At 36.2% G+C, this 56,524-nt stretch overlaps 4 protein-coding genes across 4 annotated transcripts; 1 reads left to right on the top strand and 3 right to left on the bottom strand.

Annotated features, from left to right (window-relative positions):
• The first annotated feature begins 20,358 nt into the window (after positions 1-20,358).
• On the top strand, positions 20,359-23,067 carry LOC142521365 (2-phytyl-1,4-beta-naphthoquinone methyltransferase, chloroplastic). The gene is made up of 7 exons (XM_075624571.1): positions 20,359-20,543; positions 20,687-20,751; positions 21,139-21,229; positions 21,325-21,413; positions 21,577-21,772; positions 22,455-22,554; positions 22,816-23,067. The coding sequence occupies exons 1-7, from the start codon at positions 20,406-20,408 to the stop codon at positions 22,914-22,916; spliced, it is 780 nt and encodes a 259-aa protein (XP_075480686.1). The 5' UTR covers positions 20,359-20,405; the 3' UTR covers positions 22,917-23,067.
• An 885-nt stretch (positions 23,068-23,952) lies between these two features.
• Positions 23,953-29,163, bottom strand: LOC142520741 (uncharacterized). The gene is made up of 10 exons (XM_075623849.1): positions 28,753-29,163; positions 27,382-27,864; positions 27,089-27,246; positions 26,726-26,809; positions 26,580-26,632; positions 25,915-25,996; positions 25,209-25,316; positions 24,950-25,067; positions 24,681-24,766; positions 23,953-24,416 (listed from the first exon to the last, which is right to left on the bottom strand). Exons 1-10 carry the CDS (start codon positions 29,099-29,101, stop codon positions 24,189-24,191), a joined length of 1,749 nt encoding a protein of 582 aa, XP_075479964.1. The 5' UTR covers positions 29,102-29,163; the 3' UTR covers positions 23,953-24,188.
• An 8,283-nt stretch (positions 29,164-37,446) lies between these two features.
• LOC142520046 (peroxidase 44-like) lies at positions 37,447-39,271 on the bottom strand. Its single transcript, XM_075623003.1, has 2 exons — positions 38,567-39,271; positions 37,447-38,319 (listed from the first exon to the last, which is right to left on the bottom strand). The coding sequence occupies exons 1-2, from the start codon at positions 39,167-39,169 to the stop codon at positions 37,573-37,575; spliced, it is 1,350 nt and encodes a 449-aa protein (XP_075479118.1). The 5' UTR covers positions 39,170-39,271; the 3' UTR covers positions 37,447-37,572.
• Positions 39,272-40,177: 906 nt separating this feature from the next.
• On the bottom strand, positions 40,178-41,931 carry LOC142520996 (peroxidase 5-like). The gene is made up of 2 exons (XM_075624178.1): positions 41,509-41,931; positions 40,178-41,043 (listed from the first exon to the last, which is right to left on the bottom strand). The coding sequence occupies exons 1-2, from the start codon at positions 41,899-41,901 to the stop codon at positions 40,294-40,296; spliced, it is 1,143 nt and encodes a 380-aa protein (XP_075480293.1). The 5' UTR covers positions 41,902-41,931; the 3' UTR covers positions 40,178-40,293.
• Between the last annotated feature and the right edge of the window lie 14,593 nt (positions 41,932-56,524).

Raw genomic sequence — 56,524 nt, 5'->3', positions numbered from 1 at the left:
GATTGAAAGAAGTCCTTGTTCTCTTTCAGCAACTCCTTCCATACTGCAGCAACATATTAATAAACATTCCTTCTTTGATCGATGTTTCAGGAGAAAAGTAAGACATATAAATTACTTTTACGATGTTAGAAATATCGATCGACCCGGAAATTATGAAGAGATCAAACTTAATTAAGTTTGAAGAACTCTCTGATGTTTAATAGATTAAAGTTTTGAATGGAACAGTGTCTCATAAGATATTAGACTTCAATCTTAACATTTACAGGCATGCAATTAATTACTCGCCGACCGATCCTGATTCCGAGTAGGTTTATCAAGATTTCAAACGAGTTCTAGTCATGCAAATTGTGTCGACGTACTCTAATTTTAATTAACCAACCATGTGTTTCACTATGGCTTTAATTCGAGCTATCGACGACCTTATAACTATTCTTTGTTGTCAAGGTAATAGCTATAAATAATCATCGAACAAAGGGTAGAAAAATGGGTCCATGGGACATAGACTTCGTTATTGGTTACATTTCAACCAGCTAGGTTATTATGAACCAAATTTAAAGTACTTATAACGATATGTACAATCAAAGAAATGTTAGCTATCTCCATGTTTTGATAATATTAAGATCTTTCTAGAGCATAATCACATAAGATTCATCAAGAAATTATACATCTATTATATATACAAGTATATACATACCGGTGATCGTTACGAGAGGTCGAATTTTAGCATGCTCGGCCAAGGTCTTCACGCACTGGTCTCTGTCCATTTGAAGCAGCAAGCATCTCTCTATAAGATTTTGAACCTGAAAAATGATTTTTTTTTAAAAATGATATGAATAAAGAAAGCAAGACTATGTCTGAGGAAAGGATCAAATGAATGAATATTATTACCATTCTAATGTAGGTATGAGGGTGGCAATGCAAGCATGGGAAATGGTTCATTTTGGTATCATACACACTTTGAAGAATATAGACAAGATCAAGAAGTTGGAGTTGTGGTTAAAGAATTGGTGATTGATTACAAAGAAGAAAAATGGGAAATGCAAACAAATGAAGAGGAAGTTGAGTTATGTGGGAAAGAACACAGATATTTGAGAATCCCCCCTTTCTTTTAATATATTTGGGGAAAAATTTGGTACCATGTTGATCATGTTCTTGTACAAATGGAGGGTGGGGGTAGGGGTGGGGGTGAGGTGGGGGAATTGTTATCCACAATATCTGAGCGAAGGGCCAAAAAAGATAGAGTAACCCCAACAAGAGATTCACCTCATCCTATATGATAAGAATACTATACATGCATGCATTTGATTTGTACTTGAGAATTAAGGGAGGGTCGATAATTATATTAAATCAGGTTCTTTTTAGGCCAAGCCCTATTGGTATTATATATATATATATATATATATATATATATATATATATATATTGTCGAGAATATATAAATTTTTGGATCTTTCAGTGTTTATTATTAATTTTTTTGGTGGATTAAGTATTTTGGCCGCCAATAAATATATCTAAATTTGAAGAAACCCTAATTATGCATTCTACCATTATCTTGGATCCATATTCTTCAAGTGATATGAATGCATTATGCTGCCACTGGTCCCCTATATGTTTCAAGTCTTTGTTGCGTGAATAGTTCTACTATTTTTTAGAATTTATGCCATTTTTTTTTAAATTTTTTTTATAATATTATATTATGTATTATGTGATATAGATTATTACATAGATAATAGTATGCATGGCAAACATTGGGATCTATTGTGCTTGATGTATGCATGAGAAATATATGGGTTTCGTTTGAGTTATGAGTATTGGAAAAATATATATTAGAAAAATTTCTTATCTAGCTTATAAACACTACCATTTGATAATGTAATTTGTGTGTATTTTATTTTTTGTCTTTTAACTAAGCATACGAATTGTAGGTAAAATTTTGAGGCTTTACCAAAAATGTAAAACTCAAATGTTTTAAATCATACAACATTTCATTGATCACGTGCTCTTTAACGTTTTCTGGTTTCATGTCAGCACTCCGGTGAAAAACGATTAAAATTTTAAAAATATAAATTAATGAATTAAGGCATAATTGACTAACAAAATGACCAAAAACGATAAAATTGAAAATTTTGCTAATGAAAATGTTAGAATCGGTATCTTGTGAGACGGTCTCAAAAGAGGGGTAAACTCAGCTCATATTTAGAATGAAAAGTAATATTTTTAACATAAAAATTAATATTTTTTCATTCAATTAGAATATATGTCTTACAAATTAAAATTGACTCATGAGACTGTTTCAGAAGAATGTTTGTGAAGTTGTTATCGGTTCGACCTTTTGTTTGTTCTGGAAAGTAGTTTATAAGTAATTGACAAGTATATAAATAGGCAAAAACTTGTGTGAGACGGTCTCACGGGTCGTATTTTGTGAGACGGATATCTTATTTGAATCATCCACGAAAAAATATTACTTTTTATGCTAAAAATATTATTTTTTATTGTGAATATCGGTAGGGTTGACCCGTCTCACAGATAAAGATTCGTGAGACCGTCTCACAAGAGACCTACTCATGTAAATATTATGTTCTTTATAAATTTATTGAAATATTAGATATGGATTTTTTTAAGTGATTTTTTTAATTGAAGGAATCGATATTTTTTTCAGCTCACTTTAAATGACCAAAGATCTAGCAATTACTCTCATGGATTGGTACTTATTAACGGGGATGATAATAGGTCGGATTTAAAATCGAATTTTGTTAATTTTTGGAATTATTTATTTTATATTTGTTAAAAGTAAATATTTTTTTTATTGACTGGTTTGTTGGTCCAAACGGAATGAGACCTATAGGATTTTGGGGAGGGACGGGTCCTGATCTATGTCCGACTCCAGGTACGGGTCCAAAATTTTATTCGCAAGGTAGATTAGTCAAACCCGTTCCAGACAAATTCCGTTGTCATCCGTAAATAAATAAATGAGTGATTATGCTATAGATAACAAGATTGATATATTATTAATCAAATATTATGTGATATTATTAAGATTGTTTGGTTCAACATTTTGAATATGTGATTAGCTTTTAAATATTAATAAATTTACTATTATACGCTTGCTAAGTTTACTTATTTGTTGTACACATATGAAAGCAATACATAATATTAAATAATAATAATAATTTTAATAATAAATATATTAATAATATTTGAATTAATAAGTGTAAATATCATAAAATTAAATATAATAAAAATAAAAATATTATTGATAAGCATAACCAACATTAAAATTTAGTTTTTATTATTTTATTAAAATATATACAAATAAATTATTTTTTCAAAATAAAAATATATTTTTATATTTTTTAAAGTTTAAATCAAATTAAATAATAATGATATATATTAAATATCAGGATCGACATCTGACGTACAACATTGTAAAATAAACTTTTTATTCAATAAATAACTTTAACACTTTAAAAAATAAGAGGAGAAAAATGTAATTTATTGAGTTTTGATAGTGTATCTCACTTGATTTGTTAAATTAATAATCAAATAGTTATCCACAAAATTGGATCTTAAATCGGGTCAAAATGATATTAAAACATCTTAAAATTTTAACCAAACACTGGATAAGTGTTTGACTATTAATCTATCATTGTTTAATCCACTCAACCAAACACACCCTAAAATGACACTTTTACGTATTTCGTATATATGATCATATTATTTTTAAATTTTTATTTTAAAATCTAAATCTCAACAATTAGTAATATAATAATTAGCTTAAAATTAATGCAAAATATAATAATCAGATTGTATTTAAATAGTAAGTTATAAAAAATATTGAATTAGAGAGAATGATAACTTTGAATTGGATGAGGCGAATTTAGGGAAAACATATTTTGGTCATATAATTTTTCGTTTTACGATTTTGATAATTTAAGTCTTCAAATTTCACTTTTAGTCTTGTATCTTCTGATTTTCGGAAATTTATTGTGTTTTCATCTTGAATGCTGATGCCGCACTATACATTTCAATCTTGTATCAGCGCTGAATTGGTGGCACATCAGCCCTATGTCGAAAAAAGAACTAGAATTCCAAACAAGAGAAATATAACGGACTAAAATTAAAATTTGACAACATAAAGAACTAAAATCGCAAAATGACAAACATATAGAACCGAAAAATAATTTTCCTGATTTGTTTTATATTTTTTTATAGACAAATTCACGTGGCTCTTGTAGATTCAAACATATTAAAAACTTAATAAAAATAAATGGTCAGTTGATTGAAAAGTTAAGACCACACGATGTCTTTATTCGACTTAAGGCGTAAAAACTTGAACTAATTAGAGACTCATTTTTTTATCGTGTTGCTATTTTATATCAAAATAGATTTTTATCCGTGTATGTAGAATCCAAATATCTATTATATCTAGCTATTGTTTGTTTTGTATTACATGTACTTGACTGCTTCAGAAGAATCCATTTAATTGATCTTATAATGTTAAGATATTCAACCGCTTTATCATCGGCATCATATTTGATCTACTCGACCGCTCTTGAGCACTAGTATGTGGCTCTTGGACTACTCGACTGTTCCTTTTATCCAAGAACATTAATAAATGGTCGAGTAAAAAATACTTCAGATACAAGCCTCACATCTTACAAGGATCTCAACTACTTTATCAGAAATGTTATTAAACTTATCATACATGACAGAATATGATATCAGAAGATTAGATTGTTTTCTTTAAAATTCTATGCGCAAAACTAGTTACTTTTTACTGTTAGTCATCGTTTCCTCTCAGATTTAGTAAATTTCAAATTGCTCATTAATTAAAGTGTACTATAAATCAAGACAGGACGAAAATAATAGTACTATTGCATTAATGTCCATTTATTGAGCTACAGTCGAACGTTGAATGAAAAGACACAAGAAGTACTATAAATAGAGAATGCCAAGATGAGAGAAACACAGCAACAACTAGAAGATTTTACACACTTGAAGCATTCTTTGAAAAGATTTATGAGCACTTTTAATCTTCACAAAATTCATACTACTCAATAGCCCACTCACCAAAGAACACTCATCAAATCTTCAAGGATCATCAAGGACTTCTGTCAAATCACTAGATCATTCTTGTCAAGATTGTTTGAGGAGTTTTTCGACAGCTTGAATCGGAGGATTCATTATTTTACTTCAATAGTATTGTATCGGTTGTTAGACTTCGTGCTCAACCGTTTCTCAGAATACTAAGAGTTTCAACTTATGTAGTGTGTAAGCCCTAAGGTTGAAGTGGGTTGTTACAAATTGTTGTAAAACCAAAGTCTTCTAGTCATATCCTTCCTAAGTGGAAGAAGGGGTGACGTAGGTCTTGAGTTTCCAAACATTCATAAAAATACTTGTGTCATTTTCTGACCTCATTACTTATCTTATTAATATGTTATATTTGATTATATAATCTTCATAAGAACCATCAGACCGTTTTTCGCACGAATTCGTGGTCTGATCGTTTCTTAAAGTGTTTAGAAAATCAGGTCTTGTATAGGTGACACTATCGAGACCGTTCGCATCATTTGGCATCTTTTAAAGAAAATTTTAAAAAAATTTATTCACCTCATCTAAATTCTAACTCGATTCAAACAAGTGGTATAAGAGCCTCGAGTTTTTTATCGAACTCTGATATACATATACTCAAATGGCTTCTTTCAATAAGATCCAATATTTTCTAAATAAGATTATGACGACTAAAAAATTCATATGCAGACACACTTATTTTCACAAAATTATGACATATGAAATGTCATCATTGAAGGAGCAATGAAGATCCTAAAGGAAAATAGAGCCATTGCAATATCCGAGGGTGCTCCGCATATGGTGGAAAAGCACCGGTTTTAGTGGACCACTGAGGATAAGAAGAAGACTAATATTGACAATATGACCAAAGATATCCTTTATAAAAATTCTTGATAAAAATATGTTTAGTAATTGTGGCCATTCAGAAGTTTGATAGTGCCAAGATGAAGCCTGGAGAAACTCTCAGTAAATTTGATGACCGGTTTAGCATTATCATTATTGAACTTGCATATCTGGGTAAAGAATATTCTAATCGTGAAATTGTCTTGAAGGTAATGCAATCTTTGCCCAGAGAATGAGATTTAAAGACAATAGCAATAAGAGAATCCAAGGATCTAAACAAGCTAGAGCTGCATTACTTGTTTGCTGATCTCAAACTCTATGAGTTCGAAATCGGGATTCGGACTGAATAAGAGTCATATACATCTCAACCAACAAAGGCTCTAGCTGCAACCATCGTTCCTTCGGTGGAAGAAACTTCAAGCAAGAATTCCTCTGAGCAACTAAGCAATGAGCCCATGTCTCTATTCATCATAAATTTTAGTAAATATATATGCAAAAATCAATCTAAATTTACAAAGCCTTAATATAAAATGGACCAGACGGAGGATGATCAATCTTTTTATAAATGTGGCAAGAAAGAACATTTTATTGTAGATTGTAACATGCCCAAAAAAGATGAAAACAAATCGTTTGAGAGAAGAGGATCGAAGGATGAAAAATGATCCTTCACGAAGAAGAAATATCAGAAGCTTCTTGTTGCTGAGGAGAACAAGAGCAAGTATCTAGACTCAAATAGTGAGTCTTCTGGTTCGGATGCTAGCTCAAGTGACAATGATGACGAGCCGGTCCAGTGTTTGATGGCAAACTTAGAACCAGGATAAGATGAGATATTTGATTTCACTTCTAGTGAATTTATACGAGCACTTCATGATATGGTAAAAATGTACAAGATTCTCTTACAATCATTTGAGGAAGTGATTACAGAGAAAATAAGCTTGGATAAGTCAAGTGAAATCAGCTGCTTAAAGCAAAAGTAACTTGACGGTCTTCAGGTAAAACTAAGTCTACTAGCCACTGAGAATGATAACATGAGAATAATTTTCCAAGACACTTTGAATGAAAATAAAAAGTTGCTTAAAGTAATCAACAAGTAGAACCAAAATTCAATTTCATTGAGTGATATGCATGAAAAGCAAAAGTAAACTGGTGACAAAACCAACCTAGGATTTGGCAATGATGATTGCAATCATACTGAAATATGTACTCAATTGCATCTGGACAAAGACAATTCTAATATGATAAACTTTATCTGATCCAGTGCTATATATGAACAATCCTGAAATCTAAGTAGACCAGAAAGTGCATTATGATAACAAAGCTAAGCATAGAGGATTGTGATACGTTAGACCTCAGGACTCTAAGTCCGGAAAGACATGGCTAAAGCCAAGATCAAATGGAACTGGAATGGTAACCAGTCGATTTCCAACAGGTCTTGGAAGAAGTCATTTCAATCTATACAAATTGTCCAAAAGGGGAAACAAAGATAGGATTTGTCAGTTCAAAATAAGTACAGTCTGGATAGCAAAGACAAACGGCCTAAACATCATATGTTTAAATCTAGAACAAAGCATAGCACTCCACATAACTCTATTTGACCGCTTGAATTTTTGGATAAACACACTGGTAGACTCGTTAGGTCTAGACCAAACTAGATGTGGGTACCAAAAACGTTTTGTGCTATTGACATTTATAGAAGCCAAAAACTGCCGTAGATTCAACCAAGTACCTTGACAGTGGATGCTCAAGGCACATGACTGGAAAAAAGAAGCTTCTAACAAAATGATAGAATGCAAAGGACCAAAAATCACATTTGGTGATAACTCAAGTGGCTTATTCATATTAATTTCAAATCCATTGCAAATCTTAGTAAGAAAAATTTGGTTAGCGATTTGCATAAAAGAATTTTTATCAAAAATAAGATCTACACCGCATCTCAGTTGGGCAAGCAAGTGAGATCTACTTTTAAAGAAAATGGTGTAACTCCTCCATTAAATGGTTGGATTTACCACATATGGATATATTTGGTCCTATACCGGTAAAGGGCATAAGGAGAATGAGGTATACTCTAGTAATAGTAGATGATTCCTCCCGATATGAGTAATATTTCTACCATTCAAAGATCAAACTGCTTTAAATTTGGTCAAAGTTTTAAAACGGTTGCAAAATTTGAAATCTATTGTGATAGATAAGATAAGGAGTGACAAGGGTACGAGTTTACAAGCAAAATCCTTGGATCTTATCTAGATTATCAAGGAGCAAAACATGAGTTCCATATGTTCGGTCTCCTCAATAGAATGGTCTTGCTGAGAGAAAGAACTAGACTTTAAAATAGATGTCTGGAATAATGATTGCTAATTCAAATTTTTCTTAAAGGCTTTGGGCAGAAGTAGTCAACATAGCTTGTTATACTCAAAACATATCTATAATCAATAAAAGATATTACAAAACTCTTTATGAGATCTCGCATGGCATGAAACCAAATATCTCCTATTTCAAAATCTTCAACTGCAAGTGTTTCATTCACAATTATGACAAAACTCACTTAAATGCTTCGATGCAAAAGCTGATGAAGGAATATTTATCAGTTACTCATTGATCAGCAAATATTATAGTCTTTAAAAACAAGTCTTTGACCGTTGAAGAAACCATTCATTTTATCTTTGATGAATCTACTGTATGTGTAGCTCAAGAACAGGTAAATGTCAATGAGCTGAGTTGAAAATTGGAGAACACAAATCCATTCTATGAGAGTGACAATGAGATTGAGATAAGAAGGGCAGGAATATGTTCCTACCAGTCCAGTGATCATAGAGAAAAATCCAACCAGAACAGATCCAAAGATCGTGGAACTGGCCATAGACAGTGATTCAGGAAGAGGAAAAGAAGAGGTCGTCATTGAAGAAGATGATCAACTTCAACAAGATCAACAAGATGCACATTATCTTGGACCAAACTACCGGTGAAATAGAAATCATCCACCCAATTTGTTCATTGGTAACATGTCTGCTCCCTTTAGAACTAGGAAAAAAATGATTAATGAGTTTTGGTATGAAACCTTTCTTTCTCGGCTTGAGCCAAAGAAGGTTCATGAAGCATTAGTTCAACAAGATGCACATTATCTTGGACCAAACTACCGGTGAAATAGAAATCATCCACCCAATTTGTTCATTGGTAACATGTCTGCTCCCTTTAGAACTAGGAAACAAATGATTAATGAGTTTTGGTATGAAACCTTTCTTTCTCGGCTTGAGCCAAAGAAGGTTCATGAAGCATTAGTAGATGCTAGCTGGATAGAGGCCATGCAATAGGAACTCAACTAGTTTGAGCACAACAAAGTTTGGCATTTAGTCCCTCAATCGGACATGAAAAATGTTGTTGGAACTAGATGGGTGTTCAAGAACAAAAATGGATGAGAATAAAACAGTTGTAAGGAACGAAGCTCTTCTTGTAACTCAAAGGTACATACAAAAGAATGCATTGGCTTTGATGAGTCATTCGCACTGGTTGCAAGAATTGAGGCCATCCAAATCTTTCCTGAATATGATGCTTTCAAGGACTTCAAAGTCTATCAAATGGATGTGAATTCAGTATTCATGAATCGTCTCTAGCAAGAGAAAGTTTATGTTGAACAACCTTTAGGTTTTATCAATCCTGCTCGTATTAATTGTGTTTTTTAACTGGATAAAACTTTGTATGGACTTAAACAAGCACCCAGATCTTGGTATGTACTCTCCTGAAATTTTTATTTGATCTCGGTTTTGTGATAGAATTGTTCGATAAGACCTTGTTCGAATTCACCAAGGGAGATAATGTCTTGTTAGTGAAAATCTATATTGATGATATTATATTTGTATAAACTAACCCCAAAATTTGTGAGAAATTCTCTAAGGTTATGCAAGAAAAATTTGAGATGAGCATAATGAATGATCTTACATTTTTTCTTGGATTGCAAGTCCAGCTTGACAAAGACATCTTAATTAATCAATCCAAGTATACTGAAGAGCTCATCAAGAAATTCAGAATAGACAAATTCTCTGTTGCATCTACCCAAATTAACGAATCAACCAAATTAGATAAAGATGAAGGAGGAATTTTGTCTGACATAACAATGTATCATGGTTTAATTGGATCATTGTATATCTAACAGTTAGTCGACCGGATATTATATTTAGGTTTGCCTCTGTGCTAGATTTCAAGTTGCTCCCAAACAATCTCATTATAATGCAGCAAATCGTATTATTAAATATCTTAAAAGAACTATAAATGTGGGCCTTTTATACCCCAAAGACTCGTGTTTTAATCTTATTGAATATTCTGATACAAACTATGCAGGTCAAGAGATTGACTGTAAGAGCACCAGTAGATCATGTCAATTCCTTGGTGATAGACTGATATCTTAGTTTATCAAGAAGCAAACATCCACAGCCACTTCAACCGCTGAATCAGAATATCTTACAGCCGAAATCTGTTGTGCACAAATATTATAGTTTAATTAACGCCTCAAATCGGGATCAGGTCGAATGAAGCTCCTATATTTTGTGAAAACACAAGTGCTATTGTCATTACGTACAATCCCTTGATGCATTACACAACAAAGAAAAAGGATATTATACATCACTTCATAAGGTATCATGTCATGAAGAAGGAGATTCGACTTGAATATATCTCAACCAATCAACAGGAAACATGTAACGATCATGGGCCATTAGGCTGAACCACCATGGGCCTCGGCCCATACCCATGCACCACTACTGATCATAGGTCGTTAGGATGAGGCCCATGTCCATGCATCGTCACTCATAGAATATCTCACTCCTGAAAAGTGGCTTCTTTTGCCTCCCCCAACACTTGAATCCAGGACCTCCATGCTTAAGTACCTAGATTCTTAAAGTGTTGGTACCAGTTGACTGATACCAACACTTTAAGAATCTAGGTACTTATACCTGGAGGTCCTAGGTACAAGTGTTGGGGAAGGCATTTTTTTGTAATGATTATGGGCCATTAGGCTGAAACAACATGGGCCTCGGCTCATACCCATGCACCACTACTGATCATGAGTCGTTAGGATAGTCCAGGCCCATGCCCATGCACCGTCACTTATAGAATATCCCACTCTTGGAAAGTGGTTTCTTTCGCCTTCTCCAACACTTGAACCCAGGACCTCCAGGCATAAGTACCTAGCTTTAAGAATCTAGGTACTTATGTCTGGAGGTCCTGAGTTCAAGTGTTGGGAAAGGCGAAAGAAACCACTTTCTAGGAGTGAGATATTCTATGAGTGACGGTGCATGCTGGACCATCCTAACGACCCATGATCGGTAGTGGTGCATGGGTATAGGCCGAGGCCCATGTTGGTTCAGCCTAATGGCCCATGATCGTTACAAAAAAAGGCGCCTTTTTTTTGTAACGATCATGGGCCATTAAACTGAACCACCATGGGCAACGGCCTACACCCATGCACCACTACTGATCATGGGTAGTTAAGATGATCCAGCATGGGCCTCAACCCATGTCCATGCACCGTCACTCATAGAATATCCCACTCCTAGAAAGTGGTTTCTTTCGCCTCCCCTAACACTTGAACCCAGGATCTCCAGGCTTAAGTACCTAGATTCTTAAAGTGTTGGTATCAGTGTGGAGACTCAGCTGCGGCTATTGGAAATTCCCGAGGCACTAAGTCGACCTGGTAGTGCCTTTTCTGGAGGATAAAGCAGGCAAGTGGTGGGAGGCAATCTCGCCAGCCATGACAGCTGCAGGACCAATCACGTGGCAGTGTTTTCGAGAAGTTTTTCTGAAACAGTATTATCCAGCTGAGGTCAGACTGCAGAAACTGAGTGAGTTTGAAAATTTCATTCAAGCTCCGGATATGTCAGTTGTGGAATACACCTCCCAGTTCAATTCCCTTGGATCTTATGCTCCGACAATCATGGCGTATGAACCTTTAAAATTGCACCGCTTCAAGAAGGGATTGAATAGCAAAATCCAGTCGGCTTTGGCAGTCTATCAGCCAGCTAATTTTTCGGACCTGATGGGCGCAGCTATCCGAGATACGTCACCGACATCCAGCGCAGAGAGAAGGAATTTAAGAACAAAAAGCCTATGAGTAGTCAATCCTCACATAATGGTCAGACTTTCAAGAGGCCTAACCAGTCCGGTGGACCACCTAAAGGGCCTTCGCCTGCCACTAACTACCAAGCTATTAAGCCTTGCCCAACTTGCCATTTACGACACCTTTGAGAGTGTCGTAGAGTGAGCGGTGTCTGCTTTGGATGCGGGAAACCAGGACCGAGTAGAGGAGACGGATCAAACTCAGGAGTGAATGCCAATAAACCAGGTGGAACAAACCAAACGCCAGGGTGTTTGCCATGACGCAAGAGGAGGCAGACGACGCGAACGATGTCGTGTCAGGTACCATATTTATTCGGCAAGTGCCTGCTTACGTTTTATTTGACTGTGGTGCTACACATTCTTTTATGTCTAAGAGATTTGCTAAGAAGTTAGGATGTAAGCCCGAGAAACAAAATGAGCCCTTTTGAATAGCCACACCTACAAGTAGGGCCATTGAAACTCACGAAACTTACAAAGATTGTAAAATCAGTATCAGTAATCAAACTTTTAGCGCCGACTTGATACAGTTGATCATGGTCGATTTCGACATCATCTTAGGGATGGATTGGTTAACAAGAAACAATGCAATAGTAGATTGTAAGGGGAAGAGAGTCAAACTCCGAACCCAGATCAGGAAGAAGTCGTGTTCCACGGTAAATCCAAGGAACGGAAATCGCTGTTTTCCGCATCTCAAGCTTGGAGAGCCATGAAATCCGGAGAAGATATTTACCTAGCAATGGTCAGTGAAATAAAAGAAGAAGTCAAGCTGAAACTGGAGGACATCTCGATAGTGAAAGAGTTCCCAGATTGTTTTTCAGAAGAACTCTCAGGGACGGTCCCGAACCGCGAAGTGGAGTTCGAGATCAATCTGGTTCCCAGTGCTGCACCAATCTCTAAAAAAACCTTACAGAATGGCACCAGCCGAACTCAAGGAGCTAAAATAACAACTCCAAGAATTGCTAGATAAAAGGCAAATTCGAACGAGTGTGTCCCTGTGGGGAGCTTCAGTACTCTTCGTGAATAAGAAAGACGGGAGTATGAGATTGTGCATCGATTATAGAGAACTGAACAAGATCACAATCAAGAACAGTACCCGCTACCTCGGATAATGATCTGTTTAATCAGCTTAAAGGAGCCGCCGTCTTTTCTAAACTGGATCTGAGGACAGATTACCACCAGTTGAAGGTTAAGGCTGAAGATATCCCCAAAACAGTCTTTAGGACCAGATATGGGCATTATGAATTCACGGTGATGCCTTTTGGTTTGACAAACGCACCGGCAGCATTTATGGACCTGATGAACAGAGTATTCAAGCCATTCCTGGATCAGTTCATAGTGGTATTTATCAACGATATCCTCGTCTATTCTCCAGACGAGAGGAGACACGAAGAGCACCTTCACCTTGCTCTGCACATCTTAATAGAGAATAAGCTCTATGCTAAGTTTAGCAAGTGTGAATTCTGGCTAAGGAGTGTGTCCTTTCTAAGACACGTGATTTCGTAAGCAGGAGTGTCAGTGGATCCAAGGAAAGTGGAGGCAATTACAGAGTGGCTGAAACCTAAGAACGTCACCGACATCAGAAGCTTTTATGGATTGGCAGGTTACTACCGGAAGTTCATCGAAGGGTTCTCCTCGATATCTGTACCACTGACGAAACTCACACAGAAGAATTCTAAGTTTATCTGGGGTGAGAGTTGTGAGAAGAGTTTCCAGACATTGAAAGAGAAACTCGCATCCACGCCAGTGTTGATCCTGCCCGCAGAGAATAAATATTTCACTATCTATAGTGACGTCTCTAAGGAAGGACTATGATGCGTACTCATGCAGGAAGGAAGAGTGATCAGCTACGCATCAAGGCAGTTGAAACCGCACGAGCAGAACTACCCCACTCATGTTCTGGAGCTGGCAGCGGTTGTCTTCGCTTTAAAGATTTGGAGGCACTACCTCTATGGTGCTAAATGTGAAATCTTCACAGACCATCAGAGCTTCAAGTATTTGTTCACCCAGAAGGAGCTGAATATGAGACAAAGACGATGGATTGAACTTCTGAAGTACTATGACTTGACCATAAGCTACCATCCGGGTAAAGCAAACAAAGCGGCTGATGCGCTACGTCGGAAGGGCCCAGGCAAAGTGACTCTAGCTTCCCTCTCAGCTCAGCCATGTCTGCAGGAGACCGTCAAGTTAAACCAAGATCGAGACCCGGTACTGACCAAACATAAGGAGCAAGTCAGAGAAGGGAAGTCTCAAGATCATCAGATTGATGACAAGATAATCTTATGGATGAAAGGAAGACTGCGTGTGCCCTACAGTGATAACCTTCGCCAAGAGATAATGGCAGAGGCACACAAGTCAAAATTCTCAGTCCATCCAGGCAGTATGAAAATGTACAGAGACCTCAAGAATAGTTTCTGGTGGAATGGCATGAAAAGAGATGTAGCTGAATTCGTCTCCAGATCTCAGGTATGCCAGCAGGTCAAAGCAGAAATTTAGCGACCTGGAGGATTACTGCAACCTCTGGAAATCCCCGAGTGGAAATGGGAGCATATTTCCATAGACTTTGTGGTAGGATTGCCAAAGTCTAGGCAAAGCCACGACGGTATATGGGTGATCGTGGACAGACTCACGAAGACTGCACACTTCCTACCCGTCCGCATGAATTACAATCTCAACAAGTTGGCTTCACTATACATGGACAACATTGTGAGACTGCATGGAGTGCCAGTGAGCATCCTATCTGATAGGGATCCGAGGTTCGTCTCGCGCTTTTGGAAGATCTTTCAAGAGGCCATGGGAACAAAAGTAACCTAAGTACGGCCTATCATCCTCAAACCGATGGACAAACTGAGAGGACCATACAGACCTTATAAGATATGCTGAGAACATACGCCCTTGAATTTAGTAGCAACTGGAGCACTCATATACCCTTAATTGAGTATGCTTACAACAACAGCTATCACAGCAGCATCGGAATGGCTCCATACGAAGCTCTTTATGGAAGGAAATGTCGATCACCACTTTATTGGGATGAAGTGGGAGAGAAAGTTGTGGAGGGACCCGAGCTAGTACAGATGACCGTAGACAAGGTTAAAATTGTCCGGGAAAAGCTCAAGGCAGCTCAAGACTGACAGAAAAGCTATGCAGATCTTAAAAGAAGGCCTGTAGAGTTCAACGTGGGCGAGAAGGCTTATGTGAAGGTCTCGCCTATGAGAGGAGTTGTCCGATTCAATAAAGCCGAGAAATTGAACCATCGATACGTTGGACCATTCGAAATCTTGGAAAAAGTAGGCACGCTAGCATGCAGACTGGCATTGCCACCAAACATGTCAAGAATCCACAACGTGTTCCATGTGTCACAACTGAGAAGGTAGATTTCAGACCCGAGTCACATGTTGGAGGTAGAACCGCTCCTGATCGAAGGGAACTTGGGAGAAGAACTGAAGTACGAAGAAGTCCCCATCCAAATTGTGGACACGAAGGAACAAGTTCTTAGACGACGTATTATTCCCTATGTCAAAGTACAGTGGTCCAACCACACAAAGCGAGAAGCAACTTGGGAAGTTGAGGAGAAGATGTGAAAGGAGTATCCTTACCTGTTTGGAGACCAAGCCAATTCAAGTTTCGAGGACGAAACTTCTCATAAGGAGGGAGGGATGTAAGAACCGGATTTTTCCGGCATTTTATTAGATATTTGTAAGGAAATTTTAGCATTTGATTTTTTATTATTGTATTAGAATAAGATATTCAGACTGGAGAATATTTACATGGGAAATGTGGAGATACACTTGGATAGACAATATTAAGTTATTAAATTTATGATTAAGCATGCAAATTTTCGAAATTGGGAAAGATATAATGCAAGATTTGGTAGAGACCATGCAAGAATAGAGGAATCAATGCATAGACTTAGTAATTTTCGAAAATCCACTAAATATTGTGGTGCCTAAAGACATAATCACATGCAAGAATAAGCCACAAGAAAATTGAAAGCAAATCCCCTCACTTAGCCACCATATTTTTGAAAATAAGCAAGGAGATTTAGAGTCAAATATGGTGAGATTTGGGCAATTTTGGGCATGATTTAGATGTCATATTTAGCCCCATACTCCTCCCCTATAAATAGTCCATCAACCCTAGCATTCTCTACACAAATTTTCGAAAATCCCTTGCTGCAAATTTTGAAATTCAGCAGCTCTCCTAGCCAAAACTCTGCCCGAAAATCGTCCCGAAGTAGGCTAGAAATCGAAGCCGAAGCGCTGTCCGAGCAAAAACGAGAAGCGACACAATTTCCGAAGCCAAGCATCCACGTTTTTAGCAATTAAAAATATTGTAAGTGGGCTGTTTTAAATGTTTGAGTTTTCGGATTATGCATGTGTTCGTTTTTTTTAAAAATACGGTCGAGCACCGTCGTTCTGTCCATACGTTTTTTTCAAAACTTTGGTACGTTTACGTGTTGGCACTGTGAGGATTCCCTGAAAATGGGTAGAATTCCAACATATGGCCCTTCACGGTGGGATAGAACCGTCTTATGGCCCCGTCCCCTTAGAGGATTAAAACTTAGGGACTGATATCAGTAAATCATAGAATGTGGAAAAATCGCAGTGCTGTTATGTTATAAATATGATGTTACGTTACGAAAAGCGTGATGTATTTATGTGTTGTTTTCGAAAATGGAGTAAATATTTTTTTGTTGTGCTCGATACGCCCCCACTTGCTGAGTATTTCCAAATACTCATCCCCTTTACTCTCTCCTCCCAGATAAATGAGAAGAATAGGTTGAGGAAGAGGAGTCGGACTAGTTTTGGGGCTGGTGAAATTCGAGACTTCGAGATTTAGATTAATTTGAACTTTTTATTCAGTTTTACGTTTCCGTATTAGACTATGTCGTTTTTTGGGTTTTTTGAGAGTCGTAAAAACAATTGTTATCTCATTTGAATTATGATATATAAACTGATTTCGGTTTATATTGTGCTACGAGGCTGGTTGTTTTCGATTGTGTGATTGTTAAACAACGTCGGTGTCAACCCTGAGTTTCGGGGCGTGACAGCTCCGCCCGTACATGATCATGATAATGTCTTGTATCTGAACCTCATAGTCCTACCTTTGGAATGACTTCGACTTAGTTTGCATGGATGTTTTGACTTCTTATAGAGCCACAATTGACTGTTATCGAAGAATATTACTTTGAAGCTCAATTTTGCTCCTAAATAGAACTTTTATGGTTGAGGCTCTCAAACCAATATTCCGTTGGTCTCATTTATTGAAATGACACGTTTGTTATATTCGGGTCATAACGGTTTTATTATTTACGTTGTCGATTTGTCACAAGATGAATGACAAATATTGGACATTCATGTTGTTTATGAATTTCTGGATGTATTTCCAGAAGAGATTCTTGGATTTCCGTCAGAACGAGAAGTTGATTTCAGTATTGAACTTATGTCAAGAACTGAAATAATTTCTCGAGCACCGTATCATTTAGCTTCTATAGAGTATAAATAATAGAAAGAAAAATTAGAGGACTTGTTGAGTAAAAGGTTATTTCCATCCAAGTTCATCGCCTTGGGGTGCTCCTATTCTGTTTGACAAAAAGAAAGTTGACATCATGCGGATGTGTATAGATTACAAACAATTGAATAAGTATATTATTAAGAATAAAGATCAACTTCTCAAAATTTATAAATTATCCGATCAACTGCAAGGTACTTTGGTATATTCCAAAATTTAATATCATTCTGGATATCATCAAGTACGAATTAGATGATAAGATAATCAGAAAACAACTTTTCGCACCAGATATAGAAACTTTGAATTTTTGGTTATGCCTTTTTATTTGATCAATGCTCCTACAATGTTTATGAAATTGATGAACCGAGTATTTAGAAAATATATCAATCGATTTGTCATTGTATTCATCGATGATATCCTTAACTATTCTATGTCCAAGGAAGAATATGCAAAACACTTGAGGTTAGTTCTTTGAATTATGCAAAAAAAAAAAGGAAATTGTATGCAAAGCTGTCCAAGTGTGAATTTTGGCTAGATCAAGTTTTCTTTCAAGGCCATGAAATTTCTCGACATGGTATTTTTGTCGGTCCAAGAAAAGTAGATCGAGGTAAAAATTCTTCAACCTTAATATTAATTTTGAATTATTAGTGTGGTTTTTTTAGTGAAATTATAATTATTTGATGTTTAATGGATTAGAGTAGCGATTATTTAGCTAAAAATAATCATAAATTTGATCGTTTATGAATATTTGGAAAAATGATTTGATTTTATTATTTCGGTGAATAAAAATGGTGAAATATAGATTTTTGATGAAAATGTAGTTGCTCGGAAAACTCTTAGACTTTAGATACGATTGTTAAGCTAGAAAATAATCATTGAGTTGAAAGTTGCAGATTTTGGAAAATAATTTGTCGAGTTGAGAATTTGGGAAAATAATTCAACTTTGAATATTTAGAAATATTAGTTGAATTGTTTAAGTTATTTTAATAGTTGTAGAATATATTCGATTAGTAGAAATTTCTTTAATAAATATAGGCTTATGATTCGATGTCGGAAGTTCAAGTTGACCATTCGTGTTGTCGCTGAATTGGTATATGTATGTTACAATTTGCTAACATAAGAAGGTAACATATAAATTATGTTTTACGGATATTTATGTTTTATTATTTGTTATTATTTGAACACAACGATATTTATTGTTGCTAAATGTATATGTGGATTATATGTTTTTTAATTTGTTATATTTTATATAATTTAGAATAGAGCAAGACATTTATGACAACTTGAGTCCTATTGTTTTTGTTAATCGTGTATTATTGTTCGTTGTATTCGATAATCATGGTGCGATTGTTAGGTCTTACATTGACACACCCGAGACCATATATTGGATTGAGCATTCAGCCTGTTAGTGCAGCCATTCGAGATGAGCATTGAATTGTGTCATTGATTATGTTTCTTTGTGTTATTCATGTTGTATTGTTGATAATGAAATGGAGGTCGAGTTGTGAGTGTTATTTAGCTCAATATGACATACCTAACATACTTAGACCAGGATGGTTTAACTGCATTACGATATATCTCTCCTATGTTTGCTTGAACACTATCAAGTTGTTATTGTACCATTCGTTAGCTCTAGTTATCCCGTTAATATTGAGCTCACGTATTACATTTAATAAATATGTATGTGCATGACTTATGTTTATTTATAAATGTTATTTAATTGTTTTATTTATAGAAAATCCTAACCTTAGTTATTTCTGGGGATTATTGTGGTTGTTTTTGGTACTATGGTATGTTATTCAAGTGGTTTTTGCAGCACCAGATGGAGAATTTGTCGGTAGATCACGTGGTTGAGGTTGAGGCGTGTCGTCAAATCTGCTAGATATTTATATGTATTACGGAGCCATTATATATTTATCGGGGAGATGCTCCGATTGTTTGTATTATGTTTTGGGAGTCTTGTGTCGTTGTTTGGATTTACATATGTTCCGCTTTTCTTACTTTTTTGAATGATTTTATTATTTTTGTTATTTGCCGGCGTCCGTTTGTGTGAATTTAAATTGTTGTGATCCTGCTTTTAGTTATTGTGATATAAAAATGTTGTCTGAGTTTTCCGACATGTCCTATTTACGAGGTTCATGACAATTTTTTTTTAGGTCTAAAGCTTATTTTTAAACGTTTTATGATGTTCATGTTAATAAATCTTTACATATCTTTTAATTAAATATCATTAAAATAACCAAGCCTCACAAATTTGAATTTTTTTGGAGGTGATCCGAATGCGACCGGTCTTATTATTATTAATAATATTATTTCTTTTATCTTATTTTATGTCGATATTTTATATATTTATTAATATTAAAGGATGTTTCTTACATTTATAATTTTGTAATTAAAAATTACGCAGATTATTTCACTTATTTTTCAAAGTTTTTTTTTCCCGTTTTTTGGGAAATGTTTTTCAAAGCTATTATCTTAGAGTAGGTATCTTTTGACACGATCTCACGAATCTTTATATGTGAGACGGTTGATATTCACAATAAAAAATAATACTCTTAGCATAAAAAGTAATACATTTTCATGGATGACCCGAATAAAATATATGTATCGCAAAATACGACTCGTGAGACCGGCTGACAAAAGTTTTTGTTGTTATCTTATTATAACAAACATTAGTATTTGATATAAATAGTAAAAAACATAAGATTATTATTCTTATACTAAGTTATAAAACGAAAATCAATTAAAATAATTATTACATATATTATAAATTATAATAATTACTTATTTGGAAAAAGTATATTTATTTTTAAAATAATAAAAATTAACAGAAAATGCAAACCCCATAGGTGTTCAAAGACGGTGGGCTCACTGAGAAAATGGCTACTCTTCAGTTCAATCTTCCCTCTATTACTTGGCCGCGGCATAGACAGCTATCCCGGTCCAATCTCCGACCGGTTCACTGCGCAGCCGAACGCCAGGAGCTTTTTAACCGTATTGCGCCTGTGTATGACAACGTGCGCGCCTCCATTTCTGTGTATCGCAACTTCAAAAAATTTGCCTCAATTCGTTCTGCTTCATATTAAACTGTTATATCGGCTTTTTTAATCCATTTCTGAACTGGGTTTTGTTTTCAAATGATTTATGTCGAATTTTCCAGTTGAACGATTTGTTGAGTTTGGGGCTTCACAGAGTATGGAAGAGGATGGCTATTTCTTGGAGCGGGTATTTACTTCTGTTCTTTTATCCCTTTAAGGATCAATCTGTGTGCGGCAAAGAATGGGTTTGGTGTTACATGTATTTTGTACATGATATATGCGGATAAAGTTTTGTGATCTTTTGCAGATAAATATTTGATTTTTGATTATCTTGAACTGAGAATCTGTTCATTCCCATTTTAGATTCATGGATGATGTGCAAGTTTGAATTTCTGGAGTACAAATTTTTTTACTTGATTAGTCCAAATGTTATTTGTTACTTGCCCATTATGTTCTTTATTGGAAGATGCACTGCATTCTGATTAAATGCTAGTAGTATAAAAGGTGTTCCGCAGTTTTGTAAGAGGGAAATTTGGAAGAAATTAAAAATCTCTGCTTTAATTCTTTCTGACAGAGCAAAAGAAGGAGACACTGTGTTGGATGTGTGTTGTGGAAGTGGGGATTTGGCTTTTCTGTTGTCTGAGAAAGTTGGAATTAAGGGAAAGGTTTTATGCACTTATCTTTTGAATTTTCTGGTTAAGAGATATTACCAGTTTTCCTATATGTTTTTGTCCGTTTCTTAGGGGTGGCAATTTCACAGGTGATTGCTCTTGATTTCTCAAAAGAGCAATTACAGGTTGCCCAATCTCGCCAGCGGGAGAGATTGAAGGCCTGCTACAAGAACATTGAGTCAGTGTGATTCTTCAGCTCTTTTTGTTATTATTTTTTTTTTTGAAGTCAGTTCTTTTGTTATCTTCCTGAGAGAAGAAGGGATGTATCAATTTCTCATTGGTTCTTTAAAAAAATCAATTCTTTTTTTCTGAAAATAATGGCAAAATTTGATGCATTATAGGTGGGTCGAAGGAAATGCTGTGGATCTACCCTTCTCAGACTTGACTTTTGATGCTGCTACAGTTGGTTATGGATTAAGAAATATAATAGATAGGCATAAAGGTCTGATGGAGATTAGCCGTGTTTTAAAACCTGGTTCAAAAGTATCTGTTCTCGACTTTAACAAAAACACTCATCCATTTACCACTTCAATTCAGGTATTATTAGCAGTGCAGAATTGCTATTAAGAAGTAAGCATTCTCTTATTTTAGTCCTTCACTGAATAATATTCCTATTATTTTCAACTTTCTAGATGATATCTTTGGATATCTGGCCGTGCAGAAAAGAGATTTGATTTTGTTAATCCTTTAAAGCATAGCTTTCTAAAACAATATGTGCATGCAACAATTAGAAAGTATTAATTTGATACATCATTTAGATCCGCATGTATGCATCCTATCTCAGATTTTCGCTGACCATTTCTGCAATTTTCCGGACTGGTTCTTCTATATGCAACTGTTTGAATTTTGAGTAGAAATTGCTTGTCAATATGTTTCTAAATTTATTACTTTATATCAAAGCACAGTAAACTCGCTGCATTTTGTCTCTTGGTCACTTGGTGTGTCATGAAGTTACAAAACACCTATTAAGTCTTTCAACTACAAATCAGTTTTACAGCAACTATTGTTTCCAAGATGATGACTATTTCACTTTGATTGTAATTTTAGTTGGGTAATGTAATATGTTTATTTCAAGATATTTCATGCAAATTTATTTGAAAAACATCACTTTCAAGTTTTACGGCATGCCCCTTTAAATAGTACTCATGAGGTTAAAGGTTTTTTCGTGTCGCCATACAAACTTCCCTTCAAAAGATTTATGTTAATATTGCTTTTCCAGGAATGGCTTCTTGATAATGTAGTGGTTCCTGTTGCAAGCGGATATGACCTTGCAAGTGAATATCAATACTTAAAGAACTCAATTAGAGAGTATTTGACAGGTCCGTTGTCTTGTCCAAATGCTTATCAACGTACTAAAAGTTATAGGTAATGGCAACGAAATAACTCAAATACCACACAGAAGGCCAAAAATCATGTTTCAATCACTGTGCCAAGTATTATATCATCCTGGACAATGGGGGTAATTAATAATACCCTGCAATTACTGTGTAATAAGCTTGATTGAAAAATGATAATATCATGTTAGATGGCAAGTGCATTATGATGTTCCATGTAACATGACTTATATGTTTGTGATGCAGGAGATGAATTAGAGAAGCTTGCTTTGGAATCGGGCTTTTCAGCTGCGAAATATTTTGAGATTAATTTCGGACTGATGGGAAATTTGGTAACCACACGATAGGGATGGCTTTGATTGCTGTGGAGGTTTTTGTCCCGTGAATTTGCTTCTTTTATGTCTGTAACTTATTCTCTATCAATGCTTGGTTTCTATATCTATACATCAATGCCTGTGCATGCAAAGGTAGTTTATATACAAATTGTCAATTTACACCTTTGCCGAGATTCTTGGCTAGCTGCTTCATTAAAAGAACTCGTGGATTGTAAAGGGTTTTCACCATTTCATCTTTGTCATTGGAATTTGGAACCTAAAATAAGGTTTGGACATCAGAAGATTAGCTCTCAAATATAAAGACAGATGGCATTCTAAAATAGCTGCTACAATTACTGCGCTTACGGATCCGCAGATTAGTGGATCTTGAGTTGCTATCAACTGCAAATTCGAACTCCAACTTGTAGTTGAGCTCATTTATTTCAAAGTAACGAAGGTCAAACTTGAGTTTGGAGACGGAAGTCTAATTCAAATTCAAACTCAAACTAACGAAAACATGAACATAGCTTCACGAGCTATTTCGGGTAACAATGATGTCCGGGTTGATGGGTGAGTTGAGTAAAAAATCTATCGGACAAATATGTGCACTTTCCCAGTAAAGATGTTTTACTTGATAGGATCAGCTGATGGTATAGCGTGGTGGAATAGCCTGGCCTGATGGGATCTGGCCTGACCTGATGAGACGAATCTGACTTGACTTGTTGAGATGAGCCCAGATGATCTGACATGTCTTCATGTTCATTTTCATTCGTAGTGACCCCTGAGGAGGTTGTCTTGGTCCCTACATGCCCTCCCACGACCCAGCCATCTTATTTTGTCCTAAATGTGTTGGCTTAAATAAAAGATTTGTGCACAAGTTAAAATAGCAATTATCTAGAACAATTTATATTTGAAGCACTAACTTGAGACGAGCAAATTCAAAGGATTCATATAAATACACAATAAAGATTCAACTTACATTCACTAACTTTAATTGAACACGAAGGCATACTTTTCATAAGTTTTTCTCAACAAAATGGAAAGTATATTGGGAAGATCAACCTGTACATGCATAAATTAACCTTCGAATTTATATCCAAAAGAGAAATAAGGCCAATCCTGTACAGTATTCACTCATTTGATAACTTAAATCAGTTGGAACTGTGAAAATAAATATTCCAGCATTTCCTGCTTCGTTTTACAGTAAACAAAGATGAGGATGTACACCCGTTTTTATCACCTGTGGAATAGAAAGTGAATCTCAAACTCTAAAACTTTGGCAATAAGAACAAATTCGACAACAGATTATCTTTTCATCACTTGGTTAGATTTCTTTATGTAATTTAAAAGCCTATCAAGCGCCTTGCCACTGTCGACGGCTTCTCTGGCTCTGTCAAGGGCCGAGGATATATCCTGAGCACCATCACATCCGAGTAAGTGATCGACCATCCCAGCGTTCAAAACAATTCGATCATATGCTGGACCTTTCTCACCACGCAGAGCTGCTAAACCCAATCTTATATTCCTCGTCACCTGAAACATTTCCAGGAAAACATCAGAATTAGACACGGGGTCGGTGAGACCAGCTAAATAGAATCAGATCGCTTTTTCCACATTCAGTCAAAAACAAGAGAATGAAAAAACGCATCTTGTACTATGACACACACCATAAAAGCACCAACGCAGTAACGAAGAGAGTGAAGATTGATTTGTCGCCTCACGAACAAGCTTATTATCGATGTAAAATATGAGAGGTAGAAAGAGAATTAATAGTTTGCAAGAGAGGATTTGACTTACTGATCTATCAGTTCTGGGAGTATCCGTAGGTTCAAAACCATAATCCTTGGCATTCACTACGGTATTGAAGCTTTCACGAGACACTCCTATAACATTACGTTAATAGAAAGAATAAGCTCACCAGTCCAATAATGAACTGAATTTAACACATTTTGAGGCACTTCAATATAGAACAAGAAACTTCAGCCATGGAGAGACCTCTAATTCTTTTAATAGGTTTTGTAAGAATACTATAACATCTAGATAGCATTGGCAACAATGAAACGCACCATCAACAGCATGTGTCATATTCAGTGAGCGGAACCCTGAACAGTAATTAACTGGCAGTCCCTTTGAAGCATTCGGTGATCGCAATCTCGTAGTCATTGAAAGAGCGCCTTCTTCGCCCTGAATCATTAATCAACTAAAATATTAGAAAACCGATCTTCTTATAAACTTAAAAATAATCAAATTTGAGCAGACATATTGATTTGCAAAATCCACGTGATTGCTAAACCATGGGACACAGTGCTTTAGGCATTCAATTACCTTCACCACCAAACCAGAGTGAACACCTCTTCTTCTCATCAGCATAAGAAGTGACTCCTCATATCCTTCATGATAAAATCCGGCAACAATTGCTTCCTTACCACTAGCCTACAGAGGAACAAGCGATCAGAATTTAAAAGGGTAAATAACTGGAAAGTGCATATTTACGAAGAAGCTGGAAGGAGACACACCCATATTAGATCGCCTCGGAAGAATTAAGTAGGATATAGTTAAACAGCTGTCAAACTGGAGATACGGGGAAGTAAACCTTAATTTATAGCACTGACACAACCCATGTATCCTTCCAAAGGCTACGAGCAATATACAGTGGTACAGATAGGCTAATGAATAACTCAAGTGATAATTTCATTATCAGAATACATTATATAAATATGCATAGATAGAAAGAAAGGTCACCGTGGGGACTAAAGTCAACTGATTCAGGTACATTAGGAACAACATTGACTAGTGTGAAAAGTGGGAGACCAAATATGATTACTCAACATGTAAAAATGAAGTTATTCTGCATCCATGTCATTTTCGTTAATTTTGGTCTAGGAGATAATGGAGGATTAAAATGATTTATCTAGTTATATTGAACACAAAATTGCATGGGCATCAAAGTTGATTTGATGGAAAAATTTAGTTACCGAAAATGAAATTATAGCCATAACTTAATTTATATGAACCTAGTAAGAGGGCTTACCCGTACAAATTGTTGAACTTTCTCAGTTGTTGCTAGAGGTGGGCGTTTCTTTATATGTTCCCTCAACCCAATCAACGAAGATCTGCAAAAAAATATGTTAAACAATAAAGCCTTAGGTACTCCATCATATCAATAAAGATGAAATAATAGAATCTTACAGTAAAGGTTACATTGTCAGTGTCCTACCCTTATACACATCTAATACCATCATTCCATATCAAAACAATGGCTATTAATAAAATCAAAGTGTGTTAAACTTTCAATTACTCAGATAACACAAGACTATAAAGACATACACCACGATAACAATGATAAATATTCCATGATTAGAAAACTCGATAAAAAAATATTCTAGTTACAAGATCATGGTACTTAAAACAAAGAAATTAAGCTTGACAATTCAGTAATCACCTTGATAAACCCAAAAATGTAGGGTAAATTATTTCAAGTGATAAGATTACTTTTCCGATTCGTTGACACTTTGAAACCTTAAAATGACCAACTATTTGACATGATCGTTATGGAATATAATTCTTTCAAATTCTTTTTCTACAGCAACTCTTGATTCTTGAATAGTTTTAAAAATGTGGTAGAAGGTGAATGACATTTCAATACAACAATAAATTTAAAAAAGTGCACCGGATCTAACTAGTTAGCTGACATACAGAGATGGACGGGCCTCACGTTGACTTAAGTATGCAAAACCAATATCTTCATCCTGAACCAAAAAATTGTGTTGTAATCACATAACAACTTAAGCTGAATATGTGAATGCACAGACACGCTTACTCATTTATAAACAGGGAGAGACCTCAATAAGCTTTTTCGCTTGCACAGGAGTTAAGCACGTGCTTCCACCCATGAACTTCAGCATTTGTTCTTCTGTAATGCCCCCCTGAAAAATTTCGAACTTGAAATTCAAGGAAGTGATATAAAAAAGTTTCTTATATGAAAGTCGGATACCAGAATCATCAAAATTCAAAAGTAAAAGTACATTTAATATGTATAAAATCCCTTCGAAAGTATATTATATTGTAGATGACATCATGCATCTGGCAGAAGCATTCAGCTTGCAAATTAATCATGGTAGTATGCAGATAAATGTCAGAGGTAATTTTTAAAAGAGGAGACCGCACTTGAAAGGCAAAAAAAAAAAAAAAAACTAATGTATGACCTTAGGTGGCATCCAATCCACACCGTGAAGCAAGCAAGATTCGCCGTAACATGATCTAACTGCAGCAACAAAGAGTGTGCTTCTGAAGTAGCGGGTGTTGCCATCATAGGGTTCACCATAATGAGTCAAAGAATTAACATCAGCAATGGGAGCTGGACCTGATCACATATACAGACATAAATATCAGGAGACACATCTGTGGACATTTGAAAATCTCACAGGATATAAAAAAGGAAGAAATGAGCATATGAATCTTCAGTTTTCATGTAATAGCAAGTTGACAAGAAAGTTACCGAGCTCATCATCAAATGCAAGACAATAAGCTTTAAGCTCGCGATCTGTCTCCCTGTTCATGCGTTGGCCTATTAAGAATCCCGATAGCAGTGCCTCACTTACAGGTTCCGATTTCTTATCTTCTACACTAAAAGGGAGAACTTCTTTCAACACACCTTGAACCTCCTCGTACCCCAAATGACCACCAGCCAAAACTTCCCTGAGGGCACCGACCAATCTCATCTCGGAAGTCCCATTACCAACAAATTGTGGGCCTATTGAACTACTAACTCCCATATTCGACCCATCAGGGTCAGCTAGAAAGATTATATCTGGAGGCAGTACTCTAACTAGGTGTGGCCAATAATAAGTCATCGCTCTCCTTTCACCTTCACTCCATTGAGTTGGCTCTGGAAAGGCATTTGCTCGAATTGTCATTGCAGCAAAAAATGCCCCGACCTGAGCATTGGATACTGCTGCTTCATCTTTGAGTTCTCCTTTCACTGGTTTTGAATAAACGGGAAGCTATTACAGTTCTACTTTAGCTGGTTTTGAACAAAAACTGGAAGCTTTTAACCAAAACCAGAAGGCCAGAGAAGCAAACATTGCAGCAATACTTTCATGACTTTTCTTTTGCCTCTTCTTCTTTTTTCTTTTTTTTTTCTGAAAACCGATTTTTTTTCACAATCTATAGGCGTTTTGGTTCACCATTATGATCAAGTCGATTAAGATCATTGTACGTCAGAATTGTTTGATCTTTTGAAAAACTTTGCTGATTGGGGAATGGGATGTAAATTAGTCTCATTTATATCATATTGTTTGGATTGAAAGTATTAATCACGTATAAAAATCCATTGTCTGAGTCCAGAATTTACAAACAACATGATATTTTAACAAAATTAACATCATTATTTTAAAATCTCCTAGGCTATATATATAAATATGCAAGATTTTAAATTTCTTAACCAAATCCATGAACAGTCAAACATTCCCATAATCAAATAAAGCAACTGATGATGGGAAATTCAAGTAAAGCTGATAGACTCTTCTTAAGATATCTTTCTGATGCCTTGACCCATAGTTCCATTACCATAACTAGAAAGTCAACATATGATCAAGGAACAAGAATAATTGTAAGTATTCGGCACGGATTTGAAAAGCATCTTTGTACTCCACCACGCAACTTTTGACAAAAGGAAAACCATTAACTTCAAACATCTCCATCACGTCGATATTCAATAGCAAAAAAAAAAATATTGAGATTACAAAATCTATGAATAATTAAAAAAAACAATCTTGTAGCCAACTACAGTCCGTAGTTCCGTTTCCCATAAGCAGAATGTCAACCAAGGATCGGAAGAACAGAACTATCTGACCAAAAGAAAAATTACCCGATTTTAGAATGGTATCAAGAACCTCGAAAGCTTGTTCCCCATTGAGAGGCTTCGTCTGAGTGGGGCCGGTGCAGACCTTAGTCTGTGCATCCAGAACAGTCTGATTCGGCCTGGGGAGCCCCGGATTCCGGTACGACGTGGAAACCGACGGGTTCCGAACGTCGGATTCGGGCAGCCCGAGTTCTTCCAAGGCAGCCGAATCCAGAGTAACCTTAACAGCAAACCGGCCCTGTTTTTTCCACGCAAGAGGCCACCGGAGGGATGATTTGAGAGTGGGATTTTGTTGATGGAATTTGATGGCCGGAATTGGAGGCAGCACAGGGTTTGGATTGAAAAGAACTTCCATCTCCTGTGATTTTCTGCTCTGTTAGGATTCAAGATCAATCCGAGGAGTGGCAGTTCAGGGGAAAATGAGGAAAACGGTAGTCACGGAAGTTTATTAAAAAAAATATCTTTTGTTTAAAATTTGTATATAATAAAATTTATAATTTAATTAAATAAAAAAACTTATTTGACTCAATTTTTCCATCTTTCCCGACTCAACCCTAGATTTCATTTCATTACTTATCTTCACAAAAAATCTTTTTTTTTCCCAACCTTCCAGCCTCTCATTTTTTAGCTAACAATTAACCACGAGTCTACAAGTTATTCCTCTGCAACAAATCCAACAAGAAAACCACGTATTGATAAAAAATTTATTTTGATATATAAAATTTATTGGATTTCGTCAGTGTTCACGACCAAGGTGAAGAGCTTCACCCTGAGTCGTGAAGCCAAGGGTCACGACCCACGGCTTTCATGACCCACGGCTTCACGACCCTGGGTCGTGAAACACAAGTCTTCACGACCCATGGGTCGTGAGGTCGTGAACTGGGTCGTGAAGCACTTGTGCTTCATGTGAAGCAGTGCTTCACCACCCAAAGTTGGGTCGTGAAGCACAGCACTCTGTGCTTCACGACCCAAGACCTAGGGTCGTGGGCTTCACGACCCAGGGTCGTGAATTCACGACTCACCCGGGGTCGTGACGTGAAGACTTCACGACCCATGGGTCGTGACACGACCCATTAATTTTAAATTTTTATAATTAATAACTTTTGTTTTGTTTTAAATTTATAAAACTAATAATCTTTTTGTTTTTTTTATAGGTTTACTTTCCCGCTAAACTTGGATGGAATCAATTTTTTGATTGCAAGTTAACTTTAGGATCAAGATATGTTGAAATCTGTAAAAAGATTGTATCATTTTTAAATGAGAAAGAGATAGAATATTTAGTGCAGTACACTCAATTTGATAATTTAATTTTATGTGCTAAGGATTATAACAATTTCAATCAAAACTGGGTCGAGGGTTATGACTCGTCACAAAATTTGGTCGAGATTATACTTGACCCACGCGACCCAATTTTTTGGGTCGCGTGGGTCGAGATGGGTCGAGAAGCATAATTTTGGCTTCTTGACCCATAAAGCTAGCTATATATATATATATATATATATATAGAGGCTTGTTACCCTGCACCCAAGTGGTGCAGGGTTTGTTGGCGGACCTGTGCAGCCTTCTTTTAATTTTTTTTTTAAATTTAAAAACAAAAATCAACAAAATAGGCTTTTAATTCGAAAATCCGAATACATTCACACATACACCGAACCCGATTTTTATTTCCGACGGCTTGAGTGTTTGATTTTTCACGCACATATTCTACCTACAAAATCCGAAATTCGAAAAATCTTCGGAAGAAGAAATTTCCAACAACTTCGATTTACCTTCTGGTTTGAGGTGCCCGGAAAAAGCCTGCACGAGATCTCCAGAATTGCGATCACTTGAAGCTCACGACCGTGTGGTGTGTTTCTTTCATTTTGTTCTGGTTCGTGAAGGTGGTAGGTGGAGGGTTTTGTGCGTAAATTAAAAGCGTATTTTGTTGATTTTTGTTTTTAAATTTAAAAAAAAAATAAAAGAAGGCTGCACAGGTGGGCGCCAACCCTGCACCCCTTGGGTGCAGGGTACCAAGCCTATATATATATATATATATATATATATATATATATATATATATTGTAAAATCTATATAAATTTTAATATATTGTAATAGATGGCTCGAGAAGCATATTATTATAAAATTTGTTAAAAATTTTAGTAGAATTATAAAATTTATAAAATTTGTTAATGTTTATATACAATAAACATTAATTTCATATACTTTGATATACATTCATTACATTAAAATGAATATGCAATGAAATTTTTTATGAATTTTTTTAGTTCTATTATTATAAAATTTGTTAAGAATTTTAGTATAATTATAAAATTTGTTAATGTTTATATATAATAAACATTAATTTCATATGATTCGATATACATTCATTAAAGTGAATATGTAATGAAATTTGTTATGAATTTTTTTAGTTCTATTATTATAAAATTTGTTATGAATTTTAGTGAAATTATAAAATTTGTTAAAATTTTTAGTCAAGTATAAATTCAACCCACATTGTTAGAATAAGAGATACATTCTTCTACTTGTTATGAATTTTTTAACTAACATACTTAAATTATACCATATAACTAATGCTTACACAAATAAATTTTTTATTTATATTTACATTCTAATTATATACAAAGTGAATTATATATTATAATGATCAAAACTCAAAATTATCAAAAATTTCCTACCCACTCGACCCATCTCGACCCAAACTCGACCCAAACCCTAATCCCTAAACAAAACCCTAAACCAAACCTCTAACATTATCACTCGACCCACTCGTCCCAAAATTGAAACAATTTACCACCCGCGCGACCCAAATTTAAAAATCTACTACACACATTACAATCTTGTCCACTCGACCCACACCAAAATTAAAATTCACCACAAACACATTAAATATTAATAAAATCAAATTGATTGTCTTTAAATTCAAAAAATTACATATCATTCAATCTTATCTTCTACCAAATTCTCCTACAGATGGAAATCTGTTTTGTTTTTTCCTTCCACGTCTTCTCTTGATCACAGGTGGCATAAACTACAAAACATAGATAAGATTATTATATTATAGACAATAGTATGTATTTAAAAAAATATGCTATATTATAAATATGCTATTATATAGACGTATTATGTGGATAGAGTTGTGCACATGCACACTCGACTCACAGGTTGGTGCACATGCTGTGGGTGGAGGTGTGCACATGCACACCTCGACCCACAGCTGCACCTCGACCCACTCGAGACAATAGCAAGAACTAGCACTCTCTACTCACACTCCACTATCCAGACCTAGCACATACGATCATACTCGAATCACACTCCACCTTCTCGACCCACACAATAAACACGTTCCTCGACTGTAAATACTCACACTTACTCCACTCACAAAAATTCTAAAAAAAAAAACAATCAGAACTAAACTGAAACAAATCTAGCAATACAGAGCATTCGAGTATATACTTACTTCTCTACAAATCTTCAAATTTTCAAATGATATTTGATTATTTTGTCGTGAAGAACACAAAAATAACGGAATAAATGAAAACTCAAATCGAGGAGGGATATATCAATTAAAAAAATATTTTAAAAAAATAAAATCTAACTAACTAATTAATGACCTAATAAATGAACTCACCTAATTAACAGCAGTCAACTCCCTTTTTTCGATTTAAAAAAGTCAAAATCCCTTTTATTTAATTAAATTAAAATGAGTCGTATATTTTTTATTGTCCCAAATGCTAGAAAATGGCTATGGAGGAATTTAAAAAATAAAATAAAATAATTATTGGCTCGTTGGGTTGAAAAAGTTTGGTAATTTGGATAATTTTTCGGGTTCGGGTTAATATATTGGGGAGAATTTTTTATTCTAATTTATAGATAAGATGCTTCCAATTCGTATCATAGTTTTTAGATATGAAATTAAATATTTATAATATAAAATATAGTTACGATAATTAATATTTATTATCTTATAGAAACATGACGAAAGACATGTTATGTATTTAAAAAACACTACACATTATGTATGCAGAAGATGACGACAACATAAATGTCTATGTTCACATGAATGTGTGACAAAACGTACAATAATAAAATTAGGAAAGAAAAGATAATGAGTTATTTATGTGCAGTCCCATAGAAGACAAGATTAGGGAGAGCCGTCTAAGATGGTTTGATCATGTGAAAAGGAGATCAAATATGGTCTCAATCCGATATATATATCTTATATTGACTGGTTAATTGAATGATTGGAAAGATGAGGTAGTCTATTGAAAACTTGGACAAATGTGGTTAAAGATGATCTTTTAGATCATGATTTATGAAATGATATGTGGAAAAATCAGTTAGTTTTGAAAACTAATCGACCCCGCAACTAACATGAATGTGCTACAATTATTGTTAATCATAAATATTCATTAATATGCTTTAAGCCATTCAACAAAAAAAATATAAAAGGTTTAATCATAGAGTAAGTTATCTTTAAATCTTCAAACTTAAACTTGAGTTTGAGGCCAGTCCCTATCAGGAAAAAATGTTTATACTCAAAATTTTGTTTTTTATATAAGATCAGGTAGAATTGATGCTCAAATATCATATATTAATATTTTAATTTCAATAATTCGTATCGATTTTTCATTCGTGAAAAGACATGTGAGCTCATAGCTACATATCATTATATGTGATTTCAACAACAACAACAACAATAATCACTTGAGTGCATCCATACAAAAAAATTGTTCATAATTTTTTCAACCCCTTTATGATTACACAAAAAATCTATAGTAAAAAATAACCCGATAGTCTATAAAATTTAGGTCATTGGTTTTAACAGGTTTATTTGGGTTTTTTCTGGATCAAATAACATAGTAGATTTGATGATACCTCCATAAGAGCCCCGATAATGGATGACCCTGGATATTAAATGGATTCCCAAATCAGGGTCAATATGCAGAGTGCCTTCTTCAACAGTCAGGCTGGGAGATGTCTGGGCTCTACTCCACGGGCAACCAGAAGCCTGGGCTCTCATGTAAACTCCTGGATGATTTCTACCCGGGCTACCTCGATAACAGTACCGCACTCGAGTGATTCAGAAGATAAGATCTTGTCTCGAAAAGCGTACCTGACAGAATACTAGTGATGTGACATGATGGAAGAGTAGGGTGGCGTGACAGGAAGTCAACATCTAGAATGATCAAGTGGCAAGTAGGCATTGAAAACAAGATACCAACCACATTTTCTCCTATAAATAACAGGTATACTTCTCATTTAAGGGGAGGATTCTGGATCCTTCTCTGGTTTTCTGGAGAATTCACCCTCACACATATGTTAACACACATATTTACACCGGTAGTCTTTATTTCTCTAAAAGCTACACTGGTTATCATCTTCACCTGCTGACTTAAGCATCGGAGTCGCCACGCCGGACACCCCTCCGGTGCCCATTCACGAGTTCATCTCCATGTCTGCAGGTCACATTGGAAGATAAAAGCTCACAGATTCATCTCCTCGCTCATTTCCTTAAACAAAACACAAATCAGATCCGATGGGTTGCCCCGACTCAGCTCACCCGATTCACCCGGATCGCATCATTGGTGCCGTCTGTGGGAAATGAGCTCAAGACGTAAATATGGTTTCCATTCAGAAATAAATACGACCAACTCGATATTCAGATTTTATGAAGGGAGTTTTAAGTGGGCTCGAAGCTTAGCAGCTGTGCCGGATTGGCGTGGAAAGTGTTTGCTATAAACTAGTAGCATACAACTATATTATTCAACTAATTTAGCTCAACCAGAGAAGTTTCACTCTATCGAAAATGAATTCAGATTCAGTATTTCCAGGTTAGTGATTTGGTTTGTAATAAAACTAATATAGCAGGAGGAGCAGAAAGGTTAAAAGTCCAGGAGACAGGAGGCCCCGACACATTCTTTATAGTCGGAGAGACACGAGGCCCCGACATCTTATTTAAAGTCCGGAAGATATGAGGCCCCGGCACATTATCTTAAGTCCGGGAGACATGAGGCCCCAGCACATTCTTGAAAGTCCGGGAGGTATGAGGCCTCAACGCATTATCTTAAGTCCGGGAGATATAAGGCCCCTGCACCATATTGAAAGTCCGGGAGATATAAGGCATCGGCACTATATATTAAGCCCAGGGCTCTAACCCTGGCTCGGGGCTCCGCACCTCGATCACTCCCAAGTCCCAGGACATGCTCCCCGGCCCAAGTCTCCGCATTATCTTAAGTCCGGGAGATATAAGGCCCCTGCACCATATTGAAAGTCCGGGAGATATAAGGCCTCGGCACTATATATTAAGCCCAGGGCTCTAACCCTGGCTCGGGGCTCCGCACCTCGATCAATCCCAAGTCCCAGGACATGCTCCCCGGCCCAAGTCTCCGCACCTTGGTTATTGATAAGCCCAGGGCTCTAACCCTGGCTTAGAGCTCCGCACCTCGACCACTCCAAAGTCCCGGGACATGTTCCCCGGTCCAAGGCTCCGCACCCTGGTTATTGATAAGCCCAGGGCTCTAACCCTGGCTCGGGGCTCCGCACCTCGACCACTTCCAAGTCTCGGGACATGCTCCCCGGCCCAACTCTCCGCACATTGGTTATTGACAAGCCCAGGGCTCTAACCCTGACTCGGGGCTCTGCACCTCAACCACTCCCAAGTCCCGGGACATGTTCCCCAGCCCAAGGCTCCCCACCTTGGTTATTGATAAGCCCAGGGCTCTAACCCTGGCTCGTGGCTCAGCACCTCGACCACTCTCAAGTCCCGGGACATGCTCCCCGGCCCAAGGCTCCGCACCTTGGTTATTGATAAGCCCATGGCTCTAACCCTGGCTCGGGGCTCCACACCTCGACCACTCCCAAGTCCCGGGATATGCTCCCCGGCCCAAGGCTCCGCAACTTGATTATTGATAAGCCCAGGGCTCTAACCCTGGCTCGGGGATCCGCACCTCGACCATCCAAGGTCCCGGGACATGCTTCCGACCCAAGGCTCCGCACCTTGGTTATTGTTAAGTTCCAGGGCTCTGCACCCTGACTTAGGGGTTCTACACCTCGATCGTTTATTAAGTACATGGATTTTTATTCAGTTCAGTGCTCAACATCCCGACTACTTCTTTGAAGTTATCGGTTATTTTCCAACACTCAGAAAAATTCAGAAATTCGGCTTTCAAAAGCAATTTTATGAACAAGAAGAATCTAATTATTTCTGAGGCCGGAAATATTGCAAGTATTCTCAGTTTATAAAACACAAGACAGTGAGGGAAAAAATATTCCATCAAAGCATATTTTATCGATAAAAAGCCCGGGAGATACGAGCCCCCGACATATTATTTATAGACCAGGAGATTGAAGCTCCCGTCACCTCATCCCATCTCTGGGATATTTGAAGCCCCCGATGATTTTATGAATCAAGATTGATTATTTTTCTATGGGAATCCAAGCACGACTGATCGGGACAGCGAGTATGACTCTAGCCCGACTATGGAAGGGATGTGTGATGATACCCCCATAAGAGCCCGAGTAATGGATGACCCTGGATATTAAATGGATTCTCAAATCACGGTCAATAGGCAGAGTGCTTTCTTCAACAGCTAGGCAGGGAGATGCCCGAGCTCTACTCCACGGGCAACTAGAAGCCCGGGCTCTCATGTAAACTCATGGATGATTTCTACCCGGGCTACCTCGATAACATTACCGCACTCGGGTGATTCAGAAGATAAGATCTTGCCTCGAGAAGCGTACTTGACAGAATCCTATTGATGTGACATGATGAAAGAGTAGGGTGGCGTGACAGGAAGTCAACATATAGCATGATCAAGTGGAGAGTAGGCATTAAAAACAAGATACCTACCACATTTTCTCCTATAAATAGCAGGTATACTTCTCATTTAAGGGGAGGATTCTGGATCCCTCTCTGGTTTTCTGGATAATTCACCCTCACACATATGTTAACACACATATTTACACCGTAGTCTTTATTTCTCTAAAAGCTACACTGGTTATCATCTTCACATGCTGACTTAAACATCAGAGTGGTCACGCCGGATACCCCTCCGGCGCTCATTCACGAGTTCATCTCCTTGTCTGCAGGTCACATTGGAAACTATAGCTCACAGATTCATCTCCTTGCTCATTTCCTTAAACAAAACACAAATCAGATCCGGTGGATTGCCCCGACTCCGCTCACCCGATTCACCCGGATCGCATCAAGATTAATTAAAATATCAAATCATTTTTTTCATATGATTTACAGATTTCCCAATTCAACCCTTGGTCCGGTTTTTTAAACTATGTTTAATATATAGTTTCTATTTGTTTCATTTTTATCCTTTTAAATTCGATCAATTGTTTACATATTTTGGCATTTTATTCATATTTATCACCTATCATAAATATAATTGACAGTCGAATGTATTCAAAAGGTTTAGGAAGAATTATCAAAACTCTAGTAAAAGGCTTAGTGATGTATTTGATCAATAGTCATGAATTCGATTTCTTATATCAACATTTTTTCGGACGAGATGAGTGACGATTTCTCTGGTTTGCTTAATTTTCGGATTATTATGCTATATGTATTTGGATTAGGCGTTCATGGCCAAATCAATGACATATGTACAATATTGTTTTTATGAGTACTTAATCACAGCCCATTTTATATACCAAAATAGTAATGAGTTCTTTTATTGGAAACAGCCAAGAAATTGAAAAACATATAAAGTTAACCTTAATTCCACTCGTTTTCCATTAACAATGATGTATATATCATGTTCAAACGATCAAATCAAGAATTAATCATATCCAAAATCAAAGTTGAATCGATCCAATTCTCAATTGACTACCCTGCACTGTTTCCTGATTTCTCCCTGATCTCCTGTCAGCACTTCGATCTCTCCCATTTTAACAGTAGCCCTGATGAATTTCTGAAACCAGGCCGCCTGATCGCTTGCCATTTTCTTCATGATATCGTTCCCATGCGGGTCTTTAGCCAGCGCATTATCCGATTCGAGCAAGGCTCTCTTGTCCAAGAACTGGTTGTATATCTGCGAATCCATTTTGTTATGCGTGACCGAATCGAAGGGCAGCGTGTTGTCATCCCTCTCGCACATGAACCGCATCTGCTCGGCGTAGTTCGGGTCCATTTCCTTACTCTTGTTCCTGTCGAACAGTCTGCCTCTGACGACGCGGCAGTGTGCGGTGCCGATGGAATGTGCGCCGACTAGCACGACCAGGTCTTCTAAGGTCAGCCCTTTTCTCTTGAACATATCGATCATTTCTTGGATGGGAGTGTCGGGGACCGGCAAGTTGTTTTTGGCATTTACGGCGAGGGAAGTTAGGCCGTCTCGTCGGCCTGCGGCTACTTTGTAGGTGGGGAGGCCCGTGTAGACGAGGGAGTCTCGGTTGGCAAATGCGATTATGTCGGCGCAGGAGACGATGCCAGGGCATTCGGCTTCGAGGCGTTCTTTCATTTCGTCGATCATGTCAAAGCCGCGGACGAACTGGCCATTTTGGGTTGCTTTCTTCTCCACATCCTCGCCTGAGGGTGTCTCGTCTAGCAGGATTGAAGCATCACACCCCTGCAAGCATGTAATAAAATTACACCAAGAAATTTGCATGCAGTCGTTAAGACATAGGTACAATCAAGAAAATGAGATGTTCATACACTAAAAAATTATAATGGAAATCTTTCTATAACATCGAGTTTTAAATTAAAATAATTTCTGTTAGTCATTTTCCATTTGTGCCGACGTAAAATGGACAAAAATATCACAACGAGTTTTGAAAATTTTGAAATATTTAGTCTCTAAGGATGTAATAAATTACCTTGACTAAACAATCATGCGAAAAGAGACGAACAATGGCTGGAGCAAGAGTTGCATCTTTCTTCAGATTCTTCATCAACACCTCGTTCACAATCTGCTCCGCTTGTGGGCAATCTTTCTCATAGAACCCTTCCATCAAACCCTCTTTCGCATTTCCGACAGGCGCTGCTTCGCCAATACCCTCCACTGGTTTGGCTTCACCTCCACGTCCTTGACCTTCATTTTCAACAGGTTTGGCATTTTGTTGGCCTACAACCCCATTTCCTTCCTCTGTCTGCTCGATCTTCGCCTTCTCTACCGACTCTTTCTCCTCGCCTTTAGAAGGACTAGCTTCATAGGACATCTCGTTTTCGGGTACCTCGGAACTCTGGGAACCATCCTCGTCGTCCTTAGGACGTGGATCTTCGGTTTGAACACCTTCAATATTTTTGAATGGTGAGTTGATGAAATCAAGTAACGGGAACCGTAGTCCCGATTCGCTTGGTTCGAATGCAGAGGCCAGCAGAGGGAGGACTAATGCACAAGAAATGAACGTTGCAGCTACGGTAATCCTTCCTCTTGCTGCCATTCTTGCTGCCAAGACACGAGCATGTCCTTTTGGCATTTGAGATGAGGTCTATATAGGAAGAATTATTAATGAAAGGAAAATTTTTAAAATATTTTAGACCTGATCATTTTTCGTGGATCCATAGGTTATCGAATCCGACATGATTTTATGTTAAGATCCAAAAATCTCTAATCCCTTCAACGGTGTTTGCTTGTTGAAATAATGAAATAACTAATGGTTCGAGAGGTTGTGAGCAATTTTAGGCACAAAAAATGTGAGGCAAACAAATTATTTAAAACTGAATTATATAGTTTCCGATAGGTATGTTACCTCGGTTGTTTAAAAAGTTGGGTCAAGAAAATTAGATTTCTATATATAGCTCGGATAAAGTTTAATTTTCGTTCAGCAATTTAGATTTTTTTATTTGATTTTTTTTCGAAATCACTAAATTTAACGAATATTGTTTATTTGACATTGATTATCTTCTACGTGGCTCATATTATACAAATACAGACGATGTTACACATATTAAAATTAATGAAAGTAAAAATAAAGAAAATAAATTAAACGAAGGACACTCAATATTCTAAAATGAGAGGAAAATGAGAAAATTATTTTTTCGATCCAATATATTGACTCAATTACGATTTTAGTCCATTAAGTTATAAAAATAAATTTTAGTCTGTTAAGTTTTAATTTTTTGAGATTTTGGGAAAATTGGTTATTTGGCATACTTTCCCTACGTCATTAAAATTAGGGATTTTTTAAAATTGACCCCAATTATTTTCCATCCATTCAACTTGCTCTCTCTCTGAAAGGCAAAAACTTGTGTGAGACGGTCTCACGTATTGTATTTTATGAGACATATCTCTTATATGAATTATCAATGAAAAAATATTATTTTTTATTGTGAATATCGGTAAGATTGACTGTGTCACATAAATATACTTATTCTTTGCAAAAACATTCATGTTGGATTTTCCATTTTCCTCATATTTCGGTTCGTTTTTTATGATATATATATATACACACGCGTGCGTGCGCACACACACAAAACATACAAACTTCATCTTAATCAGACTCATTTTTCCATTAATAATTATGTATATCGTGTTCAAATGATCATTTCAAGAACACAATCAAGTTAGGAATTATATATCCAAGTCAAAGCTCGATCCTCCTCAATTGACAGCCCTGCAATCTTTCCTGATCTCTCCCTTATCCCCTGTCAGCACTTCAATCTCTCCCATTTTAATAACAGCCGTGACAAATTTTGCAAGCCAACCCTCCTGATCACCTGCCAATTTCTTCATAATGGCATTCGAGTTCGAGTCTTTCGCCAGCGCATCGTCCGGTGGAAGCACCGCTCTGTTGATCAAAAACTCGTCATATATCCGCACATCCATCTTGTTCGGCGTGACCGGATCCAATGGCACCGTGTTGTTGATGTTTGCACAGATTGATCGCAGATGATCGACGTAGCTCGGGTCCATTTCTCGGCACTTGCTTTCATCGGAAATCCTTGGTATAACATTGACGCAGTGTGCCCTGCCTATGGAGTGTGCGCCGTCTAGAACGATCATGTCTTCTAGAGTCAGCCCTTTCCTATCGAAAATTTCTATAATTCCTTGAGCGGGAGTATTGAGGAGCGGTACGTTATTCATGACGTTCGTGGCGAGGGAAGATAGGCCATCTCGGCGGCCTGCGGCGACTTTGTAGGTGGGGACGCCGGCGTGGACGAGGGCGTCTCGGTTGGCGAATGCTAGTATATCGGCGCAGGAGACGATGCCTGGGCATTCGGCCTCGAGTTGCGCCTTCATTTCGTAGATTACTTCGTAGCCTCTGATGAACGGCTTGTTGATGGCTGAATTCTTCTCCACTTTAAACTGGCCTTCGGGCGTGTTCTCTAGCAGGATTGAAGCATCACACCCCTGCATGTCCAAGAAATTTGCATGCAATCTTTCCAAAAAAACACGTACAATCAAGAAAATGTGGAGTTCATTGTCATTAAACTAAAAACTTATTGTAAAATTCAGTTAAAATAAGATCAAAATTTTAATTAAAATTTGCTTCTTCACGTGATATCATGTTAGATAAATCATAATTTCAAAAATCCATTAATTTGAGTGTTTATTTATAGTACTTGTTGCATGATATCCGCCTATCATATACAAGTTGTTCTCTTTTTATATTTAGTGGGTTCGGTCTTTTATTATCAGGCCGTTGAATATTCATTGCTGTCAGATACTGTTGACGTGTATGGTGTCACATCTGTGGATGAAAAAAATATTTAAAACAGCGTTGTTGCATTGCGATTGAAGATTAAAATCAGGACTACATTTGTCATTTTGGCTATTGAAATATTCGTCTCGAACCATGATGTAATAAATAATTACCTTGACTAAACAATCATGCGTGAAGAGACGAACAATGGATGGACCAAGGGTATGATCTCTTTGCAGAGTTTTCATCAACAACTCAGTGACGATCTGCTCCGCTCGTGGGCAATGCTTCTGATAGAACCCTTCGATCAAACCCTGTGGCGCATTTTCCACCGGCTCGGCTTCAGATACGTCTCCATTAGCTTCAATTTCATTAGCATTCTCATCCGAAGACTCATTATCCAAAAGTAACCGCGTCTGGTGTTCCGTATTTTGTTTGAGATCGTCTGATGGAGAGTTGACGACATTAGGATATGGTGTCGTCGTTTTCGACGCAGAGGAAACCAGAGGGAGGATTAATGAGCAGACAACGAATGTTGCCGCGATCATCCTTCCTCTTGCCGCCATTCTTGCTGCATGCAATTAGGAAATGAGACATGAACAAGGCCTTTTGGCGTTTATATAGGAAGAATTATTGGTGAACTAGAATTCTTTAATTCTTTCTTCTTCTTTTTTTCCATGCAATCGGTTTTCATGGATCGATTGGTTAGCAAATTTTACATGATTTTGTATTGTAAGATCAAAAAATTTCCAATCCTATCCTATCAACGATGTTTCATCAGGTAATTTTTTGTTTCGTTGCATGAAACTTAATGGGTTGGGAACCATTTTAGGCATGAAAGATGAGTGGCAAATCAGGGGGTGGTTTAGATTAAATAATAGGGTGATATATTTTTGTTTGCATAAATTTGTTTCATGCGTTCCAGGTATTGGTACATACCAAAAATATGAAAAAGTAGTAGAAATCTAACTTTTAATCCAGTTCAGCCTGATTCGACAGTGCTATAATTTTCTCGATAATATGTGATGTGTCAAATCTAATCTAGGAAAAGTGAAAGAAATCTGATTACTAATGACAAAAACTTGTGTGAGATGGTTTCATGACTCGTATTTTTGTGAGACATATATCTTATTTGTGTCATTAATGAAAAAACATTACTTTTTATACTAAGAGTATTACTTTTATCGGTAGGGTTGGCCCGTCTCACAAATAAAGATTCGTGAGACCGTCTCACAAGAGAGCCCACTCATTACGAATATAGAAATGACAATCGAAATAATCAAGAAATGGGCGTTTAAAATTAATTATTATATTTTTTAGGCCAAACAATTTGATATTCTGAAGATTTTTTTCTTGAACATTTTTTTATATATACTTGATCACGTGCCAAAAGGAAACTTCCTTACTCTCCTTAATCATTAAGAATTGAATAAACATGATGAAAGATTAGTTGATTGATTAATGGGAAATAAAGTGGTTGTGATGCGAGCAGCAAAAATTTGTGTGAGATGGTTTGACGGATCGTATTTTGTGATACAGATATCTTATTTGGGTCGTCCATGAAAAAATATTACTTTTTATACTAAGAGTGATAGGGTTGACATGTCTCACAGATAAAGATTCGTGAGACCGTCTCACAAGAGACCTACTCTTAAAAAACTAAGAAATAGAGCCACTTGGATGTTTTCAATTCTCCCATCTTTCTCGGCCGGCTGATAAAATTAGAGTTCAGGTGCTCAATGTCAATCCCAATGCCCATGGGTCAGCCACGATGTCGACGTGACACTAGCGTGAACGTGATAAATCGAGTTTTACGTAAACATTTTAATAGAATGAGTAAAATTACAATGTAAAGAACTAAAATTTAAAAAAAAATATGAAAAAGTCAAACGTAAAAGACGAAAAGAACAATTTTCTCTATATTATTTATTAAAATTAAAATCTGGCCTTTAACTACAAAATGTTGCTGGTTTTGAATTCAAAACATACAAGGGTTTTTTATTCACATTATCCTTAGTACTAAAACATGTATCTGAAGTAAAAGATGATGTCATGTGTTCCAAGTTTTTTCAACTGTCAAGTGTGTAAGAACCAAAACTGGATGATCTGTGGTTATATAAGCAGTTTAAGTGGTGCCTAAAATACTCTACATGTCTGCAGTTCCGCCGAAAGACTTGGTCTGTAGATCCATTTATTCCCATGTAAGAAACAAAAAAAGTTTACCAACTTATAGCATCTCCGGCCGCAAGCTGCAATGAATTCACCTCCTGTCCTGTGATGGATGCCGGATACATCAGGCCACAGCCTGGATCGCCCATGAAGGGCATGATTGTGAAGATCCAAAATTTTGAATTACAAAGAGACAAAGTACCAAGTCGATTTTAGTTTTGCATTGAAGATGAATTTTGTCATGGAGGAGAATAAAATTACATTCAACCTTTAGCATTGAGGGAGAAGGCCTAAAGTCACATTGGTGACATTTAAGTCCATAAACCATTCAACCTATGGTATGGAAGAGGAATGCCAAGAGTCACATTGATGATTAATGCTATGCAACCTTTGGTATGGAGGAGTAAGGCATAAAGTCACATTGGTGCCTATAAATAGTGGAAAAAGGAATGAGTGAAATCACACCAAAACAACATCAAAAGTTCTCTCCAAAAGTTGTAATTTTCGAGTACAAAAATTCTGCCCAATTTCAGAAAGTTTTGCTCATTGTTTCACACGTCCAAATCCGATCTTCACTGTTCAGAATATATCTACACGTGTTTGGAGCAACATATCCAAAATTCAGACCGATCCAACGGTTCAATTAGGCGCAAACATTTTTGCAAGATAATTGGTTTTTCAGTGTCAAACTCCAACTTTTTCATTCCAAGATTTTTGGAACAATCTTTCAGGTAAGTGGGTTTTTGCTATATATTCCTTTATAATTTAAAATTTGTATAAGTATAACATGAGATGCTTGTATGTGTGTCAACCCATTTTCAAAAAAATGCTATTCATTTTGATAAAAATCTCTATCGATGTACGATATGTTTCTTCTATGTTCGATGTTCTTTGATTCTGCTGGAGTCCTTTCACAATGCTGATAAGTATCGTTTGATTAGTCTGATTCTGTGGTTCACTATTATGATTCGAATTGGATATGGAACGATGATTGTAAATTCTGTCTGGCCCCATCAGTGGGTATAAAACTGTGTTCTGTATGGCCCCCATCAATGGGTATAAAACTGTGTTTTGGTCTCACCCCTTAGAGGACTAACATATGGGGGACAATTTGACCATGGATGACGAGATGAACAACAGTGTTCCGTTTGTTCTGATCTGATCTGTTCTAAATTGTTCTGATAAGTTCTGTTTCACCCTTCGAGTCTGATTCGGTTAATGTTTTATATGATAAGTTTTGAAAGTCTGTTAAAAGATGTTCTAAAATTATCTTTATATTTATTTGTGGTAATCGATCGGCCCCCACTTATTGAGTGTTTCCCAAAGCACCCACCCCTTACATCTCTCCTCATGTAAGAATGAAGAACAATTGAACGAGGAGGAACAAGAGACGTTCTGGGGCTTGTGATCGCACCAAAAGATCTAGACTCAAGTCTTTGTATTTATTTTGCTTCCGCAATTCTGATGTAATTTTCATTTAGTTGTCATTGTGAAGACAATATTTATTTATGAAAAAGACTGGTGTTTGGCTATTTGCTACGAGGCTTAATTGTTTTCATGTAAATTGATAAAAAATGCCGGATGTCACTGACGCCTCGGTCTCGGGACGTGAAATTTAGTGGTATCAGAGCAGCCAGGTTCATAATCCGGCTGGGAGTTTGATAGACAAAATTTGGCGAAGTCAAATTTTGGCAAAAGCCCATGCTTTCCCATCCAAATCATTCTGATATATCGCAATCATCTCCGTTTGTTTAAATTTTCGAATTTAAGATGTCATCATAATTGGATGGCTTATACTTTCGCATAGATTCTCGAAACTCAATCTTGTCAACTTCTTTCAATCTGTGCGAAATTACCCATTCTTTCCACTTTTGGAAAATCCCATTCTGTTTGATCCAAATACCTTGCTTTAATAGATAATGAAACTTTGATCCCTTTTTCATTCGATATGTATTGGAAATGGCCACCCTTTGTACTCGTGCTCAAGCCGTCCTTCGCATGCGTTAACTTACCATTGAAAACCAAGTATGAGAAATTGAAACCCTAAAATCTCAACTCGCTAGAGGAAAACAAGAGAAACAAGAACTCTTGGAGATTAGGAACCTGCTTCAAATTGATGTACAATGTCTCACCCATCATCTTAATCGAGGAGAGAGCCAGCTCGTCCTAACCCTACGTAACATATCTCACGTGGTACAACTAGTTTCCACTAACCGAAAGTTGATAGTAAGGATTGAAACTGAGAAGGATCTTGCTAACCGCTCTCGTCATCAACAAGAAGACCTAGCTAGCAAGCAAGAACATATAGATGTAGTGAAAAAATAACAGTGATGACGAAGAGATGATAAAGTAGGATAAACTGGTATTATGGTTATACGATACGAAAAGAAAGAAGTGTAACATTTCTTTAGGAATGTACAAGGATAAGTTGAATTATATTTTTGGGAATGTTTCTATCAGATATAAGTTGGCTTAAATTTTTGGTAATTTACCTATCTAAGATAAGCTTCTGACTTAAGATGAAATGTTTGACTCGAGGATAATAAATTATTTATGAAAATATGATATAAGAATTATATAAACTTTGATATTCAGATGTAGAAGTTAATTTTTGTGTCAATAATTAACGGCATGCGCATTAAATTTGGGATGCTAAGTGCTAAATTTAAATATGTAGGATTTTGTAATATCTTATGAAGGTAATAAATAAATAATATATATATATATATTAAGAAATTTATATTATTTTAGGTCATAATTCCTTATGAAAATAAAGTAAGATATTGATTGGCATCGAGGAAGTGTAGCATGCATAATAAATTATCACTCTTCTTATAGTACAAAAAAAGGGAGATTTGAGGAGAAAGACATCCAACGAAACTTATTTGTGTTAAAGCATGCTAGGCTCATAGTCTTGATTAAGGAAAGATTTAGTAAAAGAAGAATTATTTGATGAATTAGTTTCTTCCGTACAAGGTTGAAAGAAATTTAACTAGGTTATAATTATTGGGACTTGAGTCAATAAGCTGATAAGGAGTTATGTTCTAAGATTCTATATTAGTTTTAAGTTTTGAGATAGTAATCGTGATAATTTTAAGATAGAATAAAATAAGTGTGGATACGCATATATTCAGTGCCTATTTTATTCAGTGTACTATGAGAATTGATTGATTGGAAACGAATCATGCAATGGTAGATTGTTGGGGTAAGAATGCCAAATTCCAATCCAAGATTAAATCGTATATCATGTCAAGGATAAGGAACAAAAATCCTTTCTTTCTGCTTCTCAGACCTAGAAAGCCATGGAGTATGGCGAAGAAGTCTAACTAGCAATGATAAGCGAGGTAAATGACGAAGTTACTCTGAAGATAGAGGATATTCCAGTTATTCAGGAATTTCCGGACGTCTTCCCTGGAGAATTGCTTGGCACGATTCCTGACCGTGAAATGAAGTTTGAGATCAACTTGATCCATGGGGCTACACCAATCTCAAAAGCACCATACAGAATGGCCACATCATAGTTAAAGGAACTAAAGGATCAACTCCAAGAGTTGTTGGATAAAAAGCATATCCGACCCAGTGCATCTCTGTGGGGAGCCCCTGTACTATTTATGAAAAATAAGAACGGAAGTATGGGATTATGTATCGACTACAGAAAGTTGAACAAGATTGCAAATAAGAATAAATATATTCTCCCGAGGATATATGACCTTTTCGACCAATTGAAAGGAGCTAAGGTCTTTTCAAAACTCGATCTGAGGTCAGGATACCATCAACTGAAGGTCAAAGCAGAAGATATTCCTATAACAGCCTTCAGGACGAGATACGGCCATTACGAGTTTACGACAATGTCGTTTGGACTGACCAATGCTCCAGCAACATTCATGGACCTCATGAATAGAGTCTTCAAACCATAACTCGATAGTTTTGTGGTCGTATTCATAGACGACATCCTGGTGTACTCACCAAGTAAGGAGGATCATGATAAACATCTTCGTCTCACCCTACAGATACTCAAAGAAAAAGAGCTGTATGCAAAATTTAAGAAACATGAATTTTGACTAACAAGTGTCGCCTTCTTGGGACACATAATCACTGAAATAGGTGTCTCAGTGGACCCCGAGAAAATAAAGGCAATTGTGGACTGGCCTCGACCAAAATTAGTAACTGAGATTCGAAGCTTTTTTGGTTTAGCTGGATAATATAGGAAATTCGTTAAGGATTTTCTTCAATAGCCATACTCCTCACCAAACTCACACAGAAAAACTCTAGATTCATTTGGAGCGAAGAATGAGAGAAGAGTTTTCAGATTCTTAAAAGAAAACTTGCATCTACACCAGTGCTAGTACATCCCGAAGATTGAAAGAACTTCACCATATTTAATGATGCATCAAAGGGAGGATTATGGTGTGTACTTATGCAGGAAGGTCAGGTAATTGCTTACACATCAAGGCAATTAAAACTTTATGAGCAAAATTACCCAACTCATGATCTTGAGTTAGCAGCCATCGTATTTGCACTAAAAATATGGAGACATTATCTATATGGTGCTAAATGCGAGATATTCACCGATCATCAAAGCCTCAAATACTTACTCACTCAAAAGGAATTAAACATGAGGCAGAGACGGTGTATTGAACTTTTGAAGGATTATGATATAACAATCAACTACTATCCGGGTAAAGCCAACAATGTAGCAGATGCCTTGAGCCGAAGAGACGTAGGAAAAATAAATTTATCGGCTCTTTCAGCTCAGCCATGCCTTCAAGAAACCATCAAGCTGAAGCAAAATCACGATCCTTCCATAGCAAAAATTGAGGAGCAACTTCAAGAAGGAAAAGCTCAAGAATTCCAACCCGATGAGAGAGGCGTCCTGTGGATAAAAAGAAATTTGTGTGTACCAGACCTCGATGAGATAAGACGAGAAGTAATGTCTGAGGCACAAAAGTCAAAGTTCTCAATTCACCCTGGGAGCACCAAAATGTATCGAGACTTGAAACAGAATTACTGGTGGAATGGAATGAAGAAGGACGTAGCTGACTTTGTCGCTAAATGCCAAATTTGTCAACAGGTCAAAGTCAAACATCAACTACCCGGAGGACTTCTACAACCGATAGAGATCCCAACATGGAAGTGGGAACACATATCCATGGAATTTATGGTAGGATTACCAAAGTCAAGACAAAACCATGATAAGATCTAAGCTATCATCGATCGACTGACCAAATCGGCACACTTTTTACCGGTGCGAATGAACTACAACCTAGATAAATTAGCCACCTTGTACATGGACAACACAGTAAGATTACACGGAGTTCCAGCAAGTCTACTATATGATAGGGATCCAAGGTTTGTGTCCCGATTCTGGAAAAATTTCCAAGAAGCCATGGGAACCAAAGTCAACCTCAGCACGTGCTATCACCCGCAAACAGATGGCCAAATCGAAAGAACAATTCAAACCTTAGAGAATATGTTGAGGGCGTGTGCTCTAGATTTCAAAGAAAATTGGAGTGAGCATCTACCTCTAATAGAATTCGCATACAATAACAGCTACCACAGTAACATAGAGATGCCCCTTAAGAAGCGCTCTATGGAAAAAAATGTAGATCTCCCCCGTATTGGGATAAAATAGGGGAGAAAGCCATCACCGGGCAACTAGTGCATATCACGATTGAGAAGGTAGCTATCATTAGGGAGAAACTCAAAACGGCTCAGGACCGACAAAAGAGCTGGTCTGACTTAAAGAGAAGGCCATTGGAATTTGAAGTCGGAGAGAAGACCTATGTCAAGGTTTCACCTATGAAGGGAGTGGCTCGCTTCAGCAAATCGGGAAAATTGAACCCAAGATACGTCGGACCCTTCGAAATTATAGAAAGAGTCGGAACCCTAGCTTATCGACCAGCCTTGCCGCTTGACATGTCAAGAATCCATAACGTCTTCCACGTTTCGCAACTAAGAAGATATATTCCTGACTCGAGTCATATTCTCGAGGTTGCACCACTGCTACTCGATGACAACCTGAATGAAGAATTGAAATCCATATCCATTTAGTGGACACCAAAGAACAAGTGCTTCGTCACCGCACCATCCCATACGTAAAAATACAATGGTCTAATCATACCGAAAGAGAAGATACTTGGTAACTTGAAGAAAGAATGCGCAGACATCACCCCTGCCTTTTTAAAGACCAAGCTAATTCAAGTTTCGAAGACGAAACTTTAAACAAGGAGGGCAGGATGTGAAGTTCCAAAATTTTGAATTACAAAGAGACAAAGTACCAAGTCGATTTTAGTTTTGCATTGAAGATGAATTTTGTCATGGAGGAGAATAAAATTACATGCAACTTTTAGCATGGAGGGAGAAGGCCTAAAGTCACATTGGTGACATTTAAGTCCATAAACCATTCAACCTTTGGTATGGAAGAAGAATGCCAAGAGTCACATTGATGATTAATGCTATGCAACCTTTGATATGGAGGAGGAAGGCATAAAGTCACATTGGTGCCTATAAATAGTGGCAAAAGAATGAGTGAAATCACACCAAAACAACATCAAAAGTTCTCTCCAAAAGTTGTAATTTTCGAGTACAAAAATTTTGCCCAATTTCAGAAAGTTTTGCTCATTGTTTTACACGTCCAAATCCGATCTTCACTGTTCAAAATATATCTACAGGTGTTTGGAGCAACATATCCAAAATTCAGACCGATCCAACGGTTCAATTAGGCGCAAACATTTTTGCAAGATAACTGGTTTTTCAGTGCCAAACTCCAACTTTTTCATTCCAAGATTTTTGGAACAATCTTTCAGGTAAGTGGGTTTTTGCTATATATTCCTTTATAATTTAAAATTTGTATAAGTATAACATGAGATGCTTGTATGTGTGTCAAACCATTTTCAAAAAAATGCTATTCATTTTGATAAAAATCTCGATCGATGTACGATATGTTTCTTCTATGTTCGATGTTCTTTGATTCTGCTGGAGTTCTTTCACAATTCTGATAAGTATTGTTTGATAAGTCTGATTATGTGGTTCACTGTTATGATTCGAATTGGATATGGAACGACGATTGTAAATTCTGTCTGGCCCCCATCAGTGGGTATAAAACTATGTTATGGCCCCATCAGTGAGTATAAAACTGTGTTTTGGCCTCACCCCTTAGAGGACTAACCTATGAGGGACAATTTAACCATGGATGACGAGATGAATAACAGTGTTCCGTTTGTTCTGATCTGATCTGTTCTGAATTGTTTTGATAAGTTCTGTTTCACCCTTTGAGTCTGATTCGGTTAATGTTTTATATGATAAGTTTTGAAAGTCTGTTAAAAGATGTTTTAAAACCCCTTACATCTCTCCTCAGATAAGAATGAAGAACAATTGAAAGAGGAGGAACAGAAGACGTTCTGGGACTGGTGATCGCACCAAAAGATCTAGACTCAAGTCTTTGTATTTATTTTGCTTCCGCAATTCTGATGTAATTTTCATTTAGTTGTCATTGTGAAGAAAATATTTATTTATAAAAAAGACTGGTGTTTGGCTATTCGCTACGAGTCTTAATTGTTTTCATGTAAATTGATAAACAATGCCGGATGTCACTGACGCCTCGGTCTCGGGACGTGACAATGATCAATTGTTGCAGAATCTGAAAGTATATATTTTTAATATTTTCAAATGTAGAATAGCCCAGACACCATGTTTGGATTGTCATACCAAAAGGAACTGGGAGGCGGCCACAAAAGTTTCAGTGCGTTGTGAACAACAACACGAGATTGAACCATATGAAGGAGGGCTTTGTCAACATCAATAAAATATCAACTTGAGGAAATTATTCACAGTTTTTACCAACTGCCAGCATATAAATTAATGAAGATTTAAAAGGGAATAAAGTACCAAACATGTGTTAGAGTAGGTACTCATCGAGCCAAATTGTAGCTTAGCTTTTATTGACTATTATGTAAAAATAATCTTTATTTTAATAATATTTTATGGTTTTATCCAATTATGACAATTATTTTATCTATATACTCGTACAATTTGAATAGAAAAAGTTACTGAAAATACAAAAGATAACATGAGGTCTACCTCGCAACTAAGATCATGAAACTCATTAGGAAGCGTAACGTATACTCTAACAAGTTCTTAGTCTATTCAACTGCCTAAAATAAGGATAAATATATCTTGAGCTTGAGACTAGCATCTGTGATGTAAATGTAATGTTTCATTGATAAGGACATGTAGATTTTCATTCATACATATACGTGATCATTTGATGATGCTGTAATGCCTGAATTAAATATCACAATTTGTTGATTTAGTAACGTGAGATTACTAAATAATTAATGATTTTTAAATAATAAAATATTACATATTTTGGCCATATGAAGTCCAAATGATTTGAAATTTGGATATAACATAGAAAACTAAAAGATATAGAGGTTCCATGTTTTGAGTTTTGGAAAATTTTATCGTTTGATTGGTCCAAAAAGATATACCGGTGTTAAAATATTATATATTATATTTATTATATTATATTACTAATATAATATAATATTAGAAAAAAAGATAAATTTGAAAGTGACGCACATGAATTCTACATAATTCAATTGACAAAGAAAAACGAGAGAGATGAGAAAAAATAGAAAATAGAGTTTTCGATTTTTTTTTCGATCTTGCGACTTATCGGTTTATTCAATCGATGAACCTACTTCAATTCTAGAATCGTTGACACGATGTCTTTGATTTGATGTATAAATTTTATATTTTTTGTGGTTTTTAAAATTCTTCGATTTTTGGAATAAATTTGATACATTGTTAAATCATATAGAAATTGAAGATTGTTGAATAGTATATGATTTTAACAAAGTAAAGAAGATTCTAATGATGTTGTTTCGAATTATTCGTAATTTATTATAACTAGAGATTTTAAATGTTGAATTTAAACTGAAAAGTTGTTTGTCAGTTGTTATTAATTTTGATTATATATTCGGAGTCTACGAAGTATAGGCTACATGTTGATATAAATTTTTCATAGTTTAACAGATGTTGCAAAATAGTCTATTATTTGAAGTTAATTAATTAGGGTGTATTTGATGGTAGTATTGTGAATTAAATACACATGAATATTAAATTGATGAACAATAAGAATGTATAATCGAGTTTTATATTTTATTAAATTAATTGTTATTGGGCTATTTGATGTTATATATTGAGGTTGTTATGATTGTGTTGATACTGTGATAATGATATGATAATTGTTGTTATATTATTTAGATACATCACAAAACCCAGGATCAAAGAAGTAACCAGATTTTATATATATATCGATTATATAGTACGTGTTGACGTACGAACATATGTTGTCATTGTTTAGTATTGATAAATACTATTATGTTGAACAATGGTAAATCACCAGAATTGAGTGATTTGATATTATATTTGTTTTTGTTTATTATTGTGGATGTTGTTGGTTGTCGTTGTTGGGAGACGTATTGTTGCTGTTGTTCGATCGACGATATCGTTGTCACCGGATTAGGGGTGCGACGTATCGTTGATGTTGCTTGACTAACGATATTGCTGTCGCAGGAGTAAGGGTGTGACGTATTGTTGATGTTCAATTGACGATATTGTTGTCGCCGGAGTAGGGGTGCGACGTATTGTTGATATTGTTCGATCGACGATATTGATGTCGCAGGAGTAGGGGTGCGATGTATCGTTGATGTTGTTGTTGCAGTAGTATGGGAGTGATGTTGTTGATATCGTTGGTGGTTTGATTGTCTAGAAACAAAAAATGAAGTATTTCTGTTATGATTTCACTTATATTTTATGTTGTTGTTAATATAACTGTTATGTATTACGATGATGATTGTTGTGTATGCTCACATTTTGGGGGCTGTGTCTATTTGACATGTTATAGGACTATGTCGTGAGACATGATAGAAGTGAAGAACTAGGTGTGCCTAGTCAAACAGTCGTGTAGTTGATAGTGTATAGAGACAATATAGCTTATTGTCTTATTTGAGTTATGTGTGTATTTATTATATTGTTTCTACTACACTGATGTAGATAGTGTGATGATTGCACTAATTTGTTGTATATGCATTATATTATTACGTCGTTGAAAAGACAATTTTATGCATATGACGTCACATGTTGAATGATTACGTGGCAAGGTTCGGGACGCCATAGATGCGCTGAACAAACCTTCATCGGACTGTGAAAATGGTTATCACTTATCGAGTGAAATAGTCTGGGTGGTTATATACTATTAGTCCTTTGACCTAGACAAGATAGAGGTTCTACGCACTAGCATATACTTTGATCCGTTTACCGACTCCATTAAAAGTCATCATGTGGCGAAGTTGGATGTAGTTTCAAAGTAAATAGGAGCCAATGCATTGTAGTCAGATATTCACGGCTCGGCAATGAGTGAAGATATCCTATATAACCTAATGAGTTAATAGTATAAGGAATATTTGGCCAGAGTAAGACATGTACATTTTGGAAAGGTATTTCCTCATTTGCACATATCATGTCAGTGTTATAAATCAAAGATATATCACATCGTTATCAAGTTCATTTGTAACTCTAGATATACCAATGATTGCAGATTCGATCAGGATAAATGAGTTGAAAAGACCTTACTGTATGCTAACCATAACTTAATGTTCTTGTACACACTATCAGTGTTACCTAGGAGATAATGTGGCAGTGCTACTAGACGTTCTTACCATAATTTGATGTCAGCAATCAAACTTGAGTTCTGACGTTCTTGACCAAGGAGTTAACGAAAATAATGATTCTAATTAGAATAAGCTTGAATATGAACATATGTTGTTCTGAATCGCATGAAATTGTGAACCCACGACTATCTGTATCCATAAACCATTGAGAGTCGCACAAGTATTTGATTATGTATTCCTGTTGAGATAGTCAAGTTCAAAGAGTATTCCATAAACCATTTTGAACACTTCAGTTCAGTTTTCAGTATATGCTATACCAGTTCAGTCCGTCAATATTTGAATCATCAGTTTGAGACTTTATTAATTCCATAAAGAACTTTAATTTGTTAACTTCAGTTCTACTTGGTCCATTAGGTTTGATAAATCACCTTTAGTTCATTTACGTTCTTTCAGTTCAGTTTAGGTCTTCTGATTGGTTACCTATGAATCTTCCAATCATCAGATACCGAGATGGACTCGTAGACAGATAGGAGCTCTGGGAATATAATTCTTGATTATCCAGCTCCAAGAATTGACGAAGCCCAGACGATTCGATCTTCTGAAATACTCCTCTAACTTCTTCATCTTTGATAGTGATGATGGAGTCGAAATCAATTGCAACAACATTCAAGAGAAATCCGAGACTTTGGGCTGCCATTTAGATTTGAGTTTTTTGTGATAGAAGAAAAGAAATGCAAGTGATTTTCTCTGAAGATTTGAGAGCTAGGATATTTAGAAACTTTAAAGTGAAATCTGAGTAAAGCAGTTTCTAAATATGTTTCGCGACTTTTCAAAATTCGGACACGTTTTAGTCCATTAGTAGTTTGACAATAAATATAGGTCTTTCAACCATTTTAATTATTTGATAAACTGAAATAAGGCAGTTACGCAAAAACGGGATTTGGTTAAAATTTGAATAATTTAAAATAACAAACCTTAATCAGTCACGATTTTTATTATATAACTGAATCAAATAAAATTAGTTAACTTATTTCATAAGATCAGTAGGTTCGAGTACTAACTGATCGGTTTGAAATTGACTCAGTTTAGTTTAGGAACAACTGATATTTGTCTTATCTGTTAACTTACTAGAATTCAACGTTCCTCTTAAATTAAGCATTAAGAAAAATCAATATGACTTAAAATATTTCTAAAATAATAAAACTAAGTCTCGCGTAAAGACTTACTGAAATGTCCGCTGCTTGCTGTTCAGCTGATATGTATTACAGTCAGATGTCCTTCTTTAGAGCATGATCTCTGATGAAGTGATGTCTGACATCAATATGCTTGGTTCTGTAATGAAGAACTAGATTATATGTAAACGCAATTGAGCTGGTGTTATCACAAAAAGATTGGTGATTCTTCAGCAATAACTACACTTTAGTTGTGGAAGTCACTTGGATGTTTGCTTCTTGCTAAACCATCTCCTAGAAACTGACATAACCAACTTATACTTTTTCGATCTAGCTTACATTCTGCATGATTTGAATCTGAATATCCAACTAAATTGAAAGAAGAATCTTTAGCATACCATAAGCCCACATTTTGTGTGTCTTTAAGATATTTCAATATGCGTTTGGCAGCTAAGAAAGACGATTGTTTATGGTCAGCTTGAAATCTAGCACATAAACATACAACAAACATAATATCAGGACGGCTAGCAGTTAGGTACAATAATGAACCTATTAAATATCTGTAAAGTGTCGCCTCAACTGATATTCTTCCTTCATAATTATCTAGATAAATCGATGAACTCATGAGAGTGGATGCAGCTGAACATGTTTCCATGCGAAATTTCTTGAGCAGTTCCTTTTTATATTTAGTCTGAATTATATAGATACCAGTTTCCAGTTGCTTCACTTGCAGACCGAGAAAGAATGTCAGTTCACCTATCATACTCATCTCAAATTTGTCCTGCATTAATTTAGCAAACTTTTCACATAGTTTGGGGTTAGTTGACCCAAAAATAATATTATCGATGTAAATTTGAACAAGTAGGGTATGATCTTTCTTTGTGAATTTGAACATTGTCTTGTCAACTGTTCCTACAATGAAATCATGATCAATTAAAAATCTTGATAATGTCTCATACCAAGCTCTGGAAGCTTGTTTAAGGCCATATTAAGCTTTGTTAAGATAATAAACATGGTCAAAAGTAGATGATTTACAAACCTGGTGATTGTTCTACGTAAACTTCTTCCTATAACTGACCATTTGTGGAAAGCGCTTTTGACATCCATTTAAAAGACTTCGAAATTCTTGAAGGATGTGTAGGCAAGAAATATTTTGATAGCTCGAGAAACTG

This window comes from Primulina tabacum, chromosome 12 (assembly GCF_025594145.1).
Source record: "Primulina tabacum isolate GXHZ01 chromosome 12, ASM2559414v2, whole genome shotgun sequence".
NCBI classification, from domain to species: domain Eukaryota; kingdom Viridiplantae; phylum Streptophyta; class Magnoliopsida; order Lamiales; family Gesneriaceae; genus Primulina; species Primulina tabacum.
The sequence above is the reverse complement of the archived record's forward strand: the minus strand, read 5'-3'. Positions and strand labels throughout refer to the sequence as shown.

What these genes read in the sequence shown, in the direction of transcription:
- LOC142520741 (XM_075623849.1), bottom strand. Translation starts at nt 29,101, where the DNA reads ATGGAAGTTCTTTTCAATCCAAACCCTGTGCTGCCTCCAATTCCGGCC. An exon ending in AAGTTCAACAATTTGTACGG is followed by an intron (nt 25,317 to 25,914) that starts GTAAGCCCTCTT and finishes GTTCCTCTGTAG; the next exon opens with GCTAGTGGTAAGGAAGCAAT. An exon ending in TATGACACATGCTGTTGATG is followed by an intron (nt 24,767 to 24,949) that starts GTGCGTTTCATT and finishes GTAATGTTATAG; the next exon opens with GAGTGTCTCGTGAAAGCTTC.
- LOC142520046 (XM_075623003.1), bottom strand. Translation starts at nt 39,169, where the DNA reads ATGCCAAAAGGACATGCTCGTGTCTTGGCAGCAAGAATGGCAGCAAGA. An exon ending in CGCATGATTGTTTAGTCAAG is followed by an intron (nt 38,320 to 38,566) that starts GTAATTTATTAC and finishes ACATGCTTGCAG; the next exon opens with GGGTGTGATGCTTCAATCCT.
- LOC142521365 (XM_075624571.1), top strand. Translation starts at nt 20,406, where the DNA reads ATGGCTACTCTTCAGTTCAATCTTCCCTCTATTACTTGGCCGCGGCAT. An exon ending in ATGGCTATTTCTTGGAGCGG is followed by an intron (nt 20,752 to 21,138) that starts GTATTTACTTCT and finishes TCTTTCTGACAG; the next exon opens with AGCAAAAGAAGGAGACACTG. An exon ending in CATTTACCACTTCAATTCAG is followed by an intron (nt 21,773 to 22,454) that starts GTATTATTAGCA and finishes TTGCTTTTCCAG; the next exon opens with GAATGGCTTCTTGATAATGT.
- LOC142520996 (XM_075624178.1), bottom strand. Translation starts at nt 41,901, where the DNA reads ATGGCGGCAAGAGGAAGGATGATCGCGGCAACATTCGTTGTCTGCTCA. An exon ending in CGCATGATTGTTTAGTCAAG is followed by an intron (nt 41,044 to 41,508) that starts GTAATTATTTAT and finishes TTGGACATGCAG; the next exon opens with GGGTGTGATGCTTCAATCCT.